Source organism: Camellia sinensis, chromosome 5 (genome assembly GCF_055761805.1).
Source record: "Camellia sinensis isolate YWXY chromosome 5, ASM5576180v1, whole genome shotgun sequence".
In the NCBI taxonomy this organism is placed as follows: domain Eukaryota; kingdom Viridiplantae; phylum Streptophyta; class Magnoliopsida; order Ericales; family Theaceae; genus Camellia; species Camellia sinensis.
The window spans coordinates 30,930,330-30,987,794 of record NC_138965.1 but is presented as its reverse complement, the minus strand read 5'-3'; the positions used below and the strand labels follow the sequence as shown (position 1 = coordinate 30,987,794).

Below are 57,465 nucleotides of genomic sequence, written 5' to 3'. Positions count from 1 at the left end.
TTAGTCTTGAAGGTGTAATGACACTTACAAGTGTCACTAACTCTTTTTAATGGCGCTTGATAGTGCCACAAATAATATCTATCATGAAATTAAAATGTCATTGAAAGTTTTCAGCCATGATGGTGCAGTGGCACTTGCAAGTATCTACCATGGCACTCGTATCTACTGTGGCACCGATAGAAATGGCACTTGTTCAAAATGCCACAAGACCAAAAAATGTCATTAGAAGAATAGTTTTATGACACTTTCAAATGTCACTAAACTAAGAAAATGTTGTAGTGAAATCAGAAACAAATAATATATAAAGAATAATAAATATGAAATCAAAATCAATAGTGTCAAAATAAATATGCTCGATCTCTAGTAGTAGAAATCAAAATCAATATCAAATTGATAATAGTAGCAGTGAAAGTGATGATCAAGTGTTGACAGTGTAGAAGAAATCGAGCATAAGTTTTCAAGAGACCGATGAATTCATAGTTTTCGATAGTAGCAATGGACAATTGGTTTTCCTAGTAGATAATTACTTTAGAAAGAATTGAAGTTGTTTTGGATATAGATGAGTATGGCTTCTTCTAATGGATGGATCTAGAAAAGCTTTGCTTACCTTAAAACCCTAGGTAATTAACCACTTTACTCTGTATAATACATGTCGGTGAGAAAGATCACGGCGGCGAGGGCAACGAGAGAAAGTGATAGAGATGAAGAAAGAGGATCTCGATTGGGGGAAAAAAACGTAGTAGCGCCATGCCAGCAGTAGAGGTCCTCTGAAACCTTTTGATCCAAAAGCTTCCATGGTAGAATTAGGGTTTTTAGAGAGAGCAAACTAGGGTTTGAGATAAAGAGAGATAAAAAGAAAGAGAGAAAAAAGAGTAGTCTAAGTAGAAAGAGGGCGAATGAGTTTTGAAAAATGTATACAATATATATATATATATATATAGATGGATAGTTTGATTATGTTGTAAGAACTTATCCTTATAAACAAAGTATTTTAAAGTGTAAATTTCTTATCAAAAAAATCTAAAATTGAATTTATAGGCTGGATGTGCTTTATAATATTAGTGATAATATTTTGAAAAATTTAGTCTAACATTCATTCCCAACTTTTAGTCATGGGAAAGGTCCACAATATTTCTTTTTATAGTCTAAGGTCCTCAGCCATATCCTCTCTCTTCTTTCTTCCTCATCCCCTCTCTCTCTCTCTCTCTCTACCTATACATATATATATATATATATATATATATGCGTATGTATACACGTGTAGGGATCGAGGTTTCATTGATTCAAGTCAATCCAAGACTGTTATTCACCAACATTTTTAATCTGATTTCAACTCAAACTTAGCTATGAAATGACGGAGTTTAGAATTTTCCAATTGTGTTTTGAGTGAAAACTTAATTTCAAAGCTGTTGAATTTGAAGAGGAATCTTAGCTATGAAAAGTCTCAATCGCACTCGTCCGTATAGGTAGCCGCACCGACGTCGGATTTTTCGACGAAGAAGCTTGTAAGGTAATTGGATTTTATAGGTTTTTGTGGCACATTGGCAGTGGTGGTGTTGTTGGAGCACCATCAGCAGCCGTCAACGGCTCAACCATTATCATCGCCACAACAACAGCTACTGCAATGCCAATGCAATCTCAGTCGCCTCTTCCTCAATTTGGCCTGTTTAAGTCTTCAATTATCTATTTTTCTTGCTCTGATCATTCATGAAGTTTCAAATTTGTTTAAAAGATTTGGTTTTTGCAAGCTAAAGTTCTCTAATTTGTGAAAGGTTCAAGGGCTTTTAATGTTAGTCCAGAGAAAATTAGTCAAAATAAAAATAATGGTTGTTCAATTTTCTCTGGTTTGTTGTTGTTTGAATGTCTTACAGTTTAGAGAAAATTTATCAAAATGAAAATGGTGGCTGTTCAATTTTATCTGGTTTGTTTGTTGTTTGAATGTCTTACAGTCCAGAGAAAATTAGTCAAAATGAAAATGGTGATTGTTCAATTTTCTCTAGATTGTTGTTTTCTAGATATCTTATAGTCCAGAGAAATGGGTCAAAATGAAAATAGTGGTTGTTTAATTTTCTCTAGGTTGTTATTGTTTAAATGTCTTATAATCCAGAGAAAAGTGGTTAAAATGAAAATGGTGGTTGTTCAATTTTCTCTGGATTGTTGTTGTTTGAATGTCTTACAGTCTAGAAAAAATTGGTCAAAATGAAAATGGTGCTTGTTCAATTTTATCTAGTTTGTTTGTTGTCTGAATGTCTTACAGTCCAGAGAAAATTAGTCACAATGAAAATGGTGGTTGTTCAATTTTCTTTGATTCGATAAAAACACAGAGAAAATGATGAGCAAATTAGATAAAATTGATCAAAACACAGAGAAATTATCTGGGAAGTCCAAAGATATTTTCTGGATCGATGTTGAGGGACCTTAGACATTATAAAAATATTAGGTGTCTTTTATGCTATAAAATTTTAATACCAGGAACCTTTAAAAAAATCTCCTTAATATTAAGAGTTTGTTTTGGTATTTTCTTAAATAAATGCACTTTTAGATAAGTGTACTTATTTGAGTCATATCGCATCTATATTTTTTTTGTGTATTTTTTCGTATGAAGTTAAAAAATGCATTTATTTGTTTAGCAATGTACTTTTTGGCTAAAAAAAATACAAAAGACAAAATAGGCTAAATAAATCAATAAGTCAAAATGTCATATTCAACCCTTAATCATTTCACTTTTTATTTCACAAAAGTAAGAAAAGTAAAAAAAAAAAACTTTTAGTCTCAAGTTCGTTTGGCAAATCACTTTTTAATTTAAAAGCCAAAAAGTCATTAAAAAAATCAAAAAATCAAAAAGCTATATCAAAAAAGTCAAAAATTCTTTTTTTCTCTATTTTTTATACATTTTTTCGTAAAAAATTAAAAAAATCAATCCAAATATACTAATTTTTTTTTATATCATATTTTAACAAAAAAACTAAAAAATTACTTAAAAAAACATATTTCTAAACAAGACATAAAATAATTAAAAAACCAACTAAAAAAAGTCAATTACCAAAGGATAACTAACCCCTAAATCTACGCCACAGATTCACTTTTGATATAAAATTCAAGGTGACCCTTCAGGAAATGATTTCACTTCATGCTTTTTTTTTCTTTGATATGTAGGGTATTGTGCGCACTGGACTAAGGCTCCGTTTGTGAGGAGAGGTTTGAAGTTTTTTTGATTAAATTAGTCATAAAAAATAAAATAAAATAAATTTTTTAATTCAATAAGACAAAATATCACATTCAACTCATAATCATTACATTCTTTGTCTCACAAAAAAATCAAAAAAACCAAAATAGTCAAAAACCCTTCCCAAATCAGATTTTTTAGTCCCAGACTAAAAAAGTCAAAAAGTCAATCCACTTTCCAAATGAAGCCTAAGTCTTTAAAACACAAACAAGTTTTCCAAAACAGGTTAATTACCTGTTTTTGTGGTTTCAAAAGTTTTGCTGGTGAGGAGAGCCGAATGTGAAACCTTGAATGGAGCAAACTTCCATACTCTACTATCCTTTATATCCCTCCATACTATATTTCATGGCCCTATCCCAAGCTCGCAATGATAATTCGAATCGTTCATTTCGTAGACCTATCAGTAAAATGAGTTGTGCAAAAAATTAGTTTCATATTGTTAGATACATAAACAAATTATATTTTATTTTTTTAAATAGACAGCGACTATGAATTTAAATTTAAAACTTCAATTTTATAAAATAAAAAATATAAATTTTTTTTTATCTATTCATCAATATCCGATGAAACAGATTTTTTGCACAAACTAGTTTCATTGAGAAAATTATGAGATAAATGATTCAGATCATCGTTGTGGATCCAAAGTGAAGCTCATGAAATAAAGTATGAAAAAATATTTTTAAAAAATAAATACAATTTTTATACAAGATATAAAAGAAAATGTTTGAGACCTTTGGAAAAAATTCATAATTTGACTCATAATGATGTGGTATGATAAATGTTCACTTTTGATGATTTGTTAGACAAAATAATATAAGGTCCAACCCTCTTACTACATTATTGTGCATGAATTTATAAATGAAAAAAAATAAAATTTAAAAACTCAACTAAATATAATGAATGAGCGTATTTTCATTTTGAATTAATAAAGATAAATAAAACATATCATTTTATATAAAGTTGTTCCATATAAATTCTAGTTATATAGCATCGTCAATTCTTTTATTTTCAAGATTTTTTTTTTTCGCTTTTCTAAGAAGATGCATATAATTATGGGTTTGTTTTGGAGGTAGGTTGATTTTTTGATTTTTTAATTTTTTGACTATTTTATTTAAGTTTAAAAAGTTTCGTTTGGAATGAATTTTTAAATTTTTTTGACTTTTGTGAAACAAAAAATAAAATGATTATAATTTAAATATAATATTCTGTTTTATTAATTTTTTTACTTATATTATTATTTTGTGACTATTTTAATCTAAAATTGAAATGCTAAACGAAAGCTATGTTAAAAAAGTCAACTAGTGCAGACAAAGTAGCTTTTATAAATTGTTTTTATTTTGTTTTTAGGTGTGGATATCAAATTATCTATAGAGAGGTTTCATATATACCAAATTCTGAGTGGACTTTGGGCCCATAACATATAGTATAGTCTTGGATGATAATAATTAGGGCATATGTCATTTTCCATAGTCCAAATCTTCCAACATATCACATGCATCCCTCCTAATTCATGCCTCTAAACATTGAATAAATGTATTTTGTATGGCTGCCATTTTGGTCATTTGAAATTATTAAGTTTTTTTGTTTTGTTTTTAAGAATTGATTAAAAAGTTAGTTTATTAGATAAAAATAAATTTATAAAAAATAAGGTTATTTTTTATATTTTAAAAAAAAATTCTAATAAATTTTTAAAATGACTAATGTGAGTTTTTTGGCATAAAAGGCTTTATTTTAATGGCATAACAAAATGATTTTAGTAATTGTTAGATTTGAATCGTTTCATACTTGTTTTTTTGGTGTGAAATTACAATATTATTTTTGTAGTATTGTCGAACCCTTGTAAAGATATAGTGAAATTTTTTAAAATATTGAAGATAAGATCATTTTTTATAAATTTATTAATAAAAAAATTCATAATGTGATTCTCGGTTGGCTGGGTCTGCAGTGGTTCAATCAGTAAAAAATTTCTCTAGGATACAGCCATGTTTGGTTTAAATGAAAAACCGAAGGAAGGGCACAGGAAAAAAATATTTTTATATTATATTTTAATTTATTTATTTTTCTTTTGTTATTTTCCACCCAACCAAACAACATGAAAGAATCCCACATTCCCCACTCTCCTTTGTTTGGTTTCCTTCCAACCAAACATAGAAAGTTTTGAAGAGAGGTTAAAGAACATAAAGGAAGGGAAATGAAATCCATTTTTTTTTTTTATGGGTAATAATCAAACAAAAATAATTGGCAAAAAAATTAATTTTTTTCAACCAAACACCTTTTTTTTCTTATCATTTTTCTAAATACAACCAAAAGTACAAGAAATTAATTTTGCTTCTTTCATTTCAGTTTTTGGTGGCAGCAGTAGGTGATAGAAGAAGGATTGAGAGAGAGAGAGAGAGAGGGAGTACATGTACAAGGCATGAGAGTGGTGTGCCATGAATAGCTGAGAGGAGTTTGGCATTTTCGGAACGGTGATATTACGTGCACTAATTAATGTATTAATTAGTATATATTAATTGGTGCATGTAACACTGTTGTTTTTGAAATTAAAATTGATATTTGAAAGAATTAATTGTTAATAATTTTTAAAACTTTGATGGTTAGAATGTATTAATTTTGTCAATGTAAATTATCTATAAATATTTTATTGAATAGATGACTAGTTTGAAAACACTATTTATTGATCCATTTTGTTTTTTTTCAATATTTTTCACTATTTTCGAAACATTTATTATAAATCTTTTGATATTAAAATATACTCTAGAATACTCATTAGCATTTGTTAAAAAAAAAAATAAAAATAAAAATTAAAAATTGTACAAAAAACACATAGTTATATATAGGACAAATTACACTTTATCCCCTTAACTATCATCATTTTTCATTTTACAACGTACTTCCTTCATCTTTTACAAGTTTTCAATTTAACCCTTATATCTCTATTTTGTTAACAAAATTGATTGAAAAATTGCATGTAATGTACACATATCATATTTATATCAGATTTTTAAAAACTATTTTGTCATAAATATGATATGTGCACATTACATGCACATCTTTCATCAATTTTGTTAACAGAATGGAGACATAAGGATTAGATTAAAAACTTTTAAAAAGTAAAATGGATACATTATATCAATTTTTAGTTTGAGGGGATAAAATGAAAAATAATTATAGTTGAGAAAGGTAAAGTGTAATTTGGCCTATATATAAATAAATGGGTTGAGTTTCTCTCATATTGAGATTTTACACAAGAGAACTTGAGAGGCCTATAAAACCTATCATGGGTCCTGTTTCAATAATCTGAGCCGTTCATTTTGTAGTGCCCTCAATATATATTATATATGAAAAAAATTTAATTCAATCAAATAATCGTAACTTTCATTTTGTTGCATTTTTCTCTAAAAAAATTGACGACAAATATATATTTGAAATAAATCATCAATTTTTTTAGAGGCAAATGCAATAAAATGAAAAAATTACGATTATATAAATGACGTAAATTTTTTTTATAGATGACATATTGAAAACTCTACAAAATAAATGGTTCAGATAATTGAAACAAGACTTGTAATACACTGTATAGGCCACTCAAATTGTCTCATGTTGAGATGAGAAACCCAATCCTAAATAAAAGGAAAATTTTAATATACACCATTTTAAAAAAAATGTGTCATATGTACTCTTAATTGTACAAATTTTTTTGTAGTTATAATTAATTTTATTTTTTAATTATAACTCATAAATTTTTTAATTATGGCATTTTTTTTAATTATGGCTCCGAAATTTGAAATTACACTGTGGGCGGACATTGTGCACATAGTGTTGGGAGTGTTTGACAAGTTGGATTTTAACTTATTTTTAACTAAAATTCACAAAAATATAAAATAGATTAAAATAGTTAATAAGATAATATATTATATTAAATTTATAATTATTTCACTTTTCTATCATAAATATCACATCTAATTATAAAAAGAATTAAGCCTCCGTTTGGGAAGTGGGTTGGCTTTTTGGTTTTTTAGCTTTTTTGACTATTTTAGCCTGGGTTAAAAAGCTTGGTTTGATAAGGACTTTTTGACTTTTTTGACTTTTTTTGTGAGAGAATAGTGTAATGATTATAGGTTGGATGTGATATTTTGTTTGTTGTGGTTAAAATAGCCTATTTTATCTTTTGTGACTATTTTAACAAAAAAAAAATCCCAAAAAACCTCTTCCAAACAGAGGCTAACTAAATTCTTCAACACAAAAAATTTAATTTATTAAAATAATCAAAAATTAAAACAACCAACTAAAATACAGTAACTTCCCAAACACCCACCCAGGTTATGTCGCTCTATATTTGTGTGAGAAAAGGAAAGCATAGGAAATGCCGAAGGAAGAAGAAACACTTCTTGTCATCAGCTCCCAACTTTCTCCTTCTTACTTTCTCTCTCTTTCCCTCTCTTCCCTTCAAAAACCCTGCTTTCTCTCTCTCTAGATCTGTACTATCTCTCCCTTTCTCTCTCTCTCTCTCTTTCTAAGATGGAGCCTCTCTTGCTTTGTTGTTCTTATCTGGTAAGAAAACTCTCTCTCTCTCTCTCTCTCTCTCTCTCTCTCTCTCTCTCTCTCTCTCTCTCTCACAGAACTCTCTCTCTCTGCACTTTGATCCTAATTTTTTGTGGGTTTTCTTTTACATTCTTGCATTTTATGATTTATCCGTCTTTCATATATGTATGTGTGTATGTACATGATTTTGACCGGTTCTGTGATAGCAATAGTGCATTTTTTTGATTTTCTCTTCACTATGTAGAGACATATCTATAGTTTTTTGTTTAATTGTTTTCTTTGCCAATTCAGTCTTCAAAACCAGATTCTCCACCCCTTGTTTGGTTCGCGAGAAAAGAAAAGTTTTCTTTTGTTCTGCTTATTATTCCTTCTGATGTTGTTTTGATACATCCCCCCCTCTCCAAAAAAAAAAAAATATGAAAAAAAAAAAATCTTTATCAAGTCGAAAAACATGGTTGCATTTAGTCGGGCTTTATATTTTCTGGGTACAAAATCATGAAAAATCATAGTTTCCAAGATTTATTTTCTTCTTTCAAATACTTTCTCGCCAACCAAACAGATAACTTTGTACTTAATTTTTAAAACTCTGATCTTCAATTACAGTCAATTTTTTGGGAAATCTTTTTGTGCTTTTAGACTTTGTTGCGTAATGATTAAGGCCGAAATGTACGTCATTGAGGCCGTTAATTAGAATCTCTTAACTTCACTTGCTGGTCAAACTGTATATTTTATGTGTGTTGAGTGTCAATCAGATTGTATATCGTCGGAGCATAAAATGAGCAAAAAGACAGAATTTGGACAGAGTTGACTTTTCCACACGTGCGTTGACTTTTTCTGGGAAAATCAAACCGACGTTTTAAATCTGTTTAGACGAGATTGGAAGTATAAAAAGGCAAGTAAAAGGTTGGATTAGAGTTCAGAAGTTGTTTTGACCTAAAGAGAGAGGCTAGGGTTTTGAAGGGAAGAGAAACAAAAAGCTTCAAGGATGTCTCCCATGGTGGTTTCTTCTCCATCTACCTCCTTTCACTCTTCCATGAGTGGCTAGTCTCCTTTTTCTAGGGTTTTGATGAAACCCTAGCCATGTAATTATTTAGTTTTCTTTTTGATTTTTAATTATGTAAAGGTTTGAACATTTGTATGGTGATTTAGAAGTTTGTTTTATATAATTTTCATTATTCTTTCGAATATTTGACTTTCTGTGATTGTTAAATGTTATCCATACAATTGTTTTCTTTTCCTTCACATTCAAGGTATGGGACGAACCATACTACGAGGAACGAGTCGTATCACTACCTTAGTTTAGAGTGAACGGTTCGTATTACTTGAGATGGTTCGTGCTCGTACATTAAATGTGATGATCTTCTTGTTAAGTGCTTTGAACTTGTAGTTGCAAAGCATTAATCCGTTCAAACCATAGCATAATTGATTTCAATTGGAAACCCTAATTATGTGGTTAGTGGTGAATTCTCTACCCTAGGATTTTTCCCTAATTCAGTAAACCCAATTTCATTTATTATTGATAATTTAATTCCTTAGTTTAATTTATTCGTTATTAAATTAGGTTATAGACAACCAATCTTTTTATCAAAATTAATTTAGGAATTTGACAATTAAATTAGTTTAATTTCACAATAGTCCCTGTGGATCGATACCTGGACTTGCCATTATTCTGATGGAATTTGGTATAGTTTAGTATTTAATTTTGGTGTGTTCAACGACCCATCAAATTTTGGCGCCGTTGCCGGGGACTTCTGTCGAAATTAGTTAATTTAAAGTTACATTCTTATTTTAATTTTTAGTTTAAGATTTTATGCTTTTGGTGTTGCTAAGTGTGCAGAGCGTTTGAAATTGGAGCTATCACTGAAGTGCAAGTGGAGCGCAGCCGAGCTTCAAAAAAAAAAAAAAAACCGTAGCGCTAAAGTGAGTAAACAGAAGCAAACACTCACAAGCAAAGCACCAAAGTGCTAAAACGGAAGTCAAAGCTCAAACAGAGGTTGGAGACAACGTCTACACGTCAAGTATCCATAAGACGAGTAAAGCGTTTTCGTTAAACCACTGTGAGTATTTCTTCCTTTGGTATTTTGCTTTCATACTTAGTGCACAGAGTCGGAACTTGTGTATGTGTTTGGGTAGTGTATGCACGGGCGTCGTTCTTGTCGCCCTGAATTGTGGAGTTTGGACCTTGAACTAGAAAGGACCCTTAAGAGACTTAGGACCTCTGCCCGTATTCCTAGGCTTGAATATTCATACATTGAGCCATTAGAGATGGCAGATCCTAATGTCCCGAATGTGCCTAACCGGACACTTAAGGATTATTTTACACCCACCGCATATACATCACCATCATGTATCCAATTACCCAACACCACTGCTGCTCATTATGAGATTAGTCCAGCACTATACAAATGCTCCCATCATTCCATGGACTAACTCATGATGACCCTTATAAGCATTTGAATGAATTTTTGGAAATTTGCTCGACAGTGAGGATTCAAAATTTCACAAATGAGGCCTTAATGTTGCGATTGTTTCCATTCTCGTTAAAGGATAAAGCCAAACACTGGCTAAATTCTTTACCTGCTAATTCAATCACAACTTAGGACCAATTACAGCAACGGTTCTTGGAGAAGTACTTTCTCATAGGTAAAACCAACCAGCTTAGGCGAGCCATCACAAACTTTGCTCAAATGGATGGCGAGCAATTCCATGAGACGTGGGAAAGGCTTAGAGACCTTCTCCAACAGTGTCCTCACCACCAAGTACCTAATTGGCAACTTGTTCAAACATTTTATTATGGCTTAACTGAGTCGCACCGCCAAATGGTGGATTCGTCCTGTGGTGGGACATTTATGTCTAAAAATGATGCCGAGGCCTGGCAATTGTTTGAGAACCTAAGTGATAATTCCCTTCACCATGCATCCGCAGCCCGGCAAGTCCGGCAACCCGTAGTTGGAGCCCCGAAAAGAGGGGGCATTTATGAGGTCGGGCAAAACCTAGAGTTAGCACAACAAGTAGAGGCATTGTCCCGGAAGATGGACCAATTATTAGCTACGGGACATGCCCCTACCCAGCAAGATCAGCCTCAATTTCACGAGGCATGTGTTATTTGCGCGAGCCCTGCTCATGACTTGAGTGAGTGCCCTTCGGCATCACAATTTCCGGAGTTAGTCCAAGAGCATATGAATGTGGCTCAAGGATTCTCCAACCCGAGTAATGACCCATACTCCAACACATATAATCCGGGATGGAGAAATCACCATAACTTCTCATGGAGACCCCCTTCACAAGGCACTTCTTATAATCCTCCACCACCAAGGCAGAATTTCAATAATTTTGCCAACCAATCATCCTACCAACCACCGCAACCTTATCGGCCCCCACAACCGTACCGGCAACCACAACCCCCGCCTGTTCCTCAGGGCAACTCTGTCTTTGAGACTCAGGTGTTGAAAGTTCTCTCAGAACTTAAGGGGTTAGCACCAATAGTTCACTCCCACACTCACTCTATTGCCAAGATAGAGACCCAATTGGGTCAAATAGCTAACTACATAAATCAGAGAGAGAAGGGAAAATTACCAAGTCAAACTATGGCCAACCCTAAGGGATAATACGGGGCAGAGAGTTCGGGTGGGAATGGTAAGCAACATGGGCAAGTACAGGCGGTGGTTGCTTTAAGAAGTGGTAGGGAGTTAGGGCCTCAGTCAGTCGCGTCTGATGCAACTAGAGTTAGGAAGGGTGACCACGGTGGTGCGCCAAGTGAGAGCAAGGGTAAGGGGGAAACACTTAAGAGGGATGAATTAGTCCCTGGCACTTCATTTGAGCCCAAGGCACCATATGTGCCTAAGGCACCCTTTCCCCAGTGCCTTGATACACCGTCCCCTTTTAATAAGAATGCGGCATCTATGGAGGCAACGATGGATGTCTTTAAACAGGTAAAAATCAACCTCCCCCTGTTGGAGGCGATTAAGCAAGTACCATCATATGCCAAATTTCTGAAGGACCTTTGTACGCAAAAGCGTAAATCTAGGACACATGTGTCCCAAAAGGTCCTACTCACGGAGCAAGTAAGCTCCATCTTGTTGAATGACACACCTCCTAACCTTAAGGACCCGGGTGCTCCAACCATTGCATGCATTATAGGGGACCATTTCATTGATAGGGCCTTATTAGATTTAGGGGCTAGTGTCAATTTATTGCCGTACTCTGTGTACGAGGAATTTGGGCTTAGCGAGTTGAAGCCCACTACTGTCACTCTTCAATTGGCTGACCGGTCCCTCAGAGTGCCACGTGGCATGATTGAGGATGTGCTAGTTAAGGTTGATAGGTTCTACTTCCCTGTTGACTTTTTGGTGTTAGATATGGAACCAGTAACCAATTCTAAGAAACAAATCCCAGTGATCTTAGGTCGACCTTTCTTGACTACGGCCAATGCATGCATAAATTGTCGGACCGGGGTTATGGAAGTTTCATTTGGCAACATGCAAGTGAAACTTAATGTTTTCCAAGCATCCCAACAACCTCATGAGAGAGAGGAGTGCTTATTAGTGGATGTTGTGGATGAGATTGTGGAGGAGGCTTTGCCCTCCATTATTGTAGAGGACCCTTTAGAGGCTTGTCTAGGTCATTTTGGGTTTGAAAATTTTGATATTGATAGGTCAGTTAAGGAGGTTTTGAAATTGTTGGATGCGGGTATCATATACCCCATCTCAGATAGCAAGTGGGTGAGTCCCACACAAGTGGTGCCCAAGAAATCGGGCATCACCGTTGTTGAGAATGAGGGAGGAGAGTTAGTTCCCACACGAACCACTACTGGGTGGCGAGGCTGCATTGATTATAGGAGACTAAATTCCTCGACTAGGAAGGATCATTTTCCTTTACCTAGGGGTTTGATGGACCTATTTTATTATGATTGATAGATTGATTCCTTATTCTCTTTTCTTTCCCTTCTATGTTATTTTGTTTTTCTTTATTCTTGTCATGCTTTATTTGCGTCTAGGAGACTTTAAATCCTCTAAAAGTGTAATTCCTTTGGTGTTAGCCGTGCCCGAACGGCATCTGACGGTCTGGTATAGCCACTTAACCGTGCTTGTAGTGAGTTCCTAGGAGACCAACTGAGACGGTGGAAACTGGAGTTCGAATGGCAAAGCCTAGAACACAAAGGTTTGGGATTTCCGAGACTAGAGTCTGGTTTAAATACCCAGGGGTGTGGAGATTGCTTCAAAACTACCTCGGCTTGAACTCTGTATGGCAGCCCCATAGGTTGAGGTAGCTTTATGCGCCTCGATTCTGGATACCGAATCAACCTAGTTTGTCACCCTGTCGGAGAATAGGAAAAGTTACAAACACAGTTAGGGAGAAAAGTAGTACCCGTGGTTTTCGCATGAAGATTATACCTTTAGTGGGCATTCCGTTATTTTCTTATGTACTATATTTATTTCGGATGTCAATTGAAGGTAGAAATGCTTAGTTTTGATTTAAAAAAAAAAAAAAGTTGTTTTATTTGTTAATTGTTGTTTAAAAAAAAAAGAAAAAAAAAAGGTGTTATACTTGTTCAATTTTACAAATATATATATATATATATAAATAAAAACAAAATCTGTCTTGTACTAAAAAAAAAAACAATTTCCCGTATGTGCGGCACTGTGCACGCACATGCGGCACCATCTCACCAAAACATAGTTGTGCACTGCTAAATAAGCAAGTGCGGGCGGAGCATCGTTGACCAATCTGCACGTGCGGCTTGGGCCCTGTACGTGCGGGACGACGATTCAAAAAAAAAAAAAATCGCGCGAAGTTGACAAATCGCCGCAGCTTCGGGCCATGTGCGGAACATTGCTGCATTTGGTTTTGTTTTTTTATTTTATTATTATTATTTTTTTTTTTCTTTTCTTTTCTTTTTTTAATTTATTGATGTAAATAATTTTTAACTAAATGCATAAATAAATTTTAAAAATAAATAAATAAATAAATATACAATTAAAAAAAAATCGTTTTATTTATTTAGTTATTTATTTATTTATTTTTATTTTCTATTTTCTATTTTCGTAAAAAAAAAAAAAACCCTCAGAAATCATGGTGTTAACAATAATCTTAATTTAGTTTTTTTTTATTTGCTATATTTGTTTAGTTTAAATTGCTTCCTAATGATTCTAGTTAGTTTAATTAGTTAATAGATTTTGGTTTTATTTTTATTTTTATTATACTTGTGTAGTTAGTGATGTTATTAATATTTTTCTTCTATACTGTAATTGTTCATTTAATTAATAAGTAGTTTAGTTTTTATTTTATTTTATTTTCTTCTCTTCTATTAAAAAAATATCGGTTAGTTTAGGTTATTTTTTTCTATACTTTAGTCTCTTTTGTAGTTTAGTTATTTTATAGTTTAGTTTAGTTTAATTTCGTTTATAATTTAGTTAATTTAATTTAAGGTCATTTTTTATTCATTTATTTAATTATTTTCGTTTTTATTTACCAAAAAAAAAAAGGGGAATTGCATGTGGGACATTAGTGGACCAACTTGTGCTTTCATATTTTATTTTATTCTCATGATTGGTTCTACGGCTTTGTGTCTATTTGTTTTTGGTGTGGGCAGGCTATGAATCGAACGTGTATCTGCCCGGGCCTCCAAAAAAAAAAGCCAGAGGTCCCAGCATTTCCCGCCACCACCACCACCGGCTTCCCCGTAGTCCCCACCTGTATATTGCTTTGTCTCTTTTATTTTTATTTTTATTTTCCTTTTTAGTTCTTTTTTTTCTTCAAAAAAAAAAAAAAAAAAAAACAATGTGAAGTGTATATATGTTACTCTCTGCCTTCCTGGATGTGCACCCACAATTCTGGTAATATTCTCTCATTTCTCTTTACTTTTCCATTGAGGACAATGCCATATTCAAGTTGGGAGATGAGGGTTATATTTTCTTTTGTGCATTCCTATGTGGCTCATAATTCATGCTTATACTTGTTTCACTTAATTGCATTACTTCACCTGATGTGACTTTTTACTAGTAGAGTGATGATATTTGCATATGTTAATTAGAGAGCATAGTAGACTTGTATGAAAAGAGTTTATTGGGTAGATACTTGCATGCCATGTTTGCACGAGGAGAGTTGTCTATGTTTGTGGTATTAGTACACTTGTCATGAGTATGCCTTAATTCACATGAACACACTATCATAGCAGTGATCTTTTTATTATAATCCCTGGTGTACATCATTGATAATAGCTAGAGTTGCAGAAAAGAATAAATGAGGAGCCAAGATTCTTAAAAAAAAATAAAAAATAAAAAATAAAAAAAACCACTTGACTAATTTGAGTTCGTAGCCTTTTTAACTCGAGTTATTAAACCCGTAGGGGTGTCTCTACACCTAATGCCCTAAAACCGTCTGGTTTGGGAGTCATTGGCCCAATACTTGTTACATGGGTTAATTAGAAAGCTTACGGGACATGGACATTGCACAGTTAAGGAAAAATAAGAAGAATGACTTGTTCGGATTCGTAACCTTTTCAACTCGAGTTATTAAGCCCGTAGAGGTGTCTTTACACCTAGTGCCCTAAAACCGTCTGGTTTGGGAGTCATTGGCCCAATGCTTGTTATATGGGTTGATTAGAAAGCTTAATGGATCAGGACATTGCACAGTCATTTAAAAAAAAAAAAAAAAAAACAACAACAACTTTTGAAAATCTTGGCTGCAACCGGTTAGTCTTTCTGTATATGATGGGTGTTATTATGAGTTACAGTGGGCTATTATAGTGGATAGTTAACTAATATAGAGATTGCACTTTACACCGAGGGTACTCATGACTTGTCTACTAGCATGCACAAGTATAGGGAACTTTACTTTTGTATTAACTGAATTGTGGTTTTGACTCAATAGGTTCTTTCATGCTTGTCCACTGTGTCTTTAATGACTCATGATGCCTAAATATCACACTGTAGTGGCACATAAGTTGATTGTTAGGTGGAGTAGTGTAGTCATTTGTTGTTGAGTATATATGAATATATTAATGTTTGTGGGTATCATTTCTGGAAACCCTCACGAGACTTTACTCGTCCACTTGGGGTAACCTTGTGGTTTAAAGGCTTGTTGCATATGCTAAATGCAACCGTTTTGCCACAAAAGAGGAAATAGATAGATTTTGTTTAATTTAATTTTATTTTATTTTACTTGCTTAAGGACTAGCAAGTAGTAAGTTGGGGGATGTGATTAAGGCCGAAATGTACGCCATTGAGGTCGTTAATTAGAATCTCTTAACTTCACTTGCTGGTCAAGCTGTATATTTTATGTGTGTTGAGTGTCAATTAGATTGTACATTGTCGGAGCATAAAATGAGCAAAAAGACAGAATTTGGTTAGAGTTGACTTTCCTGCACGTGCGTTGACTTTTCCCGCACGTGCGTTGACTTTTCCGCACGTGTGTTGACTTTTTCTGGGAAAATCAAACCGACATTTTAAACCTGTTTGGACGAGATTGGAAGTATAAAAAAGCAAGTAAAAGGCTGGATTAGAGTTCGGAAGTTGTTTTGACCTAAAGAGAGAGGCTAGGGTTTTGAAGGGAAGAGAAACAAAAAGCTTCAAGGATGTCTCCCATGGTGGTTTCTTCTCCATCTACCTCCTTTCACTCCTCCATGAGTGGCTAGTCTCATTTTTCTAGGGTTTTGATGAAACCCTAGCCATGTAATTATTTAGTTTTCTTTTTGATTTTTAATTATGTAAAGGTTTGAACATTTGTATGGTGATTTAGAAGTTTGTTTTATATAATTTTCATTATTCTTTCGAATATTTGACTTTCTGTGATTGTTAAATGTTATTCATACAATTGTTTTCTTTTCCTTCACATTCAAGGTATGGGACGAACCATACTACGAGGAACGAGTCGTATCACTACCTTAGTTTAGAGTGAACGGTTCGTATTACTTGAAATGGTTCGTGCTCGTATATTGAATGTGATGATCTTCTTGTTAAGTGCTTTGAACTTGTAGTTGCGAAGCATTAATCCGTTCAAACCATAGCATAATTGATTTCAATTGGAAACCCTAATTATGTGGTTAGTGATGAATTCTCTACCTTAGGATTTTTCCCTAATTCAGTAAACTCATTTTCATTTATTATTGATAATTTAATTCCTTAGTTTAATTTATTCGTTATTAAATTAGGTTATAAAAAACCAATCTTTTTATCAAAATTAATTTAGAAATTTGACAATTAAATTAGTTTAATTTCACAATAGTCCCTGTGGATCGATACCTGGACTTGCCATTATTCTGATAAAATTTGATATAGTTTAGTATTTAATTTTGGTGTGTTCAACGACCCATCACGTAACAAACCTTAACCTATCTTTCACTTTAATTCGCTTACATGTGTCACTTGAAACCCTCCGATTTTATAGAGATTTTGTCCAAATATAGATCTGTCTTAACACAACCCTGTGTCCAAAAATCTATATAATATAATATAGCTTAAGTTCCTTCTGTATTATCTATTAATAGCCTCCAAAATTTTCAATCATTACAAGTAGTATAACATAATCTTTTCATTTTGTTCTATATTTGTTGCCATTTATGTTTGTGCATATTTGTATTCATCGTGAAATCTATATTGTTTCTTGCATTTTCTATGATTTTGATGTTAATCTATTGGTGCTTGTTATATTCAATTTCTTGATTTTCTTGATTTTTATCAAATATATTATCTTAATTTTTCTTACGATGTGTTTGTTAATATCTGCTTTTAATTGATTCTAATGATGGGTTTTTCATTGTTGTGTTCAGTTGGATTAACGCCACTAAATGATACCATGTGCTTTGAATTAGAGTGATTAGAACCCATATCGTCTCTGAAATGAATAACTTGACTGTTGAAACCGAAGATACTTTTGCCAGTTTGCTTGACTTTGCTGCTAACAATGACATTGAGGGCTTTGAACGGTATACTGAGTGTGACCTTTCGGGCATTGATGAGGTCGGGTTATGGTATGGCCGTCAAAAGGGGTCGAAACAGATGGTCCTAGAGCATAGAACTCCATTAATGGTTGCTGCTACATATGGTAGTGTTGATGTTGTCAAACTGATTCTTTCATTGTCTGATGTTGTTGTCGATGTCAATCAACCGCATGGCCTTGATAGAAACACGGCGCTTCATTGTGCTGCCTTAGGCGGTTCTATGAACGCAGTTGATGTTGCGAAACTTCTCTTAGAAGCCGGTGCTGATCCTAATATGATCAATGCCAATGGCCATTATCCTATTGATGTTGTTGTAGTGTCCCCAAAATTCCAAGACTTGAAATTTTCTCTTGAGAAATTTCTCACAACCAATGATTCTGTATCAACCGCCACTTCGAATTCTAATTCTCCACCGCAATCACCATCCCTATCATCATCTTCGAACTCCAATTCTTCCCCCAACAGTTCTAAGTTCATCAATGTTACTCTTTCAGAAAAGAAAGAATACCCAATTGACCCGTCCATGCCAGACATCAAGAACACCATCTATTCAACCGATGAGTTTCGAATGTTCTCATTTAAGGTCCGGCCTTGTTCTCGTGCCTACTCTCATGATTGGACCGATTGCCCATTTGTTCATCCGGGTGAAAATGCTCGAAGAAGGGACCCAAGGAAATATCACTATAGTTGTGTTCCTTGTCCCGATTTTCGCAAAGGGGCTTGTCGATTAGGGGATATGTGCGAACACGCGCACGGTGTTTTTGAGTCCTGGCTCCATCCTGCTCAATATAGAACTTGCCTTTGCAAAGATGGCACAAGTTGCAATAGGAGAGTATGCTTTTTTGCCCACACGCAACAAGAACTCCGACCCTTATATGTCTCTACCGGTTCTGCTATAATGTCCCCCTCACCGTTCACTCCACCCTTGTCTCCATCTACCAATGGCATTTCAAACATGGGTTGGCCCCATCCAAATGTCCCGGCATTGAATCTCCCAGGAAGCAACAATCATCAATCAAGTAGTCGCTTACGATCATCCCTTAATGCAAGAGACTTTGCATCAGAGGACTTATTTGTTGCCTGATTTCGATTTGCAGCAACAACAGCTGCTCCAAAATGAACTGTGTCGCTTTTCTCAATTGGGTATTAGTAATAATTCTTTGAACTGTTCTGCTGAGAGCTCTTCTCCCCGGTTTTCTGATCAGGCACTGGCTTCATCTGTTTTCTCCCCAACACACAAGTCAGCGATTTTCAATCAGTTTCAGCATCAGACTATTTCGCCAATGAGCCCTCGGGTTTCATTGCTTGCTCAACACGAGAAGCAAAAACAACAGTTTCGCAAGCGTAATTTCCGTGATCTTGGCTCCAATTCTGCTAGTGATTCATGGTCAAAATGGGGCTCATCCAATGGAAAGCCGGATTGGTCTGTTAATCCTGATGAATTTGGTAGACTTCGCAGATCATCGTCGTTTGAGCTTGGAAACAATGGAGACGAGCCTGATTTATCATGGGTTCAATCACTTGTCAAAGAATCTCCACAAGAAGTTGCAGATGCAGCTGGATTTTTGAGCGAAGGCTCGAATTTGAACTCCCAGATTGAAGCAAATGATCAGTCTGTTCTGGGTGATTGGATGGAGCAAATGCAGCTTGATCAGCTCATGGCTTGGTAAAACCTTGATCATGTTTTACCAATCTTGAGCATGAAAAGCAGCGCGTTTTTGGAAAACAGTATATGTTTTTGGTGTTTTTTTATGCAATTGCAGGTTGTTTTGTAACAGATTTCCCAAACCCAATGAGTTTCAAACTTATTTTCCAAATCCAAGTTGTTTCGTGAAGTTGTATTTTCTAAACATGACTTTAGGATTTTGAAAGCAAAACTTTAACCCAAAAGTCGACCAGTTATATTTTGACACAACATTAGGGTTGTCACTGTTAAATTTTTTGTATACATGTTTTGAAACAACACTTCAACCCTAGCGTAGACTTCATGAAACAACTTGGGTTTAGAAAATAAGCTTAAAAAGGTTTGGGGTTTGGGAAATCTGTTTCAAAACTACCTGCATTTGGTAAAGAAAACTGCCTATTTTTTATTTTATTTTTTTGGATGTGGAGGATGGTGGCAGTAACAAAGGAAGGAAGGAAGGGAGCTCAAATATTCAGGAAAAAAGTAGGTTTTTTTTTTTTTTTTTTTTTTTTTTTTTTTGCAGTTGTTGCAGTTGAAGTTAGGAAGGATGATGGGACCCTAAACCCAAAAATAAAAAAAGCCCAGTTCCACCCAATATTCAAAAAAACTTTATGGGGATCAGATGCTTGGTGAACATTGTTCTATTGCCTTGTGAATCTACTTTTGAAAGTATGCAAAGCATTTTGTTGAAGAAATAGTGATATCCTTCTGTTGATGTGTTGTCATGTCACATATGATTCTATAATCTTTTTTCTTAAAAAAATAAATGTGAAAAGAGAAAGAAAAAATGAAATTAAAGAAAAAGAAAAGAAAAGAAAAATTGTTATGGTATTTTTTGTGAGTCATTAAATAGATTTGAATTTTCTAATGCCAAAAAATTGTTTTCTTGCAGCATGGTGTTTTTTTAAATATGTTATGGGGAATTATGCTTTTGGTTATTGAAGATAAAAAGCTTGATTACAACACATAGGCCAGCTTGTTGGGCCGCTTCACCAGCCGGACTGGAGTAGGATTGATATAGGTCACACTCACAGTATGTTTGGTGTTGTTTGGGAAGATTGATTTTACAGTCTAGGCAATTTAGTAATCTTTCCGAGTGAGTGGATTAGCTTGATTGGAAAACAAGTGAGATTAAGAAAATAATGAGTAGGTCTAGTCTATCCGGCCGTCTGTCCGAATGTCTGCCCGAACATCCGATACAATGCAATATTTTTATTTTTATTTTTTTACAAACATAGCTGGCCAGACAAAAAAATAACTGGCCAGCCAACTTTTTTTTAAAAAAAAAAAACCCAATTGCCCCTTTTGTTTTAATATTTATTATTATTTTTTTTAATATAGAAATATTTTTTAATTTATTTTATTTTAAAATAATTTACCAATCTCATTATTAATTATCTCTTACACTATTATCAAAATAAACATATTTTTACTTAATTCTCTCACTCACAATTTTTATATTAATAATCTTTTCGCTAATTATTCATTCCCTAACAATTTTGTCTAACTTAATTTACTAAACAAACGTGGCTATAAACCTCTGCTGACATATGGAAAAGAGAAGAGGGAGTAGATAGAAATTTTTGGTATATTCTTTTTATGCTATTAATTCTTCTCTGTCTTCACCAAAAGTAAAAGAAATGAAACGTAGCGGCAAAAAGCTGAAGAAAGTAGCATAACCCACATCTCAACTTTCGGTGCTGCTGGATTTGTGTTTTTAAGAAAAAATTACAATTCAATAATGGTTTCACAAAATAATTATACAAATAATTACAGATTCATAAAAAAAATTATTACTTTAATTATTAATATTTGTAAGTTTACCACTGATCTGAATTTTTTTTTCAAAAAAAAAAAAAAAAATACTGAATTGATATTTCTCCTTTTTTCTGTCCTATTCTTTTTGTTAAAATAAATAATAAAAAAAGAAAAAAGAAAAAGAAAGATAGGGGAGGAGAGTTCGGTTATGCATTGTTAATTGCAACAATGAAAGGTGTCAAGATTTTTATTTTTATTTATTTATTTATTTTGTGATGGGATTTCTCTTCTATTATCAAAGTGAACTAAAGGTTTTTTTTTTTTTTTTTTGGATCCATGATATGTGGCATATTTGGATTATCATATTCTTCCATTTTTGAAGCTCGTGTGTCCTGCCCTTTTTCTTAAACTCTCTCATTGTACTTTTTTTTCATTATATTTTTTCTTTACCTAGATCAATTTAATCTTTTTCATGCATAATCTAAACACAATTACCTAAAAACAAAAGGGCTTGATAGGCCCACAATTGAAAATTGTACCCACTGACGGGACACAATATAAGATTCAAATTTGAGCATCACATCCGATAAAATTACAACACAAACAAACACCCTTTAAAAACCAAAAATGCTAGGCTTCGGGAAAATTTTTCAGGCGGAGGCGTGCGACGGCGGGGCTGGGCAGACGACCGGGCCTGGGTAGACAACCGAACCGGGCCTGGGTAGACGACCGACGGCAGCTGCGACGATCGGCCGACGGCGGAAGTGGAAGCACCGAGCCCCTCCAGTTCCTCCTCCTCCTCCTCCTCCATTTTTGCCGACGGCGGAAGTGGAAGCGCCGAGCCCCTCCAGTTCCTCCTCCTCCTCCTCCTCCTCCTCCCCTCCTCCTCCTCCATTTTCCTGAAGCTTTTCCTGAAATATTTTCCTGAAGCCTAGCATTACTCTTTAAAAACTCATTTTGATGAGCACCAACCCATTATTATAAGTTTGCCATTACCCTATTTTTAGGTATTTTTGGTCACCAAATCCACTAAACGGATCATGGATGTGACCCAACATTTAAAGTATATTCAATTATCCAGTCAACCTGCACATGTGACACAAACTAATCAAAATAACATCGAAGGTTAACCAATAAATAAATAAATAAATAACATCAAAATAGGAAAAAGTAAATAAAGTACTTTATAAAACTAGAACAATCTAATGGAGTACAGAATGATATATCTGAATTCATGTATAAAGAATGTTTATATTGTCATCTTCCCTATGCAACAACAAGGGTCCTGTAACTTTGAAACAAGATGGCTTATATATATATATATATATTCCAAAATCATGCCTTTGATTTAGCTCTTCCCAAAAACACTGATGATGGTTTACTCAGTATTGACTCGCCAAATGGGATAAAAAAAAAAGAAAAGACTCCCCAAATTACCATCCTTTATCCATCTTCCAAAGCAAATCCCTCGTTCCGATCTCTTGAAGCTCCTTCAAGAATCATAGGTTAACAATCATGAAAAGACTAATTTCTAAACACTCTCCCCCCCCCCAAAAAAAAAAAAAAATTCCCCATAACATTGTTGAGAATCATTTGGATCAATCTGCATTTAACATCAAACTTTGTTTGCTAGTTGTTGTGAAGGCATGACAATGAGTTAATACATTCAACCAATGCTTATGAAAATGAGAAGAATCCATTTTGAATGCTGTGCAACACTAAACTGAAACTACTCTTTCCTGATCAAGTCTATCATCTTGTATCATATGCTTTTATACTATAGTATTTTATTTGGATGGTCCAAGTTCTTTCTCCTCCAAAATTGAAAAAGTAAAAAGTAAAATATAATAGTACACAACATTAGGTACGATAAAAAATTTCCTCCTTTGGATTTTAAGCTAAGCGCAATATCAACTTGTTAAGAAGTGTATTATCATATATGCCACAATCACCCAGATGGCCATGCTTCCATGTTATAGGATTTGTAGAAAAATTCACCCAATTTTTTTAATTTTTTTTTTTAAAATCCCTTTCCTTTATATTGCAACTTCTTTAAGACAACATTTGAAAACTGAGAAAAAACATAAATAAATACCAACATCTGTAGGCAGCAATCATAATCTGAGAAAGCTCCAAGGACCTGTTCCAGTCCCTATCCTGCAAATGCAAGAGTATGTGTTAAAGCAAGCTTTAGTTGTCTACATTAAATTAAAACTCTCTTCTTTTCTTTCTTTCTTTCTTTCTTTCTTTTTTCCCTTTGATTATTGTACTTTTCTTCAAAACATGATATAGAAAATCCACAGCATTTTTTTTAAAATTTTTTCTTTCCGGTGAACCAAGAGAAGAACAAAAGAAAGGAAAATGGAATGGTAAATGAGAGAAATTACCTCCAAAAGCCAGCAAATGCACGCAAACTCATGAACATGGATAAAGTGATCCATATACCAACAAAACCAAAACTTGCAGACAGTAAAAACAAGCAAAGTGTGCTCACAACTGAGACCAAAACCTGCACAAGGACACAAGAAGAATATAATCTTTGCATGCAAATTCTGTATAAACAGTGTGTAGTTCTGAAGGTGCATATGGAGAAAAAAAAAAATCAAAATCAAATCATGTACAAGTTGGAGACTGGAAGAACAAGAAAGAATTCTCAGATTTCTTTTCCTCCAACTTCAGAGCATCCCAATAGATGCTCTATAGAACGAAAACAATGAGATCTTGACAGTATAAATAGGTACATAACAGCGAGCAGCCAAAAGGTTATAGACTTGCCATGGAGTAGGCAAAATAAACAAAATCAGATGCTCCAAAGTTGACTCCATCAAAAACAAATGCCAAAGCATTAATGGATTGGGTCCCTGCAACAAACTAAAGAACAAGGCCAAAAAAAATCAGCTTCAAAATTATCTGTATCTATTAAACTACTAAAAATCTTTCCATTAGAGAGAGAGAGAGAGAGATATACCGGGATGCCTAAACTTAACATTTGCAGAACATCGGGGTCATCAGTAAATAATCTTGATCCAAATTGTAATATAACAGCAACAACGACAGAAAGAACTAGGCCCAAAGCCAAACCCAACTGTAGAGTCAAGCCATTAAAATGCAAAACATTAGAAGGGTCGAAAAAGGAATTTGAGTAATGATTGGGTAAAGAAGTAAACAAACCTGCAACACGCGAGATGCAGTTGCTGTGGCCTTGTCAAGATCCTTTCTTGCAAATGCACTTGCAAGAATAGCCTGAAAATAAATCAAAATGACTACATATTCAGCTACTGAGATAATTTAAAATCAGACATGTTTTCAATAATTTGATGGGAGACAAGTTAGAGTAAAAAGAAAACGATATTATACACGGTAATTTCAGAAAGGACAACTGTGCATAGACTCAGAAAACAAAATGTGGTTTAATCAATTAGTTCTAACCAGGCAGGCAGGGCCAAGAAAACTAAAGGTTCGAAAACTAAAAAATTAAAAAACAAAAAAATAAATAGATTGTTAACAGATTTAGTCAGATGCTTGGGAAGCATAACAAGATTAGAGGCACAACTAGACCTATATTTCTACTTGATCCCCAATTCAATTGTTGTCTCCAAAATCCTTAATCGATGGTCCCATTAGCATTAGTCCTAATTAGCCTTACAGGTTCTACAATTTTAGTATGTAGAAAGGATATTTGAAAAGAAGCTGTTTGTACGTGAAAGTCTCGTTCATTCTCATTCTAGTATAGTGAGGTCTGAAGGGGATATTTGTGCTATAGTAAACATTGTAGGCAAATATGACCGTTGCTGAGATCTCGCACTCCGGTGAGCAACGGCTGGAGAATGGATGCTCAACGGAGGAGGAAGATCACTTGATCCGAAGCACAAAAAAAATTAAGAGTACCTCGGATCCAAGCGATGAAACAATGGCTGAGCCAAACTCAGAACCAAAAGAGGATGGTGCTAAATACAACTATGGAGATAGATCGAAGTGGGACAGGAAAGGCACATGATACTGATTGCGGCCACACAATCGAAGGAGGACAACCTCAAGACAGCAAAGGGGCATCTGGGGATTGATGACCGGAACCCTTTACCTAACCACATCACTACCCATATGGATTTGCTCATCAGGAATTGTAGAGGTGCAGGGAACAAAAAGTTTAAACGCAGCTTGCGGGAGTTGGTCCAAATTCACAAACCAGATATGTTGGTTCTTATGGAGACAAAGGTGGAGCTAGCTTCAATGGGTATGTTTTTCAACCAGATGGGATTTACAACTTCAGCTTATGTTGATCCTATAGGCCGGAGTGGAGGTATTTGGATGATCTGAAACCCAACTTCTGTTAATGTTAAACTAACTGAGGCAAGCTCACAACTTATCACGGCCAAGATAGCCAAACAGAATTACCTTGAGTGGCTTCTCTCCGCAGTTTATGCTAGCCCGCTGAGCAGTAAAAGGGAGGATCTGTGGGAAAGTCTAGAGCACATTGCAAAGCATAATACTGAGCCTTGGATGGTAGCTGGTGATTTTAATGACTTTGCTAGCCAGGATGAAAAGAGATGCCTTACAAGTACTTGTCTTAGTAGCCAAGACCAAAGGAGAACCAAAACTTTTACTGATAGGATGAATCGGTGCAATCTTATGGATATGGGATGTTCTGGACCGCGGTTGACCTGGACAAATAACAGACAAGGATGCGCCAACACAATGGTAAGACTAGACCAAGCTATGTGTAATAGCGAATGGAGAACCAGCTTTCCCGAAGGACTGGTTCGAAACCTTCCACGAACTTACTCTGATCACTCACCAATGATGACATTTACCCAAGGTATGTCCCATTACACCCCTTCTTGTAAACTTTTTAAGTTTGAGGCTGCTTGGATCTCTCATGAAGAATTCCAAGCAGTAGTGGAGGAAAATTGGTCTAATTACCAAGGTTCTCTTTTATCTAAGTTAGATAATTTTGCTCACAAAGCCAGCATTTGGAATAAAGAGGTTTTTGGCAATATCTTTCGTAGGAAAAGATGGTTGCTTGGGAGGATTGAAGAGATCCAGAAATCCCAAGCAAATATCTATTCCCACAACCTTCATGTGTTGCAAATGGATCTCATTGATCAGTATAATGAAGTTCTGTACCAAGAGGAAATTCTTTGGTTTCAAAAATCTAGATCTAAGTGGATTACCCAAGGGGATAGAAACACCAAATTCTTTCATCTCCTCACCTTGACTAAAAAGAGGAAAAGAAAAATTGATGTGTTGAAAGGTGAGAATGGTGTTTGGGTTGAAAACCCTAATGCTCTGAAACTGATGGTGTCTAATTACTTTACTAATTTATTTACTCATAGTACTACCACCATGTTGCATCACTAGAATAATTTGGCTACTCATACTGTTAGTAATGATGAGAATAGGGTGTTGATGAGTACTGTCACCATTGAGGAGGTTTGGAGGGTTGTGAAAAATATTAAGGCTTTCAAAGCCCCAAGTCGAGATGGCTTCCAGGCTATTTTCTATCACACTTATTGGCATGTGCTTGGTCCCTCTATGTTTGAATTCATCAAAAACTGTTTTGACAGCCACTCCATTCCTGCTACCATTAATAGAACCCTGGCTGCGCTTATTCCCAAAATTGAAAACCTTGAGACTATTAAACAATTTCGGCCCATCAATTTGTGCAATGTGACCTACAAGATCATAGCAAAAACTCTGGTTAGTAGAATTAGACCTCTTCTTTGCAATCTTGTGAGACCCAACCAAAGTAGCTTTGTTCTTGGCCGATCCACGACTGATAATATTATTATCTCTCAAGAAATTATCCATATTTTAAAGTCTAAGAAAGGGAAAGTGGGAGGTGTGATTCTCAAAATCGACTTGGAAAAAGCTTATGATAATATCTCATGGGCTTTCTTGAATCAAACCCTTGATGAGTTTGGGTTTGATAAGAACCTCATTGATATGATTATGTGTTGTGTAACTACTGTGAGCACAGCTATTTTGTGGAATGGTGAACCTTTGAAGGAATTTAAACCTGAGAAGGGGTTAAGGCAAGGAGATCCTCTTTCTCCCTATTTGTTTGTGTTGTGCATGGAGCAGTTGTCTAACATGATTAGTGTTAAAGCTGCAAAAAAGACATGGAAAGGCATTAAACCCTCTCGAGGGGGCCCATGCCTAACCTATCTCTTTGTTGTTGATGATTTAATGTTGTTTGGAAAAGCGGATATGAGACATTGCAATACAATTATGACCATTTTGGAGGAATTTTGTGAGATTTCTGGGCTTAAAAATCAATGCCCACAAATCCAAGGTGTTTGTGTCTTCTAATATTGATAGAAGAGTTGCCAGAGATTTGAGTGCTAAGTGTGGCATTCCCTTAACTTCTGATTTAGAGAAGTATCTGGGAGTCCCTCTTCAGCATGGGAGAGTTACTAGAGGGCATTTCACCCATATTCTTGAGAAAATGCAAAAGAACTTAGCTAGGTGGAAAACTAAAGTGCTTTCTCTGGCTGGTAGAACTACTCTTATTCAAGGTGTGAACTCTGCCATCCCTGCATATACTATGCAAACTAATGCTGTCCCAAAGAAAATGTGTGATGAGATTGATAGACTCAACAGAAATTTCTTATGGGGTGATACCCCAAACAGAAGGAAAGTCCACTTGGTTAAGTGGGATATGGTTTGTAAGCCTAAGATTGAGGGTGGGCTTGGTTTAAAGAAAGCTAGAGACCAAAATTTGGCCTTGTTGGCTAAACTTGGTTGGAAACTCTTGAATAAAGAGAATAGCTTATGGTGTACTGTCCTTAGAAACAAGTATTTGAGCAACACCCCCTTTTATAATTGGCCTACAAAGAAGAATGCTTCCTTTGTGTGGAGGAGCATTCTTCAAACTAGGCATATCCTTAGAAAAGGGGTGAAGTGGAATATTGGCAATGGTGCTTTGGTAGATATTTGGAAAGATTGGTGGTGTGGGGATAAATCCTTTGAGGATGACATGCCCAATCCACCCCAATCCATCCATACATCTGCTGCAAGCCTTGGTTCAGTGGTTGAGTATCCGAATGATCAAGGGGGATGGGATGAGGCAAAAATTAGTTTGATGCTACCTCCCAATATTGCCACTGTTGTCTTGAACACTCAACCTCCTGTTAACTCTCTCTTGGATAGTCCTAATTGGAGAGGAACTCAATGTGGTGAATTCTCTGTGGCCTCTGCCTATGATCTAATCATTGGTCCTCAAAGGGGTGAGGCATATTGGGGTTGGATCTGGAAATTGAGACTACCACAGAAACTTAAAAGTTTCATGTGGCTAGTCTTAAAAGTTAACTAACCAAACGAAGATGAAAAGGAGGTTATGCGCTGATCCCATCTGTCCTCATTGCTGTGGGGTGGAAGATATGCAACGTCTAGTTAAAGGCTGTTACAAAGCTAAAGAAGTATGGTTGGCTTTGTGTGGTAGAAACTGGTGTATTGATATGACCAGGCAGACTTGGCAACAGTGGCTTCTTTCAAACTCTAAAAATAAAAGTCACTTTAATGACCATGCCACTTGGTCCTCTGTGTTCATTGTGACTACGGAAAATCTGGGAAAACAGGAACTCTTTTGTTTTTGATAATATCTCTCCGAACTGTAATGACAGTCTAAAATTCATTCTTGATTATTCAAGAGATATTGACTGGGCTTTTAAAGCTTCTATTATTAATCCTAGGCCTGCATTTAAACTGATTCACTGGGTATTACCTCCTGCAGGCAAACTCAAACTTAGTGTGAATGGCAGTAGAAGACTGGCAGGTGGAGGAGGATTTGGTGGAGTCTTCAGAGATGAAACAGGCAGCTGGGTTTGTGGCTACTATGGGAAGATGGACAGTGGCACCAGTTTGGAGACAGAGCTGTGGGCTCTCTACAAGGGTCTAACAGTGATATTACAGAAAGGGATGCATGGAGTGGTCATCGAAACTGATGCACAGTAGGTGGTGCAACTGATGGAAGAAGATGTAGCAGACAAATTTCCATTTAAAAGGGTTGCTGGAAGATGCCAAGATCATCTTCAGGGGTTGTGAATGCACCATACAACATGTATTCAAGGAAGGGAACCTGTGCACCGATGCTTTGGCCAAACTTGGAGCTGAGCAACCTGAAGATATTCTGGTGGTGAATGATCCACCAGCCGAGATCCGAAGCTACCTAGTAGCTGATATGATAGAGCTCTCTAGAGAAAGAGCCTAGCTTTGTTTACTTTCTGATGTACCCAAAAAAAAAAGAAAAGAAGTTGTTTGTCGTGGGAATCAAAATTCGTGTTATTTGGCTGACGGAAGGTTGATGCCACTCAAGGAATGAAGACTGACAGGAGGTCAATGGAATTAGAGTGAAAACAAGTGGATTGTTGTGGACTACAAAGACCAAGATTGAGCATGCATATGAGGTACTAGCTGCAAGACTTCTGCCTTGAATCTTGTATTAATCTCTTTCATACAGTGGATTATCTTGATCAGTTTTACCCTTCAAAAGGGTTTCATGTAAAAAATATGTGTGTTCATATTGTGCACAATTTACTCACATTATTATCATGGTTAATACATTCACACACTCGCAAATAAATGTAATTGGTGGGTATTTTCATTACCAAGCCTACTGACACTCTGTAGGCCAGATTGAGTATCCATTGTGTATTTTCACTATAATATGTTTTTGTCAGACTAAAGAATTGCTCCGTACTTTTTCATGACGACTTTTGTCCTTGCAGAAGTGCACTTATTTTCTTGTTATTATTAAATGTATTAAGAACATGGCATCAATGTACACCATGGCTATTGCATCAAACTTAAAAACAATCTGGGGGGAAAAAAAAATTCTTACTTGCCCAGCAACAGCTAACCCGTCGGCAAGCAAAGAGGCTGCCAGCCAAACCTGCAAGCAAATCTGAAATGCAGCCATGGATGTTGATCCCAGCCTTGCAGCCATGGAAGCTGCCAGAGTCACACAGAATATTGCAGCTATTACCCTCATCAATAACAGAAACCCTGATTTCAGAAAATGAATGAAAAGCCATTAGTTAACGGGAGTGCATTCATCAGAAAAATTATATCACCGCCTAAAAAGAACTTATTCAACGTCACTTGTGCCTATATAGGACAAGTTATTCCCATATTATTCAAATAACTAAATTAGAAAAGCTATTCAGTCTCATTCCAGCACTGAGCCCTTTGTATAAGGAATCAAAATAGTTATAAGTCAGGCTCCATTTTGGAAAATTAAAAACTTTTGGTGGTCACGAATGTACTCAAAAGAAGAAGATAGCACCAATTTAGAACAAGGTGAGAGAAAGCAGATAAGAAGGTTTGATCATGCGCATGAATAGCAATGACTACACTAGCAGGGAGCAATTATAAACCCTCACCATTTTTAAGAAACCGACTAAATTGTAGATCTTTGATACTTGGGGGTAAGAGATCAACTTGTCCCATTAATCTCCACAAGAGTACGAGGGAGATTAAGTACCTGCAAATACCATAAAACAAATGACGAGCAATGAAGGCACCAGGAGATGCAATGCCTCTGACAATATATTTTTGGCAAAACTGGTAGATGAAACATGATTGGAAGAAAGATTAAACTTACTGGGAAATAACATGCGCAATAGCTGCACCACTAACACCCATACGGAATACGAAGATAAATATTGGATCCAAAATGATGTTTGCTCCATCTCCTAGCACTGCGTATAACCAGCAAAAGTCAATCAGATGCAATATCAAAAGTCCATAAATATATATATATATATATTCATGTTCAACAATTACCCAACAATCAAAACTACTTGTCAGTAATATTAAAGAGAGCACACTTTTAGTCAATAGACTAGTATAGGGAAGACAGTTAATATATATTTTGCGATAAAATACACATATGGTCCCTAAAGAATGGGCTCCGTGTCACTTTGGTCATCCAAGATTCAATCTTTTAACATATAGATATAATAAAAATTTAAGTACTGTAAACCACAAACGAAGTTGCACCCAGTGCACAAGGCTCCTACTTATAGTAGGATGCAGGAGAGGTAGTAGGTAAGCAACCTTTCCCCTTGGTCCAATTGATCTGTATAAGTGATCCACCAATTGTATGGTTGACATGCCACTTTTACCCGTAATAGAAATGCCATCATAATTATAATAGACCAAGATGAAAGAATTATCAAAATTACTAGAACCCCAAGGCATGCCTGGTAATTTTCATTGTATCACAAGATAATGAAGGAAAGGATTATGGAGGCATACATGACATCATCATCCCAAAATGACCTCTTTTTAAATTCATTGAGTGGTGATTAAAATGTCCTCAAAACATTGTAAAATGTTTTCTATTGATTCAGGGTGATTCCAGACACACCATGAAGACCAAAGGTTCCATTTTGTTTACAGAAAAATATGACATACAAGTTCGACTCTCTACAATCAAACCAACACCCAAAAAAAAAAAGAAGAGAATAAAAAATATAAAAACACTATTCTGAAAGCCTGGTGCTGATAATCTATGTGCAACATATACAGACTTGTTTTGAAGTCAAAGCAATGACAAACATGTTTCAATTTCTAAATCCATAGGACATCCAACTGCATTCTCAACAAGTCATGTTGATTTGGTTATTAACACATCAAAGTCAATAGAAATCAGTAATACTTGCAGAAGGTAAAGCTTTGCCCACTACTTAAACCAAGAAGGAAAAATAAATAAATATAGAAAGAGAAAGGATTGTTTACAGGTTGCATATAAAGGAGTTTTTGTATCCTTAAATCCACGAAAGACCCCTTGCATGGCCAAAGAGAGAAGAACGGCAGGAGCACCGAGCGACCTCAATGTCAAGTATTGTCTTGCTGGATTTAGCATTGGAGAATCCTAAATGGACAAAAAAGGCCAACAGTTAATATTTATTAGTTAATAATAGTAAACAATACATAGCAAGAACATGTGATGATAGTCGTGCCAGTATTCAGCTTCAACTTCAGCATCTTCAAAATTGGATTTAAGAAGTATATGCCAATAACAATTCGAACCAATTCAACCAGATAGTGGAGTGCTTGGTCTTAAACTCCAACTTTAAATAGTTCTGGTCTCTCAGACATGAAATAGAATAGTGAAAATCAAAATAACAGTATTATTATACCCTTTCAGAAATTCGGCTCCCTTGAATCTTGGAATCAGTAAGGTAAAAGAAAAGAAGGATAAGGAAAATAATCCATCTACATTCTAAGGACAAATATATTTCTTTAAAAGACACAATGCTACTAGTCAGGGGAGTAGGATTTCTCATGTAAAAAGGTGAGGACTAGCATTTTTTTTTGTTGTTATTTTTTGGAACAATTGAGGACTAGCATATGACAAAACTATAGGATCCTCTATTATTCTTCACAAATTCAATATCAATCCAAGCCACGGCCCCTAATGTACCAAAAAATCAATATCAATCTGATATCCCTACGTATCTTGAAACGAAACAAAATTGGTGCCATGTTACATAGCGTTAAACCAAACTCAACTAGTACAAAAAACAAGACGATGGTCATGGGAGAATTTCAACTGGCTTGAAAGAAGCTCCTGTGAGTTGATATGTGCGATGCAGTTTCATAGTTCACATGTGAACTTAAAATGCAAGGTCTAAACCTAACTCAGTTGATGAGAACAACAATGACGAATGATTTGATTTTCCAAAACTCATTTGCTTTGGATTTGTTTACAGTTTCTATCATCACCAAATTTGAATTTATGTGCTAAGCCCTTCATTTTCTCCTCAAGTGCCTTCGATTAAAACCAAATCAATCTTTACAAAACAAGCAACTGAATTCAAGTAACTCTAATAATACAAAATAACACTTACAGATTCGATGCCCATGTACTCCAATATTGGTTTTGCAGAAACAATTAGAAATAAAGCTTGGAAAAGGCCAAGAACAGCTCCAATAACCAAAGCTGATGAAGCGGAAGGAATATGGCTTCTCTGATTAGTACTGGTTGGAGACTTGTATGTATCTGCTTTATCACCACAAAGCCAAATAATGTTAAAACTAAAATCAACAATATAATTCGGAAACTCATGTATAGTGAAGGTCCCATAAGAATGCAATTTATTTGCATACCAAGCAGCCCTTTAAAAAAATAAGACAAAAGAAGAAGTGAAGCATACCAACTCTTGGTATCAACTCTTCCTTTTCGCCATCTCCCGGAAAACTCCTTTCAGGTATTTCAATATCATTCTCTTTATGAATCAAACTTCCAACTGCATCTTCCTCAGCAACAAAAGAAGGTGTAACACTAACAAGTGGGAAGATCGCAAGGGGGAAGTTGTAACACTAACAAGTGGGAAGATCGCAATCTTCGATGCTTGATTAAAAATAGCAACAGCAACTCCCACAGCAGCAAGCTCCACGGGACCTATATGGATGATGAAGTAAAGCGGGAAACAAAGATTATTTAGGATATGGAATTAAATAACTTAATTTTCAATTATATTATATTGTAAGTTAATGTATGTAGGAAGCTAATACAGTAAGCACATGGTATATACACCAGATAGATGGACAAGACCTACTTGGGTGAAAAGGGGATTCTTGACCCGATTATGTTTTTAAAAAACTTATTTAGACCAAAGGGCGTCCTTTTAACTTATTTACCAAACCATGTGAAAGCGTATTTGTTAAACACAATTTCTACCTTCTTTTGCCTAAATAAAATAATATCTAAGAGCGCAATTAAAAAAATCCAAAAAAATATATATATATTTTGCTGACAGCATGGATGCTAACCATGCCTTCTGAAATTTGTTTTTAGCGCCCACGTTTTCAGCCAATTTTGAGCCTTTTTTGTGAAGAAAGTGTGGTTGTTAACCGCGCTTACGCTTTTTACATTATATATATATTTATGCCAACACTTAGCCATTAGAACTCTCTCTTTTATTTTTCTTTCCTCTTTCTTCTCTCAATGTTCTATTGAAAACATTGTTAGCAACCACGCCTGCAGGACATATTTCGGATTTTTTTACTGTGCTCTAAATATTATTTCGAGAATGGATAGGAGTTGTAACAATAGAAGATAAGCTAAGAAAGAATAGATTGAGATGGTTTGGTTATATACAATGGAGACCAACAAAAGATGCAATACAGTGACGGTAGATGGTAGTGTTAGGGGAAGGGGTAGGGGTAGGGGTAAGGGTAGACCTAGATTAACGTGGACTAGTATAGTAGTGTAGTAAATAGAGATATGAATCTCCTTAATTTGACTAACGAAATGGCTTTGGATAGAGTCAAGTGGAGAAAAAGGATTCATGCAGCCAACCCCATTTGATGGAACTTAACGCTTGGTTTGATCTAGTTTGATTTCTAAATATTATTTTATTCCAACAATACAAGGCGAAATAATGGTTGTGAAACCAGCTTTCAAAAAATTGTGTCTAGCAAATGCGTTTTGACGATGATAAATAAGTTGAAAAGGGACCCTCCAATTTAAATAAGTTCTTTAAAATAAATATATAAAAAAAGGTTCTCAAGTCAAGATCCGTGAAAAAATAGTGATTGACAACATATGAACATTTATGCACCATTTTTTAAGAGACATTTTGAATTCAAGCAAAATTATAAACCTCTACCCTTTGTATTATTTCAATAACATTATGAGATTACAGGCTAGAACTCAATAGATTAATGCCCATTTAAATTAAAACTTGGAACATTGGTCTGCTAGCCTTATATATCCAAACTTGCATATACCAAGAAAAAAGTACCAAATTTCAAAATTTAAGCCTTGTTTGGCATCTACTATATAATCCATCTTTTTATCTTTTTATCTTTTTTCCATCACATCACCTCTCTACTTTTCTGCACATCTTTTCGTAAAAAGACAAAAAGTGCACTTTTTTAGTACACCCCAAACCAACCCTTAATTTCTTGTTCTGTGTAATCTCATTGAAACAACTTGGGCATATATGGAAGTGGGACTCAAATTACTCTTCTGTTTAGACAAGTATATCATAGACCAATGAAGAGAGAAACATATTCATTGTTTCACATTTATCAACACGCATATAATAACGTCAACCAGGATCAACTAAAACACAGAACAAAATAACGAGTGACATACCTATATGGCCAATGAAAGCTGTGTCGATTAGAGAAGCTATAGGGTCTGCTGTTAAAGCCAGCGCTGCCAGGAATGCAATAGTTGCTATCTCCAGACCCAGTTCATCCCTCTTGAAGACATCTCTAAACAAAATGTTGTATAACCACCAATTAACTTCAAAAATAAAAATAATAATAATGAAATAAAAAAAATCTTTTTACTCCTTAGGCCATCTCCAGCCCTTAAATATTAACTCAAATTTGAGTGAAAGCTGAAGTGATGGCAGACTTGTAAACTTGAAACCTACAAAATAACTTTAAAATTTTTTTGAGTCTCCCTTGATTTGACTAAAACTCAATTTGATATAAGTTTAAGTCAAGAAGTGGGGAGGTTTTTGTTGTGATTTTTACCCCAATTTAAATTTGATATAGGCTTGAGTTAAGGGTTGGAGATATAGTAATGAACAATGAGAATAATAAAAGGCTATATGCACATATTGATAAAAATAAAAAATTTGCTGGGACATAGATAATTACACACAGAAACAAAAACAAACAAATATGCATCTAATGCACATAGTTATATTATTCAAACTATTTAAAACAGAAACAATTTGAATTTGCAAAAAGGTTACTTTTCACTGCATAACTACATAAATCCACCCCTAATATTAAGCAAAAAGACCTAAAACTCATGGAGATTCAATATGTGCGGGAAAAAAAATCAAGAAATCCAAAAGCAACAATATATAGAATGATAGATTATACCTGGTGTTCTTGAAGAACACCCACAGAGGCATCTTGTCAACACTCTTTCTCACATACAAAATAGCATCTACAGCCATCAGTTGGAAGAAGAAGCCCTCCTCCACATGAAGCAATTACAATCAAGATCCCATAACCCTAACAAAATAACACCAAAATTTCACAAAATAAAGCTATACAGACATCATCTTCACCCTCAAGAACCACATGTTAAAAGGCCAATAAATTGGTCAATTCAAAATTCTCCCCATATAAAACAAGAAAGAACCCGGAAGGCCTACTTGAAAAGATAGTAGAATACCGCAAAAACCAAATGAATAAATGCTAACAGTAAAGCAAATAGATTTGTATTATACCAATAAAGAAAAAAAAAACAAATATATGTGAAGTGGGATGTATCGTACAACCAACCATGTAGGCCCAACGGTTCATATAAAACCTCCCTCGGTTGTGAAAGCGGTAATGCTATGTCGCTCGAAAAAAGTCTCCCCGAATCCCCCTAATCCCAGAAACGACGTTGTGTCTGCATTTTTTTTTTTTTTTTTTTTCCTGGTTCAATCAGAAACGAGGGAGAAGAAGAAGGAAGAAGGCGAAGAGAAGAGAAGAGAAGGAAAGAGGAGGAGGCGGAGGCCAGGCAGAGGCGGGGGCTGCCGGAGACGACGATCGGGCAGAGGACGACGATCGAGCTCCTCCTCGTCCCTCTCTTCTGAACTCCTCCTCTTCCCTCTCTTCTCTTCTCTCTCTCTCTCTCTCTTCTGAAATTAGGGGGATTCGGGGGAGGAAATTAGTTCTTATAATATTAGTTCCCTCTCTTCGAAAACGAGCTCTTTCGAATCCCCCTAATCTTGATTTTTTTTTTCAGAAGCAAGAAGGAGAAGAGAAGGGAGGAGGAGGAAGAAGGAGGAGGAGGAGGAGGAGGAGGAGGAGGAGTGGACTGGAGGGGCCATAACAGTGGGAGAAGGCGGAGGCGGGGCCGGAGGCGACGGCGGAGCTGCTGCGACGATCGGAGCTGGGCGACGGCGGCAACGGACTGGGCGATCGGCGGCGACGTGCTGGGCGACGATCTCTTCTCCCTTCCTCTCTTCTTCTCTCTTTCTCTCCCTCTCCCTCCGAGCTGTTGCAGAGTCGAACATGGAAGAAGAAAAAAGAAAAGGAAAAAAAAAAAAAAATCCCCAAAACGACGTCGTTTTGGGGATTAGAGGGATTAGAGGGGCCAAATTTGAGCTCTTGAACATTATTCTAACATTATATTGACTGTAAGACTTTTTCAAATCAACAATGATTCATCTCACTAAAAACATCATCACTAATAACACTAATGCATTAAAAAAGTAAAAAAAAAAAAAATACAACTCTAAAATCAAAACATTACATCATTAATGGCGAGACCCATTGTCACCTAATTAGTAGGAGCACTAATTAGTGCTCCCAAGCATTTTTCATTTCAAATATTAGGCCTTCAAATCTGGGTTGATTTTTTAATTTTTTTTATTATTTTAGTTTATAATTAAAATATTTTATTTGAGATAAATTATTTTAAATTTTGTAAAAAAATAATAATTATTATAATTTGAATATAATATTTTATTTTATTTAATTAAAAAATTTATTTTATCTTTAAAAAATTTATTTTATCTTTTTGTGATTAAAATAATTTCAACCCAACCCAAATGTTGATAACAAACGAATCCTAAGAAAGAAAACAATTGTTGAGAGGGAATTGAAAGTGGACCCAAAAGTCGAGTGGTGCTTATGAAGGGGTAACAGCGAAGCTTTGATTGTTATCATCGATTTGTAGCCGAGATTTTTGGCCCCATTGGTATTTTGGCATCGCTCTCCATTTGTAGGACTTTGTTTTCAAACCATTCAAAATGAAAAAAATATTCAACAATTTTGATTTTATTTGATTTAGTTTAGTTTTAAAATTATAATTTAAATATGAAATTATGTGGTGGTTTTGAATGATCTAAATAAATATACTTTTTGACTTTTTATGAAATATGAGTTGGGTTTGAAATAATGTGGTAGAGAGATGATGTGACTTAAATAAGATGATGTGAATAAGATAGTGATTTTTTGACTTTTTTAAATTATAACAAACAATGTCATATTTTAAAAGATAAATTTTTTAAATGAGTTTAGAAAAAGAAAAACTTATTTGATTATGAATTTTGAGAGGGAGATTTATGACCTGGTACAGGCCGAGCTAGTTTGGGCCTGAGTCAAGGTTTTTGCTCGGTTAGATGTAAGATACGCGCTGGACCGAGGTTTTAGCTTGGTCAAGTTGGGACAAGTCTAAGGCACTAGCCCGATCTGGAGATGTGTGTTATGCTAAGTCGAATGAAATTTGTCCTCAAAAGACCAGGTTCGACTGAGCAAAAGCTCATTGTGGAATGTGGAGCTCGGTTGAGCCCACATTCCAATTTGATCGACGGGACCGAGTAGGTAGTGCGGTCCCAAGGGAAGGTTATGGCGGCACGCTAGGCACAGCTCGGTAAGAAGTGTTATGTGGCATGTTTGGTTTGCAAGAAGAAAATTCCGCCGTTCGTACATGTTAATACCGTTAGGTAGTTTTGCCATTTGGTGTTTGGCGGTATTTGTGCTTACACATGGAAGAAGGTAAGAGGGGAACATATCCACGCGTCAGGAGGAAGACGGATAGAGAGGAGCGCGCAGAAACTATATAAGCGGTGTTGCACCTTCATGCATAGGCCTGGAACTTCTGATTATTAAAGCTACCTATCTCTTTGTCTCCCGTCTCTTTCTTTCTCTCTAAGTGTGCTAACTTGACTGTCGGAGGGGTATTCCAGTCAACACCCACTAAATAGCTCACCGTCATTGTGTTTTCAGGTTATTCGGAGTGAAACGAAATTGGACACGAGGAGAATAGAGAGCGACGAATATTTCCTCTCCGTACAAATATTTTTTTAAAAAAAACAAAAATTGAATTGTATTTTGAAATTGTTTTAAATGTTAAAAAAAAAAAATAGGGTAAATATTTTTTACTGTAAATATTCATTTATTTTTTTAATGTGCATTGTATTTACTATATTTGTACACTGTATTTTTTAAAATAGTTTTCATTTTAAATATTTTCTAATTTTATTTTATTTTTTAAAAAATATTTAATTCTTAAAAAAATTAATTTTTACAAATTTCAAATCGCCCATATATATCTAAATAATAACAATTTATTTGGCCACCAATTAAAAAAAATTTTAAAAAAAATCTTCAAAAAAATTTTAAAAAAATCTAAAAAGTTATTTTTCAAAAAAATTTAATTTTTTTTTTTAAAATAGAATTTTGAAAAGAGTTTGGAGTTTTGAATTTTGAAAAGAGTTTTTGAAAAAAAATTGAATTGAGTGTTTTTGTTGTGAGTTTTGAATTTTTTTTATTGGAATCATGATTCCAAAATTAAACCAAACGCGACATTTTTTTTAAAATTTGATTCATATAAGATATCACAATATAACTCAATGAATTACAATCATAGTAATGAAAATAAAATAGATTTAAACTATTGACCTCCTAGTGAAGTGTAAAAGTTCTAGCCAATCGAGCTAATCCCATTACTTAATATTCAATAATTTTGTCAGGAATATAGAAATTAATCTTAAAATAGAACACATTCATAAATAATAAGATTTTACAAAGGGAGCCGCTATTTTTGTTCCATTTTACTCAAAATACACTCCATTCTATGTATAATAAGGACAAAAAAAAAAATGCATTTGGAATAAAGTAGAGTGAGATACATAAAAGATAGTGCATTTGGAGTAAAGTAAAGTGAGAATTACGGTTCTCTATTACAAAATATGTAAATGGGATATATGTAGCTTGTTACATATTTTTTGATAAATGTTATATATATATATATATATATATTTTTATAGAAGTTGCAATAATTTGATATTTAAAAATGAAATTATGCATTTTGTGATGGGAAGTGTTACTTTATTTTTGTGATAGTGTTGCACATTTTTTTTATTCAAATATTTTATAATCACAAAATAATTATGTAATTGAATTATGTGTTTATTATTAAATTTATATTCCATGATTGCATTCAATGATAGACCCTTTTTTTTTTTTTACCAATGTTAGCCCCGGTTTGGTTTTCTTTCTAGGCTAAAAAACCATAAAAGAATAAAAAAAAATTAAAAAAGTCAAAAATCACAAAAGGACAAAAAAAATTTGCCATTCCAAAGCCAAAAAAACCAAACAAACAAAAAATTCACAAGTTAAAAAAGTCAAAAAAGTCAAAACGTCAATTAAAAAAGTCATTGCCGAACAACTCCTTAAATTGATTGACACTCATATAGATAATGTGAAAATACAAAAATTGGGAATGTAAAATATATGATACTATTATTTTTTTCATTCATATAGCTGACAAATTATTGATAAAAAAAATATTAAGTGTTATATAAATTAAAATCTTAAAGAAACTTAATATAATTATGTCAAAATTATAAAATTTATTATATTTTTTTAATTGTTAAGAGAGTTCAATATAATTTACCCATTATGATGTAATTAAATTTTTTTAAATATATGAGAATTTTTAAACAATATTTTAGTGTACTTTTAACATATGAACAATTTTGCTGGGACAATAATCTGAGTTCAGATCCTCTCCTTGAGGTCTCTCCTTCAAATCCTCTGTGCAACGGTTAAGATCTGGACAACCAGATCCAACGGTTATAAAAAATATATATATATTGAAAATTGAAAAGTAAATTCTCTTGCCCAAAGCTATACAGCCTCACACAAACTCCTTCTCAACCTCACACACACTCCTTCTCCTCCACCGAACCCACTTTCACCGGTGACCCACTCTTGACGGCGACCCACTCTTCAGTGAGTTCTTCTCTCTCTCTCTCTCTCTCTCTCTCTCTCTCTCTCTCTATTAGGTCCTCTGGTTTGGGACATTTGGGCTTCTAATTATGGGTCTTCTGATCCGTAGACTGATTTGGGACCTGGAGAATTAGGACTTCTTTAGAATGCTTTTACCACTGACTGTGATGGTAATGTGGCCCTAGAATTTGTGTTATTTTCTATTCTAAAATCTACTCGGTGCAAAAAAAATTGTGGCAAGTCACTTTACTTGGTGGGAGCTCTCTCTTTCAATCTCATATTCTCATCAAATGAACCGGACATCTGGATGTTCAGTAAGTTTCCATTAATATAAATCATGGGTTTGGTTGTTCATGGGGATGTTCGTGTTGGAATTAGTGTCCATTTTTTTTTATAAGAATTTGTGTTAAAAGTGATGCAAAAAAAAACAAGAATTAGCCATTTCCTTGATGTTCCTATAGTGGGCAATGTTCCCATTTGTTTATTAACAACTGCACAATGTGAATGCACACAGCACCAGTAAAAAACTATGGACACCAAAACAGAACAGTATGAACAACATTTCAGCCCAACTAACAACTATGAACACTGTAACAACTCCAACCTCTAATTTATGTTAATTCGTGGTTAAATAAGCTTAATCTGTAATTAAGAGAAATTCTGAATTAAATTGCATATGTGTGTTGCCTTATTTGTGTTTATATCTGTTTAACGTAGAAATATATGTTTCTGTTTCTGTCTCGGTTTGCGAATTGAAGGCCTTATGGGCATCCCATTCAGAAATTGACTTGGTATACGTGTTATTTGGAATTTTTAGAATTTTATGGTAAGTTCAATTGAAATTCGATTTGGAACGAAATAATTAGAATAATTAATACTCATTTGATTAGTGGTAAGCCTAATTAATTAGTCCACTAACCAAGCCTATATAAGGCTTCTATATGCATCTCAACTCACATTTTTTCATCATTTTGTTGATACCAACCGTGAGAGAGAGAATGGGGAGATTAGAGCCATCTCGAAGAGAATTGAAGTCAAGCTAGCAATTACTAGAGGAATTAAAGGGAATTGATGAGATTAAGCAAGAGATCACTAGAATTTAAGGAATTGTGAACCCTAGGTAAGGAATCGACCCTTAAGCTTTATGTTAGACTTACTTAAGTAAGGAACTAAGAGAATTAAGTAAATCAATGCATGAATTAATCTAATGAACTAGAAGAAAAGAGCAAATCATGCATGTATGTTCATTTGATCATAATTGAAGTTATTTTCAAGAGAATTCTCACATGCATGTTAGTATCTTGGTTTTGTTCAAGGAATTCAACATGTTTTAGACCTAAACATCTCATTTGATCATGATTCAGAAACTTGGAGCTCAAATCATTTCATGCATGTCATGTTCATGTTATGTTTTCACATTTCAAGCTTGATTTTGTACAATTGCATGTTATTGAGCCATAATTTTGAGTAATGATTCTTATTTCATGATGTTTTACAAGTTTACAAGAGTTTCCTTAAGCTTTTGGCCTAAGAAACCATTATTTATAGCTTTGGGGTTGAGTTTGAAGCTTGGAAACAATTCTGGAAATTCCAGAATTTTGCTTCCACGCTCGAACAACAAATCCTGCGCTCGAACGACCATCTTTATTTTGCACTTCCGCTTGAGCGACCAAAAGTACGCTCGAGCGTAAAATGCATGCTCTCAGAAGTTTGCATGTTTGGCAGACCGCTCGAGCGAGGGCATGAGTCTCACACTCGAGTGAGAGTCGAGTGAGCATCGAACGGAAAAAACAAGCAACTAGCACTTTTACAAAGTTTACAAACCGCTTGAGTGAAAGAATGTACGCTCGAGCGACCACTCGCATTTTGCATGTTCGCTCGAGCGAAGAAAGCTGTGCTCGAGCGAAACCCCTGTTTTTAGCAATTTTTGTTAAGTGTTTTCAAGTGCATTTAGCGTCCTCATTGCATCCTAGGTATTCTTAGGCTAAGATTAAGACACCATAATAAGGATAAGAAGTAGAAACACACCAAGAGAAGAAAGAATTAAGTTAATGTTTCCGGGAGTGTAATTCAATACGTGTTTGTTCTGTAACTGTGTAGGTCACGTGCCGTAAGACATCTGATTTGCCCATTCTGTCTGTTTGCCTTGGAGCCCTCTGTTAATTATGAGTAATAACTTTGTAAAATTATGTTCAATTATAGGTATTTTCTGAATGATATAAGATGATCTGTTTTTGAAATATTATTTTCTATATGAATAAATGGTTGTCCAATGTTTCTGAAATGTATTCGTGGCATTCTTAGCTTCAGATGACATATATTTGTAGACACCCCATTTTTGACCGACCTTGAGACTCAGACGTCATCAGTTGAGCACTCGGTGATATCGTATATTGTACTTGCTCAGAAGTTTCAGAGTCTCGGCTGCGAGCCTTGCCTCCGGACTTCCGGGCTCTTCTGTGCCTTACCTCGGTTTGCGAACCAGGCTCGGTTTTCTCTGTTTCTCTTCCCAAAGGGAGGGAGAGGTCTCGTAGATCATCTCTCAGTGGCCGTAGGCTACGTTTCATGGTCGTAGGCCATTTTGCCCATTTGGAGTCCGGTTTCCGATTTTTCGGAGCCGTTGGCCGCGTGCCTCGGTTCGGGACCGCTTAACCATCTCCGTTTGCTCCAATTTTTGGCATACTTCTTATTTGCTCCCTTTTGAGGGACACTGTGGTCCGAGAGACCGACTTCGTGGTCGAACACCACTCCCGGTGCTTAACAGCCAGTTTTCGGGGCCCCGAACTGCGTGTTTCGGCCCCCGAACCTTCATTCTGCATTGGTTTTGGTTCATTTTTGGCAGGGACCTCTGTTTCATTGGTAAGAAGGCCGTAGAAGGGTGGGAGGCCAGTAATTGTTCTGTTAGCCAACTTTATCCCTTCATCGCCTTCCGTCGCCCGATTTTCCTCACTTCAAAGCCAATGTTGAACACCCTTAGGCCATTTTCTTGAACCCTAAACCACATATTTGTGATGTACACACCTGGGAGGCCACCAATATTTGGTGGCCGGCCAGTAATTGTTGTTGACCCTTTTGAACCCCTTTGAAAAGTGGGTTGTTATCTCTCCTGGTTCACTTTTTTCTAGTGTTCAACCACAGGGTTGTGTTGTGCACACTAGGGGTGAGCAGCGGATATACCGATCCGCCAAAACCGACCGAACCAAACCGATCCGCCGCATTTTGGACGGATGCGTGATGACGAGCGGACGGTTGCGGATTGATTTTCTCAAATCCGCCAATTTGGCGGACGGATGGCGGATTTGAGATTTTTTGGCCGCAACCGAACCGCCAAACCGCCAAATCGCGAGCACCCCTAGTAATTTATAAGACTTTGTATTTTCAATTTGTTTAAATATTATATTTGTGTTTTCAATTGAAAAAGAGTTTAAATATTCTGTTGAAAAAAAGTTTTCAACTTGAATATATTTTTTGAATTGAAAAAAATAAACGTATTATTCATATATATTTTTTAGTTTTTAAATGTAACTCTAAAAATAATAAATAGAAAATATGATATATGCTGGTTGGTTTTTGTTTTCAAAAACATATGTAGATGTAACAATACAGAGACATTCAATCTCTACTACTGCTCTGTTCATGGTTTTGGTGATTTGAATTGTTATTATATTTTAAGAATCACAGATTGTAATACTTTATGGGGATGAATCATACTGTGATTGTAATATGTGGATGATGCATGCAGTGATCATGATATTCTAAAGTTTCAAACTTTTTTTCTTTGGATAAGGCATACAGTGATTGTAATATTTTTTTAAGTCATTGACTGTAATACTTTCTTCTTTTTTTTTTTCTTTTTTCGTTTGAGGAAGTGCACAAGTTGAATTATGTTGAAAATTTATAAAATTTTAAACCGCCAAACCGATTCGCATCCATCCGCCAATCCGCTCAATCCACATCCGCCGGATTGGCGGACGGATGCGGATTGATTTTCTTCAATCCGCCAATCTGGCGGACGGATGGCAGATTGGAGGTTCCGTGGCCGCAACCGACCCGCGCCCACCCCTAGTGCACACATCAGAGGCTCTCTATTTGTGGTGGCCGGCCATTAATCACACTTGACCCTTTTGACCCTTGGCCGGCCGGCCATGTGAAGTAGCCGGCCGGCCACCTGCAACCTAGATAAGCAGCCGGCCATGATCCTTACATCATCTACAATGCAAATATGCATTCATTTTCCCCCCAGATTCTGTATCCGGGGGGCTGCATTTTGGAGGGAAACTTGACATGTTTTCCCTCCATTTTTTTCCCCCTTTTCCCCCCTCTTTTTGCCTATATATCAGAGGCTTCAGCTCTGATATTAGGGTTACAAAATTTCCCCCCTAAGCCTCTTGTTGTATCTCTCTCCCTCTATACACTTTAACCCTCCAACCTCTCAAGTCCTACCCATTTTTCTTCACCACCACCTAGCCCTATCCTTCCATCCTCCATTCCAGCAGCTAGAAGCTGATTTCCAGAGCTAAGGAACCACAAAACTCAAGCCAAGAGTTGCCAAAAGAGAAGTCTTCAAGGGTGAGCTTCCATTTTCCCTTTTCTAGTCTTTTCTTGATTCATTTCTAAGTCATATTTGCTTGCTGTTTTGAGCTCCGGCCCTAACTGAAAGTGACATTTTTTTGAGCTCCTTTTCACTTTTGTTTAAGGGTCCCTCACTGTTTGAGGCCCCCTTGATGCACTTGCTTCATTATCCTTCTTATATGCCATTATCTTGTGTAGTATTTTTGGCCTAGGTATAATCTGTTTTGAGGCATGTCATAAACTGTAAAGGGGCTTATTTTGAGCCCTTCTTCAATGTTGTTGAAGGGCTCAATGATATTTGTGCCTCCTATCTTCCACTTGCCTTTATATCTCTATTTTGGCTCCATTTTTGCATGATTTGTTAGCCTATTGTGCTTCTGTTTTTGGTCTCTTTTCAGAACTAAAAAAAGTCTTATTTTGACCCATTCTTCATGTTTCATTAAGGGTCTTTCATGCTTTGAGGCATCTTTTATATACTTTGTGTTATACCTCTCTTTTGGGTCTCATTTTGCATAGCATTTTGAACATATTTTCATACTGTTTTGGGTCCGGCCATCAACTGTAAAATGCATTATCTTTGGCCCCTCTTCAACATTGTTGAAGGGCCCCTTTGTGTTTAAGGCCAGCAACCACCACTTGCTTCTTTGTCCATCTTTTGGCCCATTTCTTGCATGAGAGCTTAGCCATACCTGTGCTGGTTTTTGTGGTTTGTCATAAACTGTAAAAGATCATATTTTGGGCCCCTCTTCAACTTTGTTGAAGGGCCCTAATCTTTTTGAGGTCAGAAGCTGTGAGTTGCTTCTTTATCTCACATTTAGGGCCATTTTTGCATGCTAGTTTTGCCCTATTTGTGTTTGCTGTTTGGTATTGCTTAGAACTGTGAACATGCTTATTTTGGGACTTCCTTGAATCTGTCTTCACATGTCATAAGCAAATAATGCATGCTTGATGTAGCTACAAGTCATTTCATGTGCTTAATCTTGCATTTCGGGACCATTTCATGCATCGGGGGCTATATTGTCATGATTCGGGACTGTTTTGGGTTATATTTTAGTTCTGAAATTTGCATGCTAATATGCCATATTTTGTGTTTTGCCATGTCTTGTTAGAGTGGCATTTTGGTGCCTTAGGGTCGATCCTCGGTTTGCGTGCATGTGTGCACGCATTTCGAGTTGTCTTATTTTCATCTGATCGCCTCTTATGCGAGTGTGGCTGAGGTCCACTTGTATTAGTGTAAGTCCATTTATGCATTGTGTATGCCATTTCATTTCATAGCATTGTGTATGCTAGGTTGTATGTTAGCGCATTGTGTATGCCATGTTACCTCGTGCATCGTGTATGCCATTTCATAGCGTTGTGCATGCTAGGTTGTATATTAGTTGCATTCATGCATATCATGCATATTGCATCGTGTTTGGGGTAGGAGTTAGCCCGGGCACGGGAAACGAGGTACGTTTCGTACTTCGAGTGACGGAACGTGTCTCAATTCCAAGTCACCGACATTCCGGATCATCCATGATGGAGTTAGGTTTTAGTTGAGCTTTCATGTGCATTCATTCCATATTGAGTTTCACAATTCGACTCCTCGGCCATCATGCATCGATATGCGTGATTGGTGGCACGAGGATCGAGACATGCATACATTTGTGAAAATACATTGCTATGCCCCTTTCCTGCTCTCTGTTGCAGCAAATCAAGAATCAGCAACCTCTCGGAGCTTGGCGCGCTTTCCAAGAGTAATTGTAAAACAGAGGCTAATTGGGGCATCCTAGTGGATTTCCGCGCAAGGCAGCCCAGACATGCATTGTTCATCAGAGTCAAGGCAGTCCCTGGCTTGCATGCCAGTTTATGGCTTTCTTAGTTAATTTGTAAATTAATTAGGAATTTGTTTATATTCGGACTGTATTATTTGGACTGTATTATTTGGGACTGTACTTATTCATTCGGACCCTCTGCGCGAGGGCATAACTGTAATAAGTATGCGTGTGTGTGTTGTATGTCTTCCAACCCCACGTCTTTCTCCCTTTTATTTATCCGCTTATGATGGTTAGATTAGGGCATGTTTCAATTAGCATACAGTATGATAGCATGTTTGCATTCATTCATCTGTTTTGCATGCACCGGGCTCGGCGTATCATACTAACTGCATTTGTATTTCAATTTCAAAGTTAAATACTTGTTAGCTGTTGCATCTCATATGCCATGTTTAGAATAGCCGAGCCTGCTATAGTTGCATTTTTGCATGTGTTGCAGTAGGCACTTCTGTATAATTAGGATCATGCATAGATTTCTAATTAGCTTCTTTTTTGGCTTGGAGTACTCGGTGAGTTTTATGCTTTAGCATCCTTGCATGCGTGTGAGTGGCTGCCATGAATAGCATGCTTACTATGAGGCTATTTGCTTATGTGATATAACTGCCTGAATGCCTGTGGGTGAAGGTTGGGTTATCTGGATTGGAACAAATCATTAACTGTGAGTTTTAAGCCCACTAGATAGTGGCAAAACCATCTTTTCTTAAGCCCACCTGAGGGTGGCAAAATCTGCATCTTTAAGCCTACTTGCGAGTAGCAAACCATCTTTCAAAAAAACAAACATGAAATGTTTTGTTCCACTTCAGGCGATCCAGTCTATACTTATATGTTGTGCGCATCACATAGTAATCTAGGCTAATAACCAGAATAAGAACACACAATATTTTCAAAACTAGATATCATGGTTAGTAGAGGCCGATCTTTGATCGGGCGAGCGGGGGTGCTCACGAAGTGACCTTCCCCAATCGTACCCAAGTTCCCGAGCCGAGGCAACTTTGGTGATGACGGACACGTGGCCTTAGGAAAACGAGTCAGGGTTTCCTAAATTTCCCCAAAAATAAAATATTTAGGTGGCGACTCTATATCTGGCAAAGCAGTCCATGTTTGGCACTTCTTTCAAAAAATCTGTTTTCTCAAAACGATTTGCCGGAGTTGGACTCTTTGGTTCAGACTTAGAACCATGACTATTTGAGAGTCCTGAGCTGTGGTGACCCCAAATGAACAGAACGGGGACTCCCTCTCCCGGGGCGTTCGGGGGACGTCTACAATGTTATCTATTCTGTTACGTCCCAATTATGGGTTAACTGTACGTCTCATGAGCCAACTGTTATAGATCCTTATGTATACGTCCCATTTATGGGCCAACTGTACGTCTTATGAGTCAACTGTACCGTCTCTGTCCATGTGAGTCAACTGTATGCCTTTATGGCTATGGCCGTCCCTTTATGGGTCAATTGTTTCTGCTAGTACTAATGAATGGACCACATATGTTTAACTACAAATTCTGATTATGAATATGATTCTGAACCTGTATCTGTTATGACCTATGATTTCTGAACATAATTATGAATCCATTTCTGATAACTACTGAATTCTGTTTTCTGTAACTGTTATGGACAACATTTATTAAACGCTTTACTCTGTTATTATTAACTGGGCTCCAGCTCACTATTTATATTATGTATGTAGGTGACCAGGCACGTAACCAGGCCCAGAGTTGATGGCCTAAGATTCTGTTTTTATCAGCCAACCACCATTCCTCCTGTGGAGGTTCCTTTTGAGAAGACCATGTCAAGGCTTTATTTTTGTTCTGTTTATCTGTATTTAGGCTAAGTTTCATTTTGACCTTATCTGTGTAAATGCATGATGTGAGACCAATGTGTTTATGATGTTACATGTATATATATACATATAAGTTTGTTTGAAAATTTTGTCTCATATATGTCAGCACAGCTCAATGGACTATGTATGTTTATATGTTGCTTCCGCAACCCTTAATTATATGTTATTCTATTAAGAGGCCTTTGGTAATCCAAGGATTACTGGCCGGTTACGACGCTAAACCTATAGGGGTGGGTTTGGGTCGTGATAGAGTGGTATCAAAGCACAAGTTATACAACACACAAAAGTCCATGTGAGCTATAGGATGTCTTAGAAAAGAATTAGGGACATTTCATCTGCATGTGTGAATATGTGCTAATCTATATAACTGTGGAAACTGAATTTGAACCTAAACAAATGAAATTGAAAGAAATGAACAAGATTATTCCTATGTTTATTCTTACCTTGTCTCTTTATAGTGTCATGGAAAATGCAAGAAGTAATGATACAAGTGAACCCTCAGAGGCTCGCATGAGCCGTATAGAACAAATGCTTGCAGCTCTGACTGAAACACTGACACAACAACTGAGGCAGCAACCCTTGCCTCCCCCGCCACCACCAACACAACATGAGCCAGATAACAGTGACATAATTAACCCGACTCAGAAGTTCATGAAGATGAAACCGCCAACTTTCCTAGGAGGTATTGAACCGTTAAAGGCTGAAACATGGTTGTTGGAAATGGAGAAATTGTTTGAAGTATTCCCCTATTCCGAGATTCATAAAGTTCTTTTGGCCACCTATACCCTAAAAGACGAAGCCCGGAGATGGTGGTTATTGGTCTGAAATAGTAACGGGAATATGACATGGGCTCAATTTAATACGATCTTCTATGACAAGTACTTTCCGCAGTGCTTCCGGGACCGAAAGGTTTTAGAATTTCAAGAACTCAAGCAAGGCAACATGTCCGTGGCCGAGTATGAGGCCAAATTCACTGAACTAGCTCGATTTGCGCCTCATATGGTAGACACGGACTACAAGAAGGTTTGGAAATTTGAGGATGGATTGGATTTAGATATATTAGATCGGGTAGGAGTCCTTAACCTACCTACGTATGTGAATGTGCTTGATAGGGCATTGATGGCGGAAGCCATTTTGGTAGCAAAGAAACAACCTTTTGTTCCAACAACTGATTGGAAGAGGAAAAGATCTGGAAACAGTTTCAAAAAGGGTCGTTCGTTTGTTGTGAATAAGAAACAAAATACGGGATCTTCTAGTAGCTTAAGTCAAAGTGGTGGATCTACCCCTGTTTTGTCACGACCCAAACCCGCCCCTATGGGTTTAGCACCGTAACCGGCCAGTAATCTGTGATTACCGAAGGCCTGCTTAACAGTAATAACAGTAATACAGAGTACAGGGGCTGGCGGAAGCCAAAATAATAATAAAAGATGTCCAATGAGCTGTTGGTTTTGTTGTTGCCTTAAGGCCTCAGTTAGCAGTTCAACTGTTCATTTTAGCCTTGTCATTCTGGCCTCAGATGATTCAGATTCATTAGCATTTCTTGCGTTATCCATTTCACTATAGACAATTATGGTAATAATAAACATAGGCAGTTGCATACTTTAAACATATTAACACATTAGCACATATATTCATGTCATGGCTACACACACTTTTTCAATGTTCATGCAATGCCCTATGCACTTTTCTAGGACATCATATAGCTCATTTGGACACGTGTGTGCGATATAACTCGTGGTTTGATATCGCTCTGATACCACTCTGTCACGACCCAAACCCGTCCCTATGGGTTTAGCACCGTAACCGGCCAGTAATTCGTGATTACCGAAGGCCTGCTTAACAGTAATAACAGTAATACAGAGTGCAGGGGCTGGTGGAAGCCAAAACAGTAATAAAAGATATCCAATGAGCTGTGACAGTTTGTATACAAAAAAAAAAGACTTTTCATACATATTCACATTCAGAACCAAAACAGTATATACATACATATACAGTCATCTAGGACAGGGACCTAATCCATATTAGAACAGTACAGTACAGGTACAGTTAGTTTATACAAAAACAGAGACAGAAAGGATAAGTCTAAAACACCCCAAAAAGCCCTAGCTAGAAGGACTTGAAACCTCTCAGTGAGGCACAGTGGTTGGCTTGACAAAAAGGGAGTTAAACCCAACGCTCCTAGCTCCGATCTGGTGCCTGGACACCTACATATATATATATAAACAGTGAGCTAAAGCCCAGTGAATAACATATGCGTAAAGAGGTTAAGAATGAATGTCCTTTCAGTATTTAAAACAATCAGTTATAACAGTATATCAGTCATTCAGTCATAGCAGTCATATGTGGTACATCCCATAGCAGAACAGTACAGTAGGTCTTAACAGACCGAACAATCAGTTGATGGCCATCATATCAGTAAACAGTAGTGGTTCCAACATGGGAACTGACAGAGATCTCTGTAACAGTAGCAATAACAATACAGTAACAGTAAATTGCTATGGATGCCACGAATAGAGTTCACAAATAAGACAACCATTCATTCAGTAAGAAATATCATTTCAGAAAGCAGTACAATTGGTCATTCAGAAAATATTCATGATTGAATATATCTTTACAACATTGTTACTCATAGAGTTCTGGGCTACAGATAGGCTAGTGAGCGTCCTCGGATGCCAACCCTATACAGTTACAGGATGAACACACACTAAGTTACACACTTGGAAATCAATAACTTAGTCCCTAACTTGACTCGGTGTGGTTCTATAGCATTATCCTCATTAAGATGCCTTAAACTAGGCCTAGGAATGCCTAGGATGGAATGAGGATGCAAAGATGCACTTTAAAACACTTTTCAAATTTTTTGCTGAAACAGGGGTCCCGCTCGAGCGTGGCTTTCTCCGCTCGAGTGGACATACAGACAAAAGAGCTCCGCTCGAGCGTGACTTTCCTTGCTCGAGCGGACTGCAAAAGTACTGGATGCATGAAATTCACGCTCGACGGGCGCTCGACCCCCGCTCGAGCGTGAGACACAAGTCCTCGCTCGAGCGTGCATTCCCTCGCTCGAGTGGACTGTAAACACATGCAAAGTACTGGATACACGCATTTCACACTCAAGCGTTACTTTCCCCGCTCGAGCGGACTGCATGAACTCAGAGTGTATGCTCGAGCGTGGTGTTCCCCACTCGAGCGTGGATCCAAAATATGGAATTTCCAGATTTGTCTCCAAGCATGAAACTCAACATTTAAAGCATCAAATTCGATTCTTTTGGGCTAATTTTCTGGAAAACACTTTAAAACTCATAATATGACATGTTTCAAAGATCAATTTGCAAAATCAAAGCCCAAAGGTAGTTCAATTGAACCCATTTCCAAACAAAACTTCAAGAACATGATGTACATGCAACATGCATGAATTTAATCAACTTCAAAGCTTCTAATACAAGAACAAATGAGTCAATCCTTCCAAAAACATGCTGAATTCATGGACCAAAGCTAGAATATGGACATGCATGTGAGGATTTCCATGAAATCAACCTCAAAATGCCAGAACATGTACATGCATGCATGATTTAAGCTTCAATTCAACATTTTGAACCAATTCTAGACTCTAATCACCAAACTTCCATGAAACATGCAAGATACAACTTAAATACAAGTTCAAGAAGGTGATTCTCCTATCTTAGGTCTTCAATTTCAAGTCTAGAAGCTCAATCATGCAAATTTCCTTCAATTCTTCCAAGTTCAAGCAAGAATTCCTAGTTGAAACCAATGTCTCTCACTCTACCTCTCACACGGTTTAGACTCAAGAAAAGGGCTGAAGAAATGTTGTGTCTAAGTGTGTAGTTCAAGCCTCAAGATGTTAATAAAAGTGGCCCATTAGATGGCATTTTGGTAATTAACTCAAACTAATGTATTTAGCTTTAATTAATCTAATTTAATCATTCTAAATCACATTTCAATCAAATCTACCATAAAATCATATAAATTCTAATTAGCACAAAACATTAATCGATTTCAGATTCGGCCGCCGATAAGGCCTTCAATTTGCAGTTTAAAACATAAAACATGAACAGATCATTTAGCAGTCAAACAGATAGACATACATTCAAACTAATACACTCAATCAATTAGTCAGAATTTCAGTCAATCAGTCACTTAACATACTTAATCATAGATTAGCACTAATCAGTGGTGAGGGTTGTCACAGTCTCCCCTCCTTACAAAGAGTTTGGTCCTCCAAACTCGAATTACCTTCATTTTGGAAGAACACTGGATCCAGAGGGAACAGTTCAGGACATATCTTGATCATATCGTCTTCCCTCTCCCAAGTGGCATATACGCCACCATGGTTTTGCCAATCAACTTTCACTAACGGAATTTCTTTGTTCCTTAACTTCTTGATCCATCGGTTTACAATCTGAATAGGCCATTCTTCATAAGTGTAGTCATCACTTAGCACTACACGGGTAGGCTCAATCACATGGAAGGGATCCTGGAGGTAATCCCTCAACATTGAAATATGGAACACGTTATGCATATGCTCCATTTTAGGAGGAAGCGCTACTTGATACGCCACCGGATTAATCTTTTCAATAATCTCGTACGGTCCGACATATCTCGGCGCTAACTTGCCTTTAATCCCAAAACAGGTCTGCCCTTTTATCGGTGTCACTTTGACAAAAACATGATCATCTACTTCGTACTCTTTGTCTCGCCTTCGAACATCTGCATAACTTTTCTGTCAATTTTGTGTGATTTTCAGTCTCTGTTGAATTAGTTTCACTTTTTCAGTGGTTTCATGTACAATTTCGGGCCCAAGCAAAGGTCTATCTCCAACTTCTGCCCAGCAAATTGGAGATCAACATTTCCTGCCATACAAAGTCTCGAAAGGCGCCATACCAATGCTTAAATGGAAATTGTTGTTGTAGGCGAATTCAGCCAACGGTAAGTGGCTTTCCTAATTTCCCTGAAAATCAAGGACACACATTCTCAGTAAATCCTCTAGAGTCTGGATGGTTCTTTCTGACTGGCCATCTGTCTGAGGATGGTACGCACTACTCAATCTCAGTTCAGTACCCAATGCTGTCTGTAGGCTTTCTAGAATCTCGATGTAAACTTCGAGTCCCTATCAGAAACAATGGACACAGGCACTCCATGCAATCTAACAATCTCATCGATATAGAGTATAGCCAATTTGTCCGCATTATAAATTGTTTTGACATGTAAGAAGTGAGCAGATTTAGTCAGTCTATCAACAATAACCCAAATTGAGTCCATACCTTTACTGGAGCGAGGTAAACCAACAATGAAATCCATAGTGATATGTTCTCATTTCCACTCCGGTATTGGTAAGGGCTGCAGTAAGCCTGCGGGTCGTTGATGTTCAGCTTTAACTTGTTGGCAATGAAGACATTTCGATACAAAGTCAGCAATCTCTTTCTTCATTCCCGGCCACCAGAAATTCAGTTTCAAGTCCTGGTACATTTTCGTATTTCCTGGATAGATAGACAATTTCGAATTGTGGCCCTCTTGCAGAATTCTTCTTTTCAGTTCAGAATCATCCGGTACACACAACATTCCCTGAAATTTCAGTACATTGTTTTCAAATTTGAAATCCGGCCTCGATTTAGATTCTCGTTCATCAATGATCTTTTTCAAAAAGTCATCCTGTTGCTGTTTTTCTTTAATTTCCTCAATCAGTGCCGGTTGAGCAGAAATAATGGCTAAGGTTCCACCTTGTTCACACAAAACAATTTCAACTTCAAATTTTTCAAGGTCTCCTAGCAATTCTTTCTGTCCGGTGAGTAAACAGGCTAGATTTCCAATCGAATTCCGACTCAGTGCATTGGCAACAGTGTTAGCTTTTCCTGGATGGTACAAAATTTGCAAATCATAATCCTTTATCAGTTCTAACCATCTCCGCTGCCTCATGTTCAATTCTTTCTGTGTGAAGAAGTACTTCAAACTCTTGTGGTTTGTATACACCTCACATGTTGCCTCATAAAGGTAGTGACGCCAGATTTTCAATGCAAACACTACTACAACAAGTTCCAAATCATGGGTCGGGTAGTTCTTTTCATGCGGTCTCAGTTGTCGGGAAGCATACGCAATAACTTTACCATTCTGCATTAAAACACATCCCAAACCCTTCTAAGAAGCATCATTAAATATAGTATAACCATCCGTACCTGAGGGTAAGGTAAGAATCGATGCAGTCCCAAGTCGAGTCTTTAACTCTTGAAAGGCTGATTCTCTCTGATCGGTCCAGTCAAATGATATCCCCTTTTGAGTCAATTGAGTCAGTGGTAGGGCAATTTTGGAGAATTCTTTGACAAACCTTCTGTAATACCCGGCTAAGCCTAGAAAACTTCAGACTTCGGTAACATTTGTCGGTCTAGGCCAATTCACTACTGCTTCAATTTTCTGCGAATCAACTGAAATTTCATCTTTACTGATTACATGTCCCAAAAACATAACATTGTCAAGCCAAAATTCACATTTTGTCATTTTAGCATATAGTTTCTATTCTCTTAGGGTTTGTAGGGCAGTTCTCAAATGATGTCCATGTTCTTCTGTGCTTTTGGAATAAATTAAAATGTCATCTATGAAAACAACTACAAATTCATCAAGGTATGGTTTGAAAATTCTGTTCATAAAGTCCATAAATGCAGCAGGTGCATTAGTAACTCCGAAAGGCATAACAAGGAATTCGTAATGTCCATACCTCGTTCGAAAGGCAGTCTTTTCAATGTCCTCTGGTTTGACTTTCAACTGGTGGTATCCGGATCTAAGGTCAATTTTAGAGAAAACCTGGGCACCCTGTAACTGGTCAAACAAATCATCAATTCGAGGCAATGGATATTTGTTTTTCACTATTACCTTGTTCAGTTCACGGTAGTCAATGCAGAGTCTCAATGAGCCGTCTTTCTTTTTCACAAACAAAGCTGGAGTGCCCCACGGTGAAGTACTGGGCCTGATGAACTTCTTATCTAACAGTTCCTGCAGCTGAATTTTCAATTCTTTCAGTTCGGTAGGTGCCATTCTGCAAGGAGCTTTAGATACTGGCTGTGTACCTGAAATCACATCAATGGTGAATTCAATCTCCCTATCAATCAAACGCCCTGGCAAATCATCTAGAAAAATATCTGGGAATTATTTGGCTATAGGAATACTGTTCACATCAATTTTAGCATCAGTAGGTACAGTCAATACGCAACACAGATACCCTTTACATCCCTTTTTAATCAGCTTAAAAGCTTTCATGGATGAAATCAGATACGGGGGAGGTACTACTCCAACTCCGTTAAACACAAATTCAGGCAATCCAGGTGGACGGAAAACAACTTGTTTTGTTACACTGTCTATGGTAGCATGATATTTTGTTAACCAGTCCATTCCCAATATCACATCAAAGTGATCAATATTCGGAGGCAGTAAATCAATATACAAATGAAAATCCCCAACAATAATTTCACATGCAGGGTACATATAAGCACAAGTCATAGATCCTCCAACAGGTGAAGATACAGCTAACAGATAGTTCATAGGTTTCAGTGGTCTATTTAATTTTCGCGAAAAAACATGCGATACATATGAATGTGTAGACCCCGAATCAATTAGAACATAAGCATTTTGAGTACAGATTGAGAGTATACGTGACACAACGGTCTCGTTATTCTATACATCTCCCAGTACGAGTGCGAACACTCGGCCTTGCCTTATAGGCTCTTTTCCAATAGCTTTAAGATTAGGTTTTGGTGCGACAGTTGATGCTGCAGCGCTGGCTGCAGCTTTACTATTGCCTTGAGGAGCAGAAGGGCAATCTTTGACCATGTGGCCCACTTTGCTACACCTGTAACAAGCACCAGATATTTTATACCAAACCCCTTTACAGTTCTTACCACATTCAGAACAGGGCGGTATGGAACCACTTCCCTGACTGGAACTGGTTGTTGACCCTGTATTTTGCTTTTTATTCAATGAACTGTTCCGGCCTTTCTTAAACTTGAAGCCTCGTCTCTTACCACGCCACTCGGTCCCTGGTGTTTCAGTCTGTTTCAGTGCCTCGATGTTCGACTCAGCCATTATTACTTGGTCAAGAACATCTACATATTTCAATAGTCTCAGAACATTGATTCTGTCAAGGATTTCAACATTAAGGCCGCCTTCAAACTTCCTGGCCTTTTTGTAATCGGTATCCACCATGTGTGGTGCGTATCTGGCGAGTTCAGTGAATTTCGATTCGTACTCAGCTACGAACATAGTGTCTGGTTTCAGTTGTTCAAATTTAGTCACTTTTCGGTCCCTGACACACTGTGGAAAGTATTTCTCAAAAAAGGCTCCCCTAAACCGACCCTAAGTCATAGCAGTATTGGTG

General features: G+C 36.3%; 1 protein-coding gene and 1 pseudogene across 6 annotated transcripts; one reads left to right on the top strand and one right to left on the bottom strand.

Moving 5' to 3' along the window:
• The first annotated feature begins 7,638 nt into the window (after positions 1-7,638).
• On the top strand, positions 7,639-19,528 carry LOC114279414 (zinc finger CCCH domain-containing protein 30 pseudogene; annotated as a pseudogene). The gene is made up of 2 exons (XR_014329310.1): positions 7,639-7,780; positions 17,541-19,528. The product of XR_014329310.1 is annotated as a zinc finger CCCH domain-containing protein 30 pseudogene (transcript).
• A 2,121-nt stretch (positions 19,529-21,649) lies between these two features.
• Positions 21,650-36,991, bottom strand: LOC114320508 (protein DETOXIFICATION 42). Of its 5 annotated transcripts, none has more exons than XM_082868505.1 (15): positions 36,010-36,991; positions 35,264-35,385; positions 33,473-33,562; positions 33,315-33,434; positions 33,009-33,163; positions 31,894-32,029; positions 30,755-30,851; positions 30,534-30,634; positions 29,993-30,156; positions 24,325-24,396; positions 24,122-24,238; positions 23,929-24,024; positions 23,541-23,662; positions 23,249-23,310; positions 21,650-22,239 (listed from the first exon to the last, which is right to left on the bottom strand). In XM_082868505.1, the coding sequence occupies exons 1-14, from the start codon at positions 36,084-36,086 to the stop codon at positions 23,268-23,270; spliced, it is 1,512 nt and encodes a 503-aa protein (XP_082724631.1). In that variant the 5' UTR covers positions 36,087-36,991; the 3' UTR covers positions 21,650-22,239; positions 23,249-23,267. The 5 variants fall into 5 exon arrangements, with proteins under 5 accessions (XP_082724631.1, XP_082724630.1, XP_082724633.1 ...); XM_082868504.1 differs by having other exon boundaries at positions 23,253-23,310; XM_082868507.1 differs by having other exon boundaries at positions 23,253-23,310; positions 33,009-33,160.
• Between the last annotated feature and the right edge of the window lie 20,474 nt (positions 36,992-57,465).

Coding starts and splice junctions, on each gene's coding strand:
- LOC114320508 (XM_082868505.1), bottom strand. CDS start 36,086: ATGGCTGTAGATGCTATTTTGTATGTGAGAAAGAGTGTTGACAAGATG. Junction 30,157..30,533: donor TAGTCGGTTTCTTAAAAATG/GTGAGGGTTTAT, acceptor TTCTGAAATCAG/GGTTTCTGTTATTGATGAGG. Junction 24,025..24,121: donor TGTTAAGTTTAGGCATCCCG/GTATATCTCTCT, acceptor CTTGTTCTTTAG/TTTGTTGCAGGGACCCAATC.